We start from the raw sequence: 72,089 nt of genomic DNA, 5'->3' as shown, positions 1-72,089 counted from the left end.
TCCCCCAGGGGATTTGGGTGCTGCTTCCCATTATTCTTAGGTTAGGTCTTTACATAGCATCCCAGATTTCCTGGATGTTTTGTGTCAGGAGTTTCTTCACTTTAATATTTCCTTTGATGCATCAGTTTCTTCTATTGTATCTTCTATGCCTGAGATTTCCTCTTACATCTCCTGTGTTCTGTTGATGATGCATCTGTTGTTCCTGTTCTCCTCCCTAGGTTTTCCATCTCTAGGATTCCCTCAGTTTGTATTTTCTTTATTGCTTCTATTTCTACTTTCAGGTCTACCAGTTTAATTCCTTCACCTGTTTAATTGTACTTTCTTGTATGTCTTTAAAGGTTTATTTGTTTTCTCTGTAAAGCCCTCTATCTTCTTTGTAAGATTGTATTTAATGCTATTTTGTTGTGTATTCGTTTTGTTAGGATATACAGTGCTTGCTGTAATATGGTATCTGTACTTTGGAGGTGTCATTGCCCTGTCTCTTATTGATTGGATTCTTTCAAAGGCTTTTTAGCCCTTTGGATTATGTGGGTCACTGGATGTTCTTGTAGTAGGTATTGGGAGGGGTATGAACCTCAATGGTCCTGATGTAGCAGGCCTCCTTGGACTCTATGGTTCTGAATGGGCAGTTATGTATGTTTCAGGAGTCTCTAGTCCAATGAAGATGGATACAGAAGTGGCAGGAGAATGGATGTCCCCTTGGAATGGCAAGATGTTCAGTGCACCTTGACTTGGTCTAGAGGGCTAAGAGCAGGGAAGATGGGTGGGGGAAGGGAAGCTTACCTGTATGATTCAGGAGTCTGATGGAAGTAGAGGAGGGGAGTCCCCCTTGGCTAGCAGTGCAAGTTGTGTTTCTTGTATGCAGCAGAAGGATGGATCCTATTTTTGCAAACATCTGGTTAGTTTGTGTCTTTTTTTGGGGGGGGGGATTGAAACAGTTGATATTGACAGATATCAATGATCAATGAGTGTTAATTTCTGTTATTCTCTTGTTGGTGGTGGTGGTGTGTTTGTGTATCTGTGTCTGTGTGCCTCCCTTCTTTTGATTTTGGTCATGTGAGACTATTTCCTGTGTTTTCATGAGTGTAGTTAACCTACTTGGTTTTGAGTTTTCCTTCTAGTACCTTCCTTAGCGCTGGATTTGTTGATAGATGTTGTTTATGGAATGTCTTATTTTCTCCATCTATGATTACAAATTTTCCTGGCTACCATATTCTGGGCTAGCATCTGTGGTCCCTTAGAGTCTGTAGCACATGTGCCCAAGTCCCTTTAGACTCTCCATTGAGAATGAGGTGTAATTCTAATAGGTCTGCCTTTATATGTTATTTGGTCTTTTCTCCTTGCAGCTTTTCATTTTGTATGTTTAGTGTTTTGATTATTATGTGATGAGGGGACTTTATTTTCTGGTCCAATCTTCTTGGTGTTCTATATGCTTCTTGTTAGAAATAAGCATCAAAATCCTGAACAAATCACACCATGCAGCAGGCCTCACATGGGAGGTTTATTGGGAGAGGCTCAGAGGTGGCCTCTGGGAGAGGGTGGAAGGAAAGAGAAGAGGAAGCCGGGAGGACGTGAGTGAAGTGGAGGGGGATATAAGGTATGAGCAAAGGGATAGATGCAGGAGGGACACAATCTTGTCTCCTTACAGGTTCCCTGAAAGATGGATATAAAGATGCCTGATTGCTGTGAAGTGACTTCTAGCTGTCCACAGATGCTGTGCTGAATGCTAACATTACCTTTAAAAGTATCTCCTTCTTTAGGTTGAGGAAATGTTTGATGGTTTTGTTGAAGAGATTTCCTGAGCCTCTGAGCTGGGATTCTCCTTCCTCTATTCCTATTATTATTAGGTCTTTGTCTTCATAGTATCCCAGATTTTCTGTAAGTTTTATGTCAGGAAACTTTTAAACTTAACATTTTATTTGACAGACATGCTTTTCTCTTATTGTATCTTCAGTGCCTGACTTTGTCTCTTCTAGTTTTCGTATTTTGTTGGTGAAGATTTTTTTCTGTAGCTCTTCGTTGCTTTTCTAATTAATCTCATTTCCAGAATCCCCTCAGTTTATATTCTCTTTATTGCTTCTATTTTCATTTTTAAATCTTGAGCAGTTTTATTTGTTTCCTTCAACTTTTTTCTTTGCTTCTTTGAATGGATTTATTAATTTCCTCCAATTGTTTGTGTTTTTCAGGATTCTTTAGGGGATTTAATTCATTTCCTCCTTCAGGAACTCTGTCATCTTCATAGAGTTGGTTTTATGGCCTTTTCCTTGTGCTGCAGCTATGGTGGGATATTCAGGGCCTGCTGTGGTAGGATGGATAGATTCTGGCTGTTACTGAGTGTGTTTTTAAGCTGGCATCTAAGCATCTGGGTTTGGAGTGATTTCTGGGTTTGTTTTTGTTGGGTGTGTGATTTGTTACTTGGTTTCTGTTTCCTCTCTGGGTTCTCAGTATATGTGTGTGTGATGTTTGTGTGTAGCCTGTCTCACTGGCTCGCTGGGGTGGTGTGTTTAAGGGAAATGCTTGCTGGTTTGGGGGGTTGGGGGAAGGGAGGCCAGAGAAAAATAGTTTGTTGGAGCACTAAGGGCAATTCTGAAGTTAACTTTTAAGGGAACAGAGAGTTTGAAAAAGGTTCACAGGCACGCTACCTGGTCTTTAGGTAGTTGAGCAGGGTCATCTGTCTGAGTTGGGGACTGGGACACAGTGATGGGGGGAAGGGAAGCTGTGGGGGAGGGTTATGGTCTTTGTCATCCACAGGAGGCCTGGAAACAGGAGATGGGAGGCTGTAGTTGGAGTTTTATTGCAGCACTAGGGGCGACGCTGAGCACTGGGTCTGAGCAACAGAGAAGTTTTTATGTACTTTTGACCTGTTCACAATTATTATAGTTTTTAAGATAAGCTTTTCTTTTTTAGTTACATTTTTGAAGCAAAGCTAGATTTATTATAACAGAAATAAAGGTACTGTAAGAGAGAAAGTAAGTATGCACAATGGGAGACAGGACTTTCCAATATGGAGTTGACTCCAGATATTTATTTTTTTTTGAAAATCTAGTATAGCTCTTATCATTTTGTTACATTTCCTATTTGTATGACTCATCTATATTCTGTTATTCTCATTTATGTGTATCTTTAGTTCTAAACACTGTTATAGGTAATGTATGGTTAGAATGTGTGTTTTCATTCAGTCTGAGTCACTGCCTTGAAATTGAAATACTACATTGACATTTAATGTTCTTATTGATATTGTTGGATTTCTATATATCATTTGCCATTGTGGTCTGTATGATATGTGTTAACACTTTTCTTTAGTTTTTGTTTTAGTAACTTCTGATATCATGTGAATATTTTATAATGACATTTGGTTTTCTTAAGAATTTTTATGTTAGGAGCTTGGCTGTCATGGGGAGGGTATTGGACTGCTACCTATCAGAATAGCTGATGAGGACAATAAACTAAAATTAAAGTAACTTGTATGGTCTTCGTTTATTGTAGAAGGATACATTCTATCAAGAACCAACTCCTTTCCCTCAATCCTGGTTTGCTCTGTAAAGCGACATGAGTCAAACTGCAAATGGATCAGTCTCTTCATAAGAAAATTTTCAGTTCTGAGGGCATCCTGAACAAGATCCCTGCGTATCTATGGACCTTGGAACCAAGCAAATGGGGAGAGAGATATGCTAGCAGTAGAAAAAAATATTAATGAAGGAGCCAGGATTGGGAAATAACAGAGACTCTTCAATCTTCTTTTTTTTTTTTTTTTTGTGGTTCTTTTTTTTCCGGAGCTGGGGACCGAACCCAGGGCCTTGCGCTTCCTAGGTAAGCGCTCTACCACTGAGCTAAATCCCCAACCCCTCCAATCTTCTTAAGGATGTTTTGGTAAAAGTAGCAGAGGCAGCTCTCTGTTGAAGGCCTCCAATAAAGAAGCTTCCAAGTGAAGCTACATAAAAGCAGAACCAGCCACGTAGTTATGAGTCTGACCACATCTCCTTTCATAGACTGCAGCGCATTGACATAATAAGTTTGTATTAAGAGAACAGCTTTGTTCACTGGGGATGGACAGGTAAAGTTTTTTTACCTAGGAAAAAAGTGTCAGCTACTTTTAAGGTCCAATGAACACTCATAGATAGACACAATGGTTCAATGTGAAGCTTGCCGTTTGTTCTATGGGCTTATTTTGTCTATCCATGATAAGCTTTAATGAGACTGTGGTTGGCATATTTTCAGAGAGAATGTATATTTTTCATACTCTTCTATCATTTTAGTAACAAAAGATATTCAGAGTGCTTACTTGCTTCTGGGTTCTTTTCTTTTTCTTTCTTACTAAATGTGTTTTATATAACATTAATTCATATAATGTGTTTGGATTCAATCAAACTCAACTCCCATCCCTGCTCCACCACTCTACTTACCCTCTCACAGCGTCATTTACTCTTTTGGTTTTTTTAGCTGTTTATTCTTATTTCATGAGTGTTAGTGTTTGCCTGCACACATATGTGTACATCACTGGTTACAGAGAGTTGTGAATTACCATGTAGGTGTTGGGAAGCAAACTTCAGTCCTCTGTGGAGCAGGAAATGATGACCTATCAACCCAGCTCTGTGTGCATGCTCTCTTCTTTAAATTATTTTTAATTTCATACCAAGTGAGTCCATTTAATGCTTCCTTCGTGTGCACAAGTGTGGGGCTATCTACTGGAGCATGAATTACCTCTCAGGGCGTGTATCCCTGGAAAAGACTAACTCTTCCTCTCCCATTCACCAATAGTTCTTCAGATAAAACTAGGAATTCATGAGCCTCTCCCTATCCATGCTTTCATTTAGGCTGGTATGATCTTATGTATGTCTTCTGCATGCAGTCTTACTCATCATGATCTCACGTGTGTAACTGCATTATCATATCTGCTAAACACTCTTTCAATGCAGACAATCACTTTCTCTGAGTCTTACAGCCCTTCTGCTGCTTCTGTTGGTTATGATTCCTTAGCCTTGGAAGGGGGTGTGATATAGATGTCCTTTTTAGAGCTGAGCACCACACACACTCTTACTCTCTGCAAATCGACTGGTCGTTGGTCTCTGCATTAACTGTTATCTGTGTCAGAAACAAGATTCTCTGATTAGGGTTGAGAAAAGCTAAGTGCCAATTGTAAGTTACCTCTTTTCCCAATGTTTGCCAATGGGGTCTCACCCCCACCCCCACTATAGGTTGACCCACCCCCATTAACAGGTGGACCCAGCCCCATTACAGGTTATTGCCATGACTCTTGATTACCCTCCATAACTTTGTGGTAAGATGCTGAAGACCTCTTCTCCCAGCTTGATGCCTGAATTTGTATTAGATATACTTTTATGGAGTCAGAAAGGGTTACGGTCACACATCTATTTGTTCTGAGGCAGAAGACATTCCAGTCTCTGTATTTAGTTGTCAACCCTATTCTGTTGATCAACTGTGTTTCACTGTCAAACATAAATGTTCTGGTGAGCATCTGCACTGGTAACAATGCATCTTATTAGGGAAAGAAATTATTTTTATCTTCATTAATTGTTCCACCAAGAAGGTTTGTCTTCTTTGCCAGCTGAGGCATGCCAGTGAGTGGCCTGGTCAAATGGTCTATACATTAACAAGTAGTGAGTTATACAAGTTTATAATTTTCCAGGTCTCATTTAAAGTGTCCCTAACTCTACCAATTCTCATTAGGAATAAGGAGTGGATCTTCAGAGCCTACATATAAAATATTTTTCAATGGCAAGGTTCAGGAAAATAGAGATTTGCAAAGACCTCAAATAACTCACTTATAATTGGGGTTGTGTGGGGACCTTTAAGATGGGGCCTTTAAATTCTAAAAAAGAAGCTACATCCTATTTTCCCTTGTCTTAGTGCAGGGGCTTTAGGAATCACAATCACCTATGCAACAACACATAGAAGGTTTAGAAGGTTTCGTTGGGCCATTTAATCTAACCCTAGGCTTACAGATGGGGCACAAAGATCCAGATCTGCATCAGTCACAGGTGCTGCCCATCTGTGTAACTAAGTCGAGCCAACTGGCTGCCTTTCCAGAGACACAGTAGAAGCCTAGAGACAGAGGCAAGCAGCTCTTTGGTGGCTGGAACAGTTGAGCCCATGCAGAGGGAACAGTTGAAGTGGAGCCTGGATTTCCCTGGAGGGGAATGCACCATCCAGATGGCTACAGCTGCTCTTCCACTAAGCTTGCATTCTGTTGTCATGACTAAGGTTGCTGTTAGGGCAACATCCACACTCTCCTTAACTTTAGCAGGATTAGGTTGTGAGGGATTAGAATGGATCAAGTAAAGTTTCCAACCTCTCTTCAGGCCTCTTGAATACTACAGGACTTTCCCCTCAGAAGTCTCATGAATTTGCTTATTCCAATGTGTTTATTTACACAAAATTAGTTACTTAGTCTGGGAGGGAAACTGCACTCTCCCTCATTTCTAGTCCTACCATCTTTGTCCTATACAGGGTTGTGAGACTGCATCATTGACATTTTTTTTAAACATTTTTGAACATCTTCATTGGATTTCGTCTCTAACTGGCCAGTAGAACTATGTGGATAACTTCTCTAACTGGCCAGTAGATATCGGCTAAAGATTAAAGAGAAAGACCTAAGTGTCCTTTGGAACTGAAATATTTATACAAACATCTGGTATCATATTTGAATGTCCTATAATATCCTCTAATAGTTTCTAAGGTCATATACATATAGTAAAGTGGCCCATGGAAACCTCACACTCATGGAAACCCAATCCATTAACACCCTTTTGGGATACTCTGCAGACTGTATCCCTTCCTGAGAATTTAAGTATTTTCTGAATGACAGTGGGGTTACTTGACTACCCAGACCCCAGCATCCATTTTTTCAAGAGTTAAAGTGAGCAGCAGAGAGAGCTGAGCTCCAGAGGTGTCAGAATACCTGTTTGAAGCAATGAGCCAAAATAAAGAGAATGGTCCAGGTTTTAATTGCTTACTGCAATGAGCAAATCACGAATCCAAAGAAAGTTCTGGCTCCTCTGTGTTCTTTTTTTTCCCCCCACAGAACAGCACCAATTGAGTGTTGGATGGATGAACAAAGACATGGAGTTTGCTTCACTAACGCCAAAAGAAATCATCAGAACAGAATGCTGGAGTGCAAAGGTGAGTGCTAACTTAGAAATGTGAAAAAACATTCCTTTTCAATCTCTCACAAAAGGTTTCAGCAAAGGTCCTTGACAACATTTTTTTAAAGAACTGCCAAATATACCTGAGAAAGGTTACTAAATCCAGACAAGGAGGCTGCAGAGGGAGCTATGTGGGAGAGCATAGCTGGCCAGGGCTTTGGCTGGCTGACAGCAACTCCTTTTTGGAAGGACAATGCATCAGTTGTGCAAGGCTGCTACGGGGAGGGACATTTTTTCCCATGAGGTCTACTAAGTAAAACCCTTTTCTAACAATCTGTACTAAGTCAAGAAAAACTAAGTTTTGAACCAGGAATCACACCCACATTCTACTTTGTCCTTTCTTTCTCCCCGACCCCTGTCTCTCTCTGTCCCTTCCTCCATCCTTCTCTCCCTCCCCTCTCTCTTTCTTTCTTTCTTTTTTTTTTGTCTTGGGCCTTGCGCTTCCTAGGCAAGCGCTCTACCACTGAGCTAAATCCCCAACCCCCCTCTCTTTCTTTTCCTTTCTTTTCCTTTTTCTTTTCTTTTTAATTTACTGCAAACATCTCCCCTGCTTCTTTCTTAGGTTAGAATACAAACTAAAGTGTTTATGACTTACATATTTGGTATTTTTCCTCCTCTTCCCCTACTGCCCTTCACTACCCTCCCTACCTTCTAAGTAATCCCCCTACTAATTAATGTATATTGCATTAGTCTCTCTTTTCCACACCCCCTTCTATTTATGATAATTTCCTTTCCATCCATAGCTTTCTTTACACATCATGTTATTCTCACCCATGTGCGTAAATATAATATATAAATCAAGGTCTTGCATATGAGAGAAAACTTTCACTTTTTTTTAAACTAACAAGTTATGATATATTTTGATGAAGTCTTTTTGAGATTGGGTCCCATGTATTCTTGACTTTCCTTAAGCTTACTACGTAACCAAAAATGACTTTTAACTTTGGATCTTTTGACTTGCTTCCTGAGTGCTAGAATTATAAATTTGCATCACCAGGCAAGTTCTATGTGTTACTGAAGATCCAGTCCAGGATTTTGTACTGGCTAGGCAAGTACTCCAGCGACTACACAACATCACCAGTACCTTGAATTTTTTTATATTTATTATTATTTACAGATTGGTCTAGGATGTATCATATGCTTAAGTTTTGAGAATCAGCTTCAAATTTATACTACCACATTCCAGTTAGATCTATTAATATCATTTTCTCTCTTTTCGTCAGTATATATTGGTAGTACAAAATAATGGCATTCATAATTGAATAATGAAATATTATTCTATATAGGTCTAGGTCATTCTATTATTTGTATAGTACTATTACATGTTATAATGCCTAGTACATATTATAAACAAATAATATATTCCTATGATATTATTTACATAATTCTATGTCTTAGAAGATATATCAAGAACTCTACAGAGCAGACCTCATGCCCAAGAGTAATTTCTATTTTGGCCAACACCAAACAGATTTGGGTTTTTGTGTACTTTTCATTTTGATATTTTAGTATTATTGTTTTTTTGTATGTTGATGTTGTTGTTGTCTTTTTCAAAGAGAGAAAGAATATGAACCTTGGTGAGTAGAGTCTGAAAGGAGGAAGGGAAAGAATATGATTGAAATATATTGGATCTGTGTGAAGGGGTATTGTATGAGTGAGGAGTAAGGGTAGATATTGAGATATAAAATAAATAAATAAATAAATAAATAAATAATTTGTATTTTTATTGGATATTTTTATTTATATTATAAATGTTATCCCTTATCTAGTTTCCAATCCATGAACCCCCTATGCCATCCTCCTCCCGATACTTCTATGAGGGTGTTACCGCAACCATCCACCCACCTCTTCCTGCGTTCCTACCTTGACATGCACCTACACTGAGGAGTCCAGCATTGGCAAGACCAAGGGATTCTCCTCCCATTGGTGCCCAACAAGGCCATCCTCTGCTACATATGCAGCTGGAGACATGGGTCTCTCCATGTGTACCCTATGGGTGATGGTTTAGTTCCTGGGAGCTCTGTTTGGTTGGGATTGTTGTTCTTATGGGGTTGCAATCTTCTTCATCTCCTTCAATCCTTTTTCTAACTCCTCCAATAGGGAGCCCATTCTCAGTTCAATGGTTGGCTGCCAGCATTCGCCTCTGTATTTGTCATGCTCTGGCAGAGCCTCTCAGGAGACAGCTATATCAGGCTCCTATCAGCACACAGTTCTTGGCATCAGAAATAGTGTCTGGGTTTGGGGGCAGTATGGGCTGGATCCCCAGGTAAGGCAAGCTCTGAATGGCCACTTCTTCTGTCTCTGCTCCAAACTTTGTCTCCATATTTTCTCCTATGAATATTTTTGTTCCCCCTTCTAAGAAGGACTGAAGCATACACACTTGGGTTGTGCTTCACCTTGAGCTTCATGTGGTCTGTGGAATGTATCTTGGGTAATTCAAGCTTTTAGGCTAATATCCACTTATCAGTGAGTGCATTCTATGTTTTTTTTTTTTTTTTTTTTTTTTTTGTGATTGAGTTACCTCGCTCAGGATGATATTATCTAGTTCCACTCAATTGCCTATGTATTTCATGAAGTCATTGTTATTGATAGCTGAGTAGTACTCCATTGTGTAGACATACCACATTTTCTATATCCATTCCTCTGTTAAAGGGCATCTGGGTTCTTTCTAGCTTCTGGCAATAAATAAGGCTGCTATGAATAGAGTGCAGCATGTGTCCTTGTTGTATATTGGAGCATCTTTTGGGTATATGCTCCGGAGAGGTATAGCTGGGTCCTCAGGTAGTGCTATGTCCAATTTTCTGAGGAGCCTCAAGACTGATTTCCAGAGTGATTGTACCAGCTTGTAATCCCACCAACAATGGAGGAGTGTACCCCTTTCTCCACATCCTCACCATCATTGGTTGTCACCTGAGTTTTTGATCTTAGCCATTCTGACTGGTGTGAGATGGAATCTTAGGGTTGTTTTGATTTGCATCTCCCTGATGACTAAGGATGTTGAGCATTTCTTTAGGTATTTCTCACACATTTGATATTCCCCAATTGAGGATTCTTTGTTTAGCACTGTACACCATTTATTAATAGGGTTGATTCTCTGGAGTCTAACTTCTTGAGTTCTTTGTATATTTTGGATATACGCCCTCTATCAGTTGTAGGATTGGTAAAGATCTTTTCCTAATCTTTTGGTTGCTGTTTTGTCCTAATGACAATGTCCTTTGCCTTACAGAAGCTTTGCAATTTTATGAGGTCCTATTTGTGTTATCATGATCTCAGAGCATAATCCATTGATGTTCTGCTCAGGAAAATTTCCCCAGTGCCCAAGTGTTCCAGGCTCTTCCCTACTTTTTCTTCTTAGTTTGAGTGTATCTGGTTAGATGTGAAGGTCCTTGATCCACTTGCACTTGAGCTTTGTACAGGGCAAGAAGAATGAATCAATTTGCTTCTTCTACAGGCTGACCTCCAGTTGAACCAGCATATTTGTTGAAAACGCTATCTTTTTTCTACTCGATGGTTTTAGCTCTTTTGTCAAAGATCAAGTGACCACAGGTGTGTGGGTTCATTTCTGGGTTTTCAATTCTATTGCACTGATTGACCTGCCTGTCTCGTACCAATACCATACAGTCTTTTTTTTTTTTTTATCACTATTGCTCTGTCATACAGCTTTAGGTCAGGGATGGCGATTCCCCCAGAATTTCTTTTATTATTGAGGATAGTTTTTGCTATCCTGGGTTTTTTGTTATTTCAAATGAATTTGCAAATTGCGTTTTCTAACTCTATGAAAAATTGAGTTGAAATTTTGATGGGGATTGCATTGAATCTATAGATTGCAAGATGGCCATTTACAATATTAATCCTGCCAATCTAAGAAAAGCATGTGAGATCTTTCAATCTTTTGAGATCTTCAATTTCTTTTTTTCAGAGACTTGAAGTTTTTGTCATACAGATCTTTCACTTGCTTGGTTAGAGTCACAACAAGGTATTTTATGTTATCTGTGACTCCTGTGAAGGGTGTCATTTCCCTAATTTCTTTCTCAGCCTGTTTATCCTTTGTGTAGAAGAAGACTACTGATTTGTTTAAGTTAATTTTTTCTATCGAGCCACTTTGCTGAAGATGTTTATAAGCAAAGTGTCTTAGGAGTTCTCTGGTGGAACTTTTGGGATTACTTAATTATACTATCTTATCATCTGCTAATAGTGATATCTTGATTCCTTCCTTTCTAATTTGTAACCCTTTGACCTCCTTTTGTTTTATGATTGTGTTGGCTAAGACTTCAAGTACTATATTGAATAGGTAGGGAGAGAGTGGGTAGCCTGGTCTAGTTTCTGATTTTAGTGGGGTTGCTTCAAGTTTCTCTCCATTTAGTTTGATGTTGACTATTGGTTTGGTGTATTGCTTTTCTATGTTTAGGTATGGGCCTTGAATTCCTGATATTTCCAAGACTTTTTGTTTTCTTTTGTTTTGGTTTTGGTTTTGGTCTTAATGCATATTTTTATTTACATTTCAAATGTTATTATTCTCTTTTGTGGTTTCCCATCCATAAGCTCCATATCCCATCCCCTTTCCCCCTTATTCTATGAGGGTGTTCCCCCTCCCCAATCACTCCCCCTTCCTGCCCTGACACTGGGGGTCCAGCCTTGGCAGGAAAAATGGATTCTCCTTCCATTGGTGCCCAACATGGCCATCCTCTGCTACATATGCAGCTAGAACCATGGATCTGTCCATGTGTATTCTTTGGGTAGTGGTTTAGTCCCTGGGAACTCTGGTTGGTTGGTATTGTTGTTCTTATGCGGTTGCAAATCCCTTCAGCTCCTTCAATCCTTTTTCTAACTCCTCCAATGGGGACCCCGTTCTCAGTCCATTGGTTTGCTGCTAGCATTCGCCTCTGTATTTGACATGCTCTGACTGAGCCTCTCAGGAGACAGCTATATATATGGATCCCTAGGTGGTGCAGGCTCTGAATGGTCACTCTTTCTGTCTCTGGTTCAAAATTTGTCTCCATATCTCCTCCTCTGAATATTTTTGTTCCCCCTTCTAAGAAGGACCGAAGCATCTGTGCTTTGGTTTTCTTTCTTCTTGAGCTTCATGTGGTCTGTGGATTTTATCCTGGATAATTTGAGCTTTGGGGCTAATATACACTCATCAGTGAGTACATACCATGTTTTTTTGTGGTCAGGTTAACGCACGCAGGATATTTTCTAGTTCCATCAATTTGCCTATGAATTTCATGAAGTCACTCTTTTTGATATCTGAGTAGTACTCTATTGTGTATATGTACTACATTTTCTGTATCCATTCCTCTGTTGAAGGACATCTGGGTTCTTTCCAGTTTTGGCTATTATAAATAAGGCTGCTATGAATCCAGGACTTTTAACATGAAGGGGTGTTGAATTGTGTCAAATTCTTTCTCAGTATCTAATGAGATGATCGTGTGTTTTTTTTTTCTTTGAATTTGTTTATATAGTGGATTACATTGATGGATTTCCATATGTTGAACCATCCCTCCATCCCTGGGTGAAGCCTACTTGATCATGATGTATGATGGTTTTGATATGTTCTTTGATTAGGGTTGTAAGCATTTTATTGAGTATTTTTGAGTCATTATTCATAAAGGAAATTGATCTGTGTTTCTCTTTTTGCATTTGTTGCAAAATTACTTTCTTGTTCTTTCTAGGGTGTAGTTTCCCTCCTTGTACTGGAGGTTTCCATCTATTATCCTTTGTAGGACTGGACTTGTGGAAAGATATTGTGTAAATTTGGTTTTGTCATGGAATATCTTGGTTTTTCCATCTATGTTAATTGAGAGTTTTGTGGGATATAGTAACCAGGGCTGGCATTTGTGTTCTCTTAGGGTCTGTATGACATCTGTCCAGGATCTTCTAGCTTGCATAGTCTCTGGTGAGAAGTCTGGTGTAATTCTGATAGATCTGCTTTTATATGCTACTTGACCTTTTCCCCCTACCATTTTTAATATTCTTTCTTTGTTTTGTGTGCTTGGTGTTTTGACTATTATGTGATGGGAGGAATTTCTTTTCTCTTCCAATCTATTTGGTGTTCTGTAGGGTTCTTGTATGTTTGTGGGCATCTCTTTAGGTTAGGAAAGTTTTCGTCTATAATTTTGTTGAAGATATTTACTTGCTTTTTAAGTTGAGAATCTGCTCTCGTCTATACCTATCATCCTTAGGTTTGACCTTCTCATTGTGTCCTGGATTTCCTGGATGTTTTGCATTAAGAACTTTTTTTTCCATTTATTTACTTTTTAATATAAGTACATTGTCACTGTCTTCAGACACCAGAAGAAGGCATCAGATCTCATTACAGATGAGTTGTAAGCCACCATGTGGTTGCTGGGATTTGAACTCAGGACCTTTGGAAGAGCAGTCAGTGCTCTTAACTACTGAGCCATCTCTCCAGCCCCCAGTTAAGAACTTTTTGCATTTTACATTTTTTGACAGTTCTGTCAATGTTTTCTATGGTATCTTCTGCCCCTGAGATTCTCTCTTCTATCTCTTGTATTCTGTTGGTGGTGTTTGTGTCGATGACTACTGATCTCTTTCCTAGGTTTTCTATCTCCAGGGTTGTCTCCCTTTGTGATTTCTGTATTGTTTCTATTTCCATTTTTAGATCCTGGATGGTTTTGTTCAATCCGTTTACCTGTTTGGTTGTCTTTTCTTATAATTTTTAAGGGATATTTGTGTTTACTCTTTACATGTTTCTACCGGTTTACCTGTGTTGTCCTATGTTTATTTATGTCCTTCTTAAAGTCCTCTATCATCATCATGAGTTGTGATTTTAAATCAAAATCTTGCTCTTTCCATGTGTTGGGATATTCTGTATTTGCTTTGGTGGGAGAACTGGGCTCTGATGTTGCCAAGTAGTCTTGGTTTCTGTTGCTTAGGTTCCTGTACTTGCCTTCTCCATCAGCTTCTCTCTGGTTTTAGCTGGTATTGCTGTCTCTGACAGTGGCTTGCCCCTCCTTTAGAAGCCTGTGTCTAAACACTCCTGAAGACCTGCTTCTCCCAGCAGGATCTGGGAATGAAGATGTGTGTCATAGTGTTAGCTTCGGGTGCAGGTGGAAACAGGAAGTATCCTATCCTAGACTGCTCCTCATATCCTTTGTTCAGAGGGCTCTAGGTGGGTTATTCTTGGGCAAGGAATGTGAGCAGAAGAGGTGGTCTTCCCTGTGTTCTCAGGATTGTCCACACTTCTGGGAGTCCAGTCTCTCCCCATGGGATTTGTGTACAGAGATCTATGGGACTGGGTCAGCTCCAGGCACCGACAGGAATAAATAAATTTAATATTAAAAAATAAATAAATTAGAGAGAGAAGGACACAGAGAACAAGAAAATAAGATGAAGAGTTTTAAAATTATGTAATTTTACATAATTATGTAATTAAAACTAATGCCTAGTAAGTTTATAATTTTTCTAATACTATGGTTTCTCTTATTAGTAAATGTAAAAGTACCATGTGTAGGTAGGTCCCCTAGGTGGTAATTTTTTTCCAAGATAGTTGGTTATCCAAAATAGTCCCACTGATTATTCAGCTTTAATTTTTGTGGCTAAGATGTGCACCCCACCAAGTACCTTAGTTAGGGTTTCATTGCTGTAAAGAGACCCCCTGACCATAGCAACTCTTATAAAGGAAAACATTTTGGGGCTGCCTTACAGGTTTAGAGATAGTGCCACTCCCTAGGCCAAGCACATTCATACCATCACATTCCATTCCTTGGCCCACATAGGCTTGTTCAAACACATGAATCTATGGGGGCCATACCTAGCTATAGCATAATGCATAGCACATTTAGTCCCACTTCAAAAGTCCCCATAGTCTATCACAGTATCACCAATGTTTAAAAGTCCAAAGTTCTAAGTCTCTTCTGAAATTATCCAACCATTTATATGTAATCCACTATAAAATCAAAATCAAAAAGCAGATCACATACCCCCTACATTACAGGATATATATTACCATTCCAAAACAACACAGAGGGAAATATGGAACAAAAGCAAGACCAAAAAACAGCTGGGGAAACCCCAAACTCTGCTTCTCCATGTCTGATGTCAAAGTACTCTTCAAATCTCCGACTCCTTTTTGCTTTGTTGACTGCAACACACTTCTTTCTTTTGGGCTTGTTCCACTCCCTGTTAGCAGGTTTCCTCAGCAGGTATCCCATGACTTTGGTATCTGTAACATCTCAGGTTATCCAAAGCAATGTCAGCTTTACAACTTCTTGTCCCAATGTCTGGAATCCACACATGATCTTCTGGGCTTCTCCAGAGAAGACTGACTTCATTCCACTGTTGTTGCTGTCCCTGGTGGTCATTCCATGGCACTGGCATCTCTAACAAACTGGTGTTTCTCATTGCAACTAGTCTTCATTAATAGCCTCTCATAGGTTCCCTTTATGGTGCCAAGCCTCAACTCCTTTGCATGACCCCTTTAGTCCCAGACTGTTAATTGCAACTGAGGCTGAACTTTTTCCAATGGCCTTTCCTGGCTTCTCATGGTGCCAAGATTCAGCTGTTCTCCAGGATCCCTTCATGTCTACAAAACCCGCATTACTTGGTTTAGTCTTACACATTACCAAGTCCAGCTGCAGCACAAGGTACAACCTTGGCTATCTCTGGGACACAGCTTCTTTGTGCCCTCAGAAAACTCTTCCTAGAAGATTTCACCTCAGGGATGCTGATCTCTTATTAATCACCATTACTTTCTTAGCTCCAGTTAACCAGCATCAATTGTTCTAGTAGCACCTTCTACTCTTGATTCTAAAGCCAGAGTCACCAAGCGAAATCTGCCAAATATTGCTGCTTACTGGAGCTGGAACATGGCCTCCTTGTTCTATTACACTATCAGCAGCTTTCTGTTTTCCAGTTCCTTCACTGCCTAAGCTTGACTGTCCTAGAATTTGCTTCATAGATTTATCATGAACTCAGAGATCTGCATGGCTCTGTTTTCTGAATGCTGGATTTAAAGGTGTGTACACCACAACTGAACCTAAGCTTTTTCTACTGGAAAATTTCTCTGTCCCAGGCTGACCTTGAACTCAGAGATCTGCATGCCTGTCTCCTAGGATCAAAGGTGCATACCACCATGCCTGGGCCTAAGCTTTTCATGGTCACTATTCCTCAAGTTTCAGATCAAAAACCTGTGTCTTCCAGCCCCAAGATTTGGATCACAGTTTCAGTCTCCATTTCTGGATTGTAGTTCATTTCAGATTAAAAGAGCAAATGTAAATAATAACCAAGTTCCTTGTACAACTGCAAAAGCATAAACAACGTTCAGTAGGATGAGATCTTGCTTCAAGGTCACAAATCCCTTAATCTAGTTATTTCCTTGAACATGGGATTTAGCTCCATTCTAGTGTCCCTTTATTCTTTGAATCATATATTTTGTACTTTTCCTTTTGAAGCTTGCTCCTTTTCCTGAAAATGCTCTTCATAAGAGTGAACTTTAGTAACCACACAACACAATTTATACGAGGCTATTTTGAGACTTCCTTTGTCAGCCTCAGGCAGACTTTTCAGTCTTATTCTTCACCAATAGATATTCTTCACTAAAATATCACAAAAACAGTCTGCAGGCCACATACTAACATTCTTCTGCACTGAAACCTCTTGGGCCAAGTGTGTAGAGTTCAACTCATCCTCACCACTAATGTCTTCCATATTCCTACTAGGATGGTCCTTTAAGCTCCACTTAAAGCATTCCACTGCTTCCCAAATACAAAGTCTCCAAATCCACATTCTTCCAAACAGAATCATGGCCAGGCCTATCACAGCAATACCAACTGGTACCAACTTCTATCTTACTTAGGGTTTTACTGCTGTGAACAGACACCATGACCAAGGCGACTCTTTTTTTTTATCATCTTTTTTTTTCTTTCTATTGGATAATTTTTTATTTACATTTCAAATGTTATTCCCTTTCCTCGTTTCTCGGACATAAGTCTCCAATCCCCCCCCTTCTTCTATAAGGGTGTTCCCCTCCCCATGTCCAACCCTTTGGACTCCCCTCCTCAATAGTCCCCAACATTGGGGGTCCAACCTTGGCAGGACCAAGAGCTTCTCCTTCCATTGATGCCCAACAAGGCCATACTCTTCTACAAATGCAGTTGGGGGCATGGGTCAGTCTAGGTATAGTCTTTGGGTAGTGGTTTAGTCTCTGGGAGCTCTGGATGGTTGGCATTCTTGTTCTTAATGGGTTGCAAGCCCCGTCAGTTCTTTCAATCCCTTCTCTAATTCCTCCAATGGGGGTCCCATTCTTAGTTCAGTGGTTTGATGCTAGCATTCTCCTTTGTATTTGACATGCTCTGGCTGTGTCTCTTAGGAGACATCTATATCCTGTTCTGTCAGCATGAACTTCTTATCTTTATCAATCTCATCTAGTCTTCATGGATATATATATATATATATATATATATATATATATATATATATATATATGCCACATGTGGGGCAGGCTCTGAAAGGCCATTCCTTCAGTCTCTGCTCCAAACTTTGCCTCCTATCCCCTCCTATGAATATTTTCCCCCTTTTAAGAGGGAGTGAAGCATTCCTACTTTGGTCATCTTTCTTGAGCTTCATATGGTCTGTGGGTTGCATCTTGGGTAATTCGAGCTTTTGGGCTAATACCCACTTATCAGTGAGTGCATACCATGTGTTTTTCTGTGATTGGGTTACTTCAATCAGGATGATATTTTCTAGTTCAATCCATTTGCCTATGAATTTCATGAAGTCATTGTTTTTGATCAATTGTGTAGATGTACCACATTTTCTGTATCCATTCTTTTGTTGAAGGGCATCTGGGTTTTTTCTAGCTCCTGGCTATTATAAATAAAACTGCTATGAACATAGTGGAGCATGTGTCTTGGTTGTATGTTGGAGCATCTTTTGGGTATATGCCCAGGAGAGGTATAGCTGGGTACTCAGGTAGTACAATGTACAATTTTCTGAAGAACCTCCAGACTGATTTCCAGAGGGGTTGTACCAGGTTGCAATCCCACGAACAATGGAGGAATGAGTCTCTTTCTCTACATCCTCTCCAGCGTCTGTTGTCACCTGAGTTTTTGATCTTAGCTATTCTGAGTAGTGTGAGGTGAAATCTCAGTGTTGTTTTGATTTGCATTTCCAGATGACTAAGGATGTTGAGCATTTCTTGAGGTACTTCTTTGATATTCCTCAGCTGAGAATTCTTTGTTTAGCTCTGTAGCCCATATTTAGTAGGGTTATTTGGCTCGCTGGAGTCTAACTTCTTGAATTCTTTTTATATTTTGGATATTAGGCCTCTATCAGATTTAGGATTTGTAAAGATCTTTTCCCAATCTGTTGTTTACCATTTTATCCTAATGACAGTGCCCTTTGCCTTATAGAAGCTTTGGAGTTTTGCGAGGTCCCATTTGTCAATTCTTGATATTAGAGCATAAGCCATTGGTGTTTTGTTCAGGAAAATTTCCCCAGTGCCCCTGTGATCGAGATTCTTCCCCACATTTTCTTCTATTAGTTTGAGTTATCTGGTTTTATGTAAATGTCCTTGATCCACTTGGACTTAAGCTTTCTACGGGATGAATAGTATGGGTCAATTTGCATTCTTCTACATGCCGACCTCCAGTTGAACCACCACCATTTATTTAAAATGCTATCTTTTTTCCATTGGATGATTTTGGCTCCTTTGTCAATGATCAAGTGGCCATAGGTGTGTGGGTTCATTTCTGGGTCTTCAATTCTATTCCACTGGTCTATCTGCCTGTCTCTGTACCAATACCATACAGTTTTTATCACTATTGCTCTGTAATACTGCTTGAGTTCAGGGATAGTGATTCCCACAGAAGTCCTTTTATTGTTGAGGATAGTTTTCGCTATCCCAGGTTTTTCTGTTATTCCAAATGATTTTGCAAATTGCTCTTTCTATAAGAATTCAGTTGGAATATTGATGGGGATTGCATTGAACCTGTAGATAGTTTTTGGCAAAATGGCCAGGTTTACTATATTAATCCTGGCAATCCATGAGCATGGAAGGTCTTTCCATCTTCTGAGATCTTCAATTTCTTTCTGCAGAGACTTGAAGTTCTTGTTATACAGATCTTTCATTTGCTTGGTTAAAGTCACACGGAGGTATTTTATATTATTTGGGATTACTGTAAAAGGTGTCATTTCACTAATTTCTTTCTCAGTCTGTTTATCCTTTGAGTTAAGGAAGGCTACTGATTTGTTAGATTTAATTTTATATCTAGCCACTTTGTTTAAGTTGCTTATCAGGCTTAGTAGTTCTCTGTTTGAACTTTTGGAGTCATATCATCTGCAAATAGTGATATTTTGACTTCTTCTTTGCAATTTGTATCCCTCTGACCTCCTTTTGTTGTCTGATTGCACTGGCTAGAATTTTCAGTACTTTATTGAATAAGTAGGGAGAGAGTGGGAAGCCTGGTCTAGTCCCTGATTTTAGTGAGATTACTTTAAGTTTCTCTCCATTTAGTTTAATGTTAGCTACTGGTTTGTTGTATATTGCTTTTACTATCTTTAGGTATGGGCCTTGAATTCCTGATGTTTCCAGGATTTTTATCATGAAGGTTGTTGAATTTTGTCAAATGGTTCCTCAGCATCTAATGAAATGATCATGTTTTTTTTTCTTTGAGTTTGTTTATATAGTGGATTACTTTGATGTATTTCCTTATATTGAATCATCCCTGCATCCCTGGGATGAAGCCTACTTGATCATGATGGATGATCATTTTTTTGTGTTTTGGATTTGGTTTGTGAGAATTTTATTGAGTATTTTTGCGTCGATATTCATAAGGGCAATTGGTCTGATGTTCTTTTTTTTGTTGGGTCTTTATGTGGTTAAGGTATAAATGTAATTATGGCTTCATAGAAGGCATTAGGTAGTGCTCCTTCTGTATCAATTTTGTGGAATAGTTTGGATAGTATTGGTATGAGGTCTTCTATGAAGGTCTGATAGAATTCTGCACTAAACCCATCTGGACCTGGGCTCTTTTTGGTTGGGAGAGTTTTAATGACTGCTTTTATTTCTTTAGGAGTTATGGGGTTGTTTAAATTGTTTATCTGTTCTTGATTTACCTGGTATCTGTCTAGGAAATTGTCCATTTTCTCCAGATTTTCCAGTTTTTTTTTTAATATAAGCTTTTGTAGTAGGATCTGATGACTTTTTGATTTCCCTCAGATTCTGTTGTTATGTCTCTCTTTTCATTTATGACTTTGTTAATTTGGATACACACTCTGTGCATTCTGGTTAGTCTGTCTAAGGGTTTATCTATCTCATTGATTTTCTCAAAGAGTCAGCTCCTGGTTTTGTTGATTCTTTGTATAGTTCTTTTTGTTTCTACTTGGTTGGTCAGCCTTGAGTTTGATTATTTCCTCCCTTCTACTCCTCTTGGCTGTATTTGCTTCTTTTTGTTCTAGAACTTTTATGTGTGCTATCAAGCTGCTGCTGTATGCTCTCTCCTGTTTCATTTTGCAGGCACTCAGAGGTATGAGTTTTTCTCTTAGCATTGCTTTCATTGTGTCCCATAAGTTTGGGTATGTTGTGCCTTAATTTTCATTAAATTCTAAGAAGTCTTTAATTTCTTTCTTTATTTCTTCCTTGACCAGGTTATCATTGAGTAGAGCATTGTTCAACTTCCATGTATATGTGGGCCTTCTTCCCTTATTGTTATTGAAGACCAGCTTTAGCCCGTGGTGGTCTGATAGGACGCATCAGATTATTTCTATCTGTATGTGCTGAGGCCTGTTTTATGACTGAATACATGGTCAATTTTGGAGAAAGTACCATGAGGTGGTGAGAACAAGGTATATCCTTTTGTTTTAGGATAGAATGTTCTATAAATATCTGTTAAGTCCATTTGGTTCATGACTACTCTTCGTCTGTCTATGTCTCTGTTTAATTTCTGTTTCCATGATCTGCCCATTGATGAGAGTGGGGTGTTGAACTCTCCTACAATTATTGTGTGAGGTGCAATGTGTGCTTTGAGCTTTAGCATGGTTTCTTTTATGAATGTAGGTACCCTTGCATTTGGAGCATAGATATTTAGGATTGAGAGTTCATCTTGGTGGATTTTTTCCTTTGATTCATATGAAGTGTTCTTCCTTATAGTTTTTGATGACTTTTGACTGAATGTCGATTTTATTTGATATTAGAATAACTATTCCAGCTTGTTTCTTCAGACCATTTGCTTGGAAAGTTTTTTTTATTATAAATGATAACATTTAACTGGGATTGGCTCATAGGTTCAGAGGTTCAGTCCATTATCATTATGGTAGTGTCCAGGCAGACATGTTGCAGGAGGAGCTTAGAGTTCTACATCTTGTTACAAAGGCAGCTGGGAGAAGACTTAATTCAGGGAAGTGAGAAGGAGGGTTTCAACGTCCACCCCCCACATTGACAAACCTATTCTGCCAAGGCCACACCTCCTAATAGTGCCATACCCTCAGCCAAGCATATTTAAAGCACCTCAAACTTTAAAAGCAGCAACCACCACAAATCAAGTGTTTGTAGATTGTATAAATGCTTAAAGAGGAAAAGTAAAAGGAAGTCTATTTTACCATATGTCTGAGAAGGACCATCATCACTATAGGTTTTGTTTTGTTTTGTTTTTTGTTTGTTTTTTTTTGTTTTGTTTTGTTTTGTTTTGCCTCTGGGACATTTTGTTTTCTGCATTAGTGGACTATCCTTCTCTTAAGTTTATCACTAATCCTGGCACCTTTCTCACTCAATCAGGTTCTTATCATTGAGTAAAAAAATCTTATCGTTTCATCTGTTTCATGGGTGAATCTGGTTTTCAATGTTTTATCCTATAGAATGTATATTTTTGTATTGTGTTATGCTGATTGAGTGTATATTTTCAGCAGTACATACTAGAAACTGTAGGATGTCATACAGGTGAGGGCGGGTACAGGATAGAACATGGCCTGTCATTGGACGAGAAGGAAGGTTGGGTGGGAGAAAAGTTTGAGGGAAGGGGAGGAGGGAATGGAAAAGACGGGAGACTAGTGGAGACTGCAGAGAGTAGTCATGGAGAGAACATGGAGGCCACCATTAAGATTCCACTCTGTGTATTTACAGGTTGTTATGAATATTCTTAAGGGATGGATGTGTACAGGGCTTTGTATGTTTAGGTGGGCAATTATATCTTATCAATTGGATCAGAAGTTATTGTGTTGTGTCTTCTCTCATGTGCAGATTTAAGTGTAAGAGAGTGTGTGGCGTCCAGAGACACTGGGCCACCACAGACTTGGGATGTGTGCTTACTGTGGTGCCAGATCTAGGGGGGGTAAAAGACAGCCCTTTTTTATAATTTTACAACAATAAGAAACAATCTCTCCTACTATCTCAGAAATGCTTCTCGTATTGTAGATTTGGTCATTGTTGGATATTAGTGATATCTTGTTAAAAATTTATTGCATTCTGTGCATTGCCTCCTAACATCCAAGAATATGTGACTTGCCTATTACTTGAAAGTAAACTACATTTGTTTCCTTGGGGAAAAAGGACCTGGGGGAAGAAAAAAGCACACATGAAATTATAGATTTCGTCATTAACCTTCTGCTATGCCTTGAACCTGGAATGTTTCCAAAAAGCCCATGTGGAAAAAACCTTTATTATGAGCAGGATTTAGAGACAGTGAAAGTTTTGATTTGAGGAGGACATTAATTTACAGGAGACTGGCCCTCACAGGGAACTGTAAATCTTTAGTTTCTTGACCTTTCTTTCATTTCTTTCTTTCTTCCTTCCTTTTACTACACCAGCCCAAATTCCCAGTATACTTCATGTGGACACTCAGATGAATAGTTTTAAGCACATTATAGGCTCTTGATGAAGATTTCCCATCTCATCATGGACATATAGGAGACCTGTCCAAACTCCTGCTAGGTAATATCCTACTATGGAGAAGGGAGGTGAACAAGAAGTTCCCCTACAAGCTGAAGTGCTGCTCACAATTGATAGTTTCTAGGACAGAGAAAGTCAGTTTTCTTTAAGGGTGTGGCTCCTGAGGGCTCAACATATTCCAGTGGAAGGTCAGCTATCCAAAATTATATGTGCAATTTAAGTTGGACTTGATGGGCTTCAGAAACAAAAGAAGAGGACATGATGTTGAATATTGCCTTGGTTACTTTTCTATGGCCATGTTAAGACATCATGATCAAGGCGATGTAGAAAGCATTTAATTTTGGGCTCATGGTGTCAGAGGTTTAGAGTCCATGACTATCATGATAGGAAGCATTGTAGCAGGCAGGCAGTCATGGCAATGGAGCAGTATCTGAGAGCTGTATCTTACCAGCAAATAGAGTCAGAGAGAGGGAAAAAGCTGGGAATGGTGTGGGCCTTTGAAACCTCCAAGCCCACCCCTAGTGACACACTTCTTCCCAAGACCAGACCTCTTAATCCTTCACAAACTGTTCCACCAACTGAAGACCAAGCATTTAAATATATGAGAGTATGGGAACCATTCTTCTTCAAACTACCACAGGTTGGTAGGGACAGGTGTTGGGTCTGGGAAGAGTTGGGGTGTGAGTGAAAATGATCAAATCATAGTAAATGAAATTCTTGTCATAGTAAATGAAAGCTAATATATATTCTTAATTATAATGCTGGTTTATTTTTGTTTGTTTCTGTAAACTCAAGTTAGAATATGAACCAAAATCCTTGACTAGATAAATATAATCTTACACTTATCTATACCTTTTGTGGTGTTATTGGCAAATCCCACAACCCATACACATGTATGTGTATGTATATATTTGCTAATAACATATATATGTGATATATTTGCCAATAACATCACAAAAGCTATACATGTATGTGTTATATATGTATATGTGTTATTGACAAACTATATTATATAAATATAGGCTTTTATAATTGCTATCAGTAAGATTAAGACAGCCTGAAAAACTTTGGTATTTTTTTTTGGTTGTATATATAACAGACAGGCTAGTGACAAATTTTGTAGTGCTTTATTTTTCTAGTGTGTGTTTCTTTTATTAAGTATGTACAGTGTATTCATGTGTGTGTGTATGTGTATATGTACATTATATGTGTGTGTATACTACATTGTCATGTAGATGTGCAGATGTCAGATGTTCTACACTTTTACTTTCCCATTTATTACCTTTAGACACTAAACTCAGAGCTTTCTGTGTTCTTTTTTTACATTTTTGAGACTGTTCTTTTCATTCTTTTCATTGATAGCTCTCATCTACTGTTGAGCCCCTTTAATATGTTTTTAATGTTTTATGTTTTCAACTACAGGGTTTCAACTTCCTTGGTTTTTAAAAATAGTTTGTGTCTTTATAATTATATTTACCATTTGATGCGGCATTGTTATAATAACTACCTTCACTTATCTACCCCATGATTCTTTTAGTTCTTTGAACTTTTTAAGATTTATTTATTTTTATTTATGTCCTTGTGTATACCTATGTGAGTTAATGTGCACTACATGCATGCAAGTGCCCATGGAGCTCATAAGCTTGTTAGTTTTCCTTGATCTAGAGTTACAGTACAGTTGTAGTTGCTTGAAACCAAATGTTGGGCTCTACAAAGCTGTCAACTTCTGTTATCCACTGAGCTACCTCTCCAGCTACCCTTTCAGTATTCTTGTGATAGCTCACTGAAAAAAGAGATATCTGGTTTTCCTCACATATTGTTCCTTAAGAAAAAAGAAACAAGAAGGCAATTATATGGGGCTGTCAAGCTGGTTCAGAGATTTTATCTTATCTTTCAGAACTTGGTAGTAAGACTATTGCTAAAGATAGCACATTGTTGCATCACCAAAGAAGAAGAAACCAAACTGGTACTGACCTAGAAGTTTCATCACTTCTGGATAGCTTTCGTAGTGCTGGAAGGTTATATGCAAACTACATCCATCTGTATTCCCTGCAAACTCTAATATCATATGGCCTGACAAGGTATGACTCCTGGTGCAATAGTGGCATGGGTGTTATGGGAATGACCAATTATTTTTAAAATGGATATATGTTCTGGTCCATGAGATGGAACCCATAGCTTGTACCATTAAAGGGACCAAGAAACTGTGGGTAGATGGTTTATAGTTTATAGTACTGGAAGAACCCCTAGTACTATAATTATACTAAATAGACATAGTACTAAAATGACTCCCAATGAATTATTGCTTGTGCCATAAATTAGAACATCTCTCAGACCTCACAGTAAAAGTGTTTCCTTGCAGTAGATGAAAATTAACAGAGACTCTCAACTTGTCTACATTCAGAGAATAAGAGAATTGAGTACTCGGCCCTAAATGGGACTTGTAATATATCACACTCATTACCTCCTAAGATTTAGGACTATTCTCAAGAGAAGGGGCAGAAAGATTATAAGAGCTCCTCAGCTGGTGGATAACATCAAGGAAACAGTATTTTCCATACATGACAGATGGAGCAGTTGCAGATATGAACTCACAGTGACTGTGACAGCACATAAAAGGCCTGCACAAGCTCAAGTCAGACAAAATCCCAGCATGAAAGGGGGAGGGGCACAAAAGTCCCAGCACTAGCTGAGTAGCTACCGGCATTTGATAGCTTCTGGGAGAGCGAGAGTCAGTTTTCTTTAATGAAGTGACCCCTGGCAGGTCAACCACATGCCAGGAGTGGCCTAACTCACAAGGGTACTTGTACAAAACAACCTCAACTTGATGGGGAAGGAAAAAGAAAATAACTCAAAAGTTGGAGGGGAACAAAAGGGGTGGGAAAGAGGGTTGTTATGAGGTTGCTTTGAGGATTGGAGGGGAAAAGATGCCCATGTGGCCTAAAAATGAATAAATTATTCTTGTTAAAATAAATTAATTTTATAACTATAATATTTTTATTAACTGTTTCCTATGAGGAAAATACTTTTCTTATATAAAAACACCATTCTGAATTATAAATGTCGCAGATTTTTTTCATAGACTAAGTTAAAACTTTGATGACTAAAATTTTTCCATTTGGTAAATTTTAAGCAGTTCATTGATGTACCATGCTAAAATGATCCCATAAAATTATATATAAAATTAATTTCTTTATTTTATGAAGAATCCATTTGTATTAAAATATTACAGAAAATATTGTTATTTCTTATAATTTACACAGATGGCAAGAATTTAAAGTTAATATGTAATATGGAAAAATACTAAAACAGTGTTCAAAGTCAAAACAAAATGTTGACAAAGATAGTTCAGTTTTTAGTAGAAGTCAAATGATAAAAAGTTTAATAAAATGCAAGAATAAAACCCAGTGTTTACTAGTCAGATCTCTTCAGATAAGCATCTCAAAATTATAGAAATTTGGAATTTATACTCATGTAGAATACTAAATAAGAAGAAAACAGAAGTTTACTTAAATCTCTATTTCAATTGCTCAATTTACTGTAGCAGAAATCTAACATTTATAAACTTTAGTCCTGTACAAACATGCTTTCAACATATTGTACATATGCAGTCTGAAATGGACTTCTGAAAATGAGTTATTGTTGGAAACCAAAAAGTAAAAAATAAAGAGACAATACAAAACTAAAACTTGAATGGTAATGAGAATATTATTGAAAACGAACAAATGTCCTACCATATATTCTGTTCAGGGAGGCTCTCCCTCTTCCACCTCCTCCCAGATCCTCCTTACCTCTCCACTCACTCAACTCCTTGTTCTTTCTTTCCTTTGAGAATATTTTTGTGTGCTAGTTCAGAAGGCCCTGCATTCTTTTTTCCTTCTGTTTGCATAAACTTTGTGCTTATTTTGCATAAAGCACATTCTTTAAATGAAATCCATCTCTCGTACTGAGATTGAGCATGCGCTCAGGTGGACTTGGTTGTTCAACAAGTTAAATCAATTTCAGGAATCCTTGGACATTTTTATCTATAAACTGACTTTCCATAGCGATTTCAATGGAAGGCTGATAAATAAAGCCTGATTGTGAGTTGCCATTTTTTTAACATGATGACAGATCTCTTCCAAGTCCTATATGTAGTTCCCTTGTGTGCAGTGTTTAGAGAGAGGCTAGTACCCAGCTAGGTACATTTTGGAGTCTTATCTACACTGTACCTTGTGTTTGTACACTGCCTTCCTTGTAGAAATGTTGCTATTAAACACCCGAGGAGTTCATTTAAATAATTCTTTGACTAATATTCTTAACTCAACATAAACAAGATAAATGATACCTTATAAAGTCCTAGGGAAGGAAACAGTGCATCTTCTAGCTCATTTAAATGGACTACAGCACAGTCGTGTTTCTAAAAATAGGCAGAAATCTGCTGTGCTTGTTTTCAATGGAAGAACAGCTTTGCCATTTAGTTGTTTTCTCTCAGTGATGGAACAAGTTTGATGAAATAATAAGAGCCAAATTGCTTTCCATTTTTATTTTGAGGCAGCCTTTTGTATTAGCTAATGCGTACCAACTATTAAGAGTCTAAAGTAAGGTGTCACAATACTTTCTGTCTATTTCCTATAAGCTGCACTCTTTCAACAACCTAACTTGAGTTGCTCTGTTTCAGAAAGTGTGTAATCACCGATTCTGCAGCGATAGTAGCATTTTCAGTTGCCAGCTCCATATAAATTTGTTTTATTATCTCTTCAGCCTCCACAGTCTGTCCTAGAGACTCTGAGCATACTGTCTCTTTGTTATTCGTTAGTTGGAAAATACTTGATAAGGAAAAGCACAGTCCGCTAGCCATGTAGGCCTTGGGCGATTTCTGGAGGAAGGATTGTTTTCTAATTATAACTTTGTGTTATGTGATTTATAATTTAATTATTGTCATTGAGATTGGCGTCATAGCCTGGACTCCAATAAGCCAATCTCAGCTTCAAGACATCATCTGAAACAGCCAATAAAAATAGTGAAAAGGAGAAGAGATTTAATCAATGTGGTCACATTTCCCACAATTTGGAAAAAAAAAAGAACAAAGAGATTCAGTGACTGCTTCTTGCCCCACAAAATCGATTTTTGGACTCCTGAAGTGAGATATTTAATATATAAATAGGGGTCCAGGGAGGCACACATCTGACAAGGTGTGCGCCTTGTTAAGGTGTGGTTCTGCCCATTACTGAACCATTGTTGTCTGGGTTCCAGTATCTCCAGTAAGGTGTTCTGACAAGATGTCAGCATTTCACAAAAAAGATCTTTCTGGAAAGCAAGATCATGCTCTGGCTAGCACCAGGGTTAAGCCCTTTCTTTCTCTCTGCTGAAAATTCCTAAAGGAGCATTTTTTTCAATACTCTGGTGGTCAGATTGAGGGACCTAAATGTCTTTTTATAATATATTTAAAGATTTTTTTTTAAAGACTCAGAAGGAGACAGTGTGAGGAACTTAACAGCCTTAGAAGAAACATCAGGACAGGCAAGTTAGAGATCTGGGCAGCCTCCCAGGAGGAAAGGATTGAAAAGGAGAGAAGTCTTAGATTTTCTGAATTAGAAAAAAAAAAAATCGGACAGCCTTGGCTTACGTTGCCCTGAATGCCATACCATAATCTCTTTCAGGTCTTGGTGTTTGATTTTAAAGGTGCAGTTTGACAATCTGCCTGATGTTGCGTATTAGCTGTGTAGTAATTTTATACTATTTCAGGTGGAGCAACTCTGTAAAACTGTAAATAGGAATAGATCAGGCTCAAGAGTTAGACATTCCCGGTGTTTCGCATGGCTATTTTTTTGTGGGAAGCATCATATTCTAGAAAATATATTGCAGCAGCCCTGGGCATTACTGCTTCCCCCGTTGGAGGCTGCTATCATTATTTGCAATTTGGTTTAATGACTGGTTGAATTATACTGAAAATGTCTCCTGTTCCTTCCCTCATGGATGACAGTGCTGACAGTATTGGCTTCCTATGTATGTCCATGGCCACTCTGGGATGAGAGTTGTTTTGTCATGGCTCACTTTGATGATCTCTTTCCCAGACCATGTTCAGCCATTATTCGCTATTCATTGTTGGTTGGGGAATACGTTGTTCAACAGATGGATCCAATTAAATTCAGGTTCCCTTGAAGAAATAGTGTTTTCGGCTGCGCTGACCCCAACAGGGAGTCTTCTAAAGTATCTTTATCCTCAATTTGCTTGGCAAGAGAGCTTGCCTATTACTTTAGCTTTTATTTGTAATGATTTTGATTCCTCTTAATTGCTTTTAGTCGCAGACTCTATTAATTTTTGAGAGGAGCATGAGCTTTGACTTCATACTCTATTGCAAGTGGATTAACTCTCTGAAAGGGAAAGATTCAGAAAGCTTGGCCTTGGGCAAAGCTTTCTTTGCTTTACTCCCTGTTCAAAATCTTTGTGATGTGGATTTGGATCTGGGGGATAGGGGAAAATGGTTTTGAGTGAAGGAGTACTCTTTCAAGTCCTATCCAGAGTCCCTCTTGCTGCAAATACCATTTAGTTGTTCTATGAAACCAAATGCAGCAAAACAGGCTATTCTTCCCAAGGTTAGACAGAGTCTTCCAAGACCAGCAGAATCCTTCATAAGAGAATGGACAGAGTACAAGTAAATGTGTAACTCCCAGAATTTGCTTTTGGTTATGGAATATGTTATTTGAGCCTATTGTTTCCTCCTCTGTATTAACACTAGGTAGCGCTCTGAACGCAGGCTTGTATCCGTTCTCTTGTAGAGGACATAGAGCTATATATCATGTTAGGAACATGATAGTGGGGGATGCGAGTGTTATGATAGGTTGACTTTTGAAAAATATTGTAATCACCCAGTTCTCTATAAGTAGCTCCAAATAAACTCAAGTTACTCATCAAAACTAACTTCAGTGAGACCTTCTTTGGGATGTTTGTATCATGGTCAGATGTTAATCATATATCGCCCCCTAAAAGTCATTCGATGGGTAAGGCTTTTAATAAATGACACTTCTATTTTAGGAGGCATGTACTCCTGAATGTCTTACTAGAGACTGAAACTTTGCAACAGAGACAATAGAAAGGAGAACCCAGGCAAGAATGCACAAATACAGGTAAGGCTTTAATGAAATCTTGAATGCTTTTGCTTGCAAGCAAAAGGGAGACATCTTAGACCAAAGAGATCATACTGCTCTCTTGAACAGTGGAAGAAGTGTGCTGGGTAGGGCTAACTAGGAGTCCCCAACCTGCCCTAAAAACTTCAGGTGTATAGGTTGCTGATGCTTCTCTAAGGGCATGAGAGGGAAATATAAAGTATTCTCAAGAATTGACTCTCCTAGAAAAGAATCTCTTTACCCCGCTGGAGGCCTACTAGTCTGTGCAGGGAAGAAGCCACACATTAGGGCCTTCATCCTGTGATGGCAGCATGAAAGAAGGACCTTCTGCATCTACATTGCAGTCACCTGGAAAATGGACTTAGGGAAAAAAGTAGCTTGAAACAACTTTAAGTGTTCTATTCTTTCTAGAAGGATCATTCAAGAGCTGGAGGAAGATAAATCTCTACTTTATTGGCTGCAACAGTCTTGAATCTTCCTGAGAAAGGGAGAAAGAGGGCATGGATGTTGATTCAATTATCATAGTCTCTCATGATTATTATTGAATTTCAATAGATTTTCCTGAATAACTGTTGCTTTGCTTGAAGCACCACCTGAAGGTCAGTTCTAGAGAACTCAAATGATCAGATTAAAAATAATTTAGGAGACTGGGAGATATTTTAACCAGAAAAAGTCTTCACTCAATAAAAGGTGAATACCTGAGGTTAGCCCCTAGCTGAAGTGTTTTAACACTCACATACTTTAATTCTGGCGCTGGAGGCAGAAAGGCAGGTTGATGATCTCTGGGGCTGTCTGGCTAGCCACTCTGATCTAATCACCATGCCCCAGGTCCTAGTGAGAGACCCTGTACCAAAACTCAAGATAGAAAGTTCCTGAAGAACAGTACTGCACCATATACAAACACACCAGCACACACAGGAACATGCACACTTCCAAACAGCTACATAAAGAATAAACTGTTTATTTATGATATTTATTATAAAATTTAAACTGGAGAGATATTCAGAGCTCTTTAAAATATCATACCCTCAGGGTTACTTCCAGAAATCTCACTAATAGATCTATTAGGAGGCTATTCCGTCTGGGAAATGTCAATAGCACGAATATGAGAACAGATTTTGAAACAACCCTTGATTCTTATGTCTACTAGTATACCAATAGAAGTATTTCATCATGCAGAGTATGCCATTGCTTGATTTCAGGTGTTCCAGGTACCAGAAATTCTGGCAAAGCTTAGTTCAAAGGATTACTATTATATGGCGAGATTTTGCTACTCACAAAGGAAGAACACCTCCATAGATTTATAGCTTATTCTTCTGCTGTGACAAAACACCATGTCCAGGGCAACTTATAAATGGAAGGGTTAATTTGGCTTACGGTTCCAGCGGATTGAGTCTATCATGGTAGGGAGGAATGGCAGCAGGCCAGCATAACAGCTGGAGCACTAAGCTGATGGCTCACACCCTCAACCATAATCCCAAAGCAGCAAGAGTGAACTGAAAGTGGGATGGAGCTTTGAAATCTCAAAGCCCCCAGTGATTTACTTTCTTTAGCAAGTCTAAACCACCTAGCACCCCTACCCTGCCCTGCAAACAGCAACGCCAACTAGAGAGCAAGTGTTTAAATACCTTAGAATATGGGGGACTTTTCTTATTCCTCCAGCCACAATAACCCAAATTAGTTTCCGTTCCTTCTGGACAGCAGTGGTAGCCACAGAAGAGGCAGGGAAACCTTGCAGTTTGTTAGGAACGGGCCACGTCAGTTCTACTGCAACCATCGTTTTATATGTTTGTGTAGAGTAAGGGAAATTGAAGACTATCATTAGGGCATTGATAATGTGGCAAAGGCACATCTGTTTCTCTAACCTGCTCATGTGTTTACTATAAAGCAGCACAAAACACCAAGAGAAGCCCTACAAGTCCATGGGGAAAGAGTAGACTAAATATTTAACATAACCCACCTGTAGCATTTGTAAAATTTACAAGGCTCAAAACAAAGCTTCAATTGGAGGTCTGCATGACATCTTCTTAACTATATGAAATGTTTCAGTCAACTAATTACCAGTTAAGTAAAACAATGTGTATCTGTTACTGGTTATTGGCCGTGGGCTGATTGGTTCCAGGTTCTTGACCTCTTATCCAAAAATACTTGAAAATAAATGCTCACAGAGATTTGCAGAAGTGACATAACATTTTATTTTTTCTGGAGTAAAGCAGTAGTGCAGATTGGTAGAGGGATATGCTATTAAGACTGATAGCAGGTCACATGAATGAAAGCACTTCAAGGCCCTGGGCTGTCCCCTTCTGTACGTCTTTGGGAAGTTGAGGATGGTTACAACGACATATACTTTGTGTGGTTCCCTAGCTTGATCGATAGTGTCATGAAGTATGGTGGTGAGGGGGTACCTGGCAGGTCCATAGCAAGGTGTGCAAGTTCTGGCCTTAACATGGTTTGGAAATGAATATATAACCTAATTATTTGCATACAGGTGATTCCACTCGGTTCCTCCCAGGGCTTATGTCATTACTTGCTATCGTCACCTGCCCCCAGGTGTGAGCTGCTTATTAAAGGACTGTCTCCCTCTCTCCCTCTCTCCCTCTCTCCCTCTCTCCCTCTCTCCCTCTCTCCCTCTCTCCCTCTCTCCCTCTCTCCCTCTCTCCCTCTCTCCCTCTCTCCCTCTCTCCCTCTCTCCCTCTCTCCCTCTCTCCCTCTCTCCCTCTCCCTCTCTCCCTCTCTCCCTCTCTCCCTCTCTCCCGCTCTCCCTCTCTCCCTCTCTCCCGCTCTCACGCTCTCTCTCTCTCCCTCTCCCTTTTCCTCCCTCTCCCTCTCTCTCTCTCCCCCTCCTTCTCTCTCTCCCTCTCCCTCTCCTTTCGTCCCCCTCTCCCCCTCTCTCCCTCTCCCTCTGTCCCCTCTCCCCCTCTCTCCCTCTCTCTCCCTCCCTCCCCCTCCTCTGTCTGTCTTATCCCACTATGATATGAGCAATATACTTGAATAGAACTGTCTAAATGTGATTGTTACCTAATCTGTTACAGATCAGGGACAGAGGAAATTACAATATTGTTCAAATTTAGAAGTAAGTATAGTCTAATATGAATTAGAGGTTGAGAGAGTTCTGTAGTTGCTACATGCATTATTTGGAGAGGGGTGTCCATATAGTATGTGTAGAGGAAGGAAGCCTGACAGGTAAATTATTGCAAGAGGTTATATGTAACCGTAACCCAAGTGGGTAAACTAAACCAACTCATATGCTTGCCTGCCTCAAGTGGTCCTTGATTGGCCATCTCACATGACAGTCTTACCAGTGCATGCCTCTACAACCTACACCATCACTTTTTCCCCCACCCTCAAATTATCTTGCTCTTTCAGCAAATCTCTCTGAACTCTTATTTTTAACTCTTTGGATAAAAGGCCAAGAACCTGGACATGCAAAACATAGGCCCCACACATCAGTAATACTTCTTATCACATAATAAATCTACCATATAAAGACTTGAGGGGTCATCTTGAATTTGCAATTCTTTGCATTTTGTACTATCAATGTGGGAAGATCCTCTACTACCTTTCTAGTCCCCTAGCCCCAGATAAGCCTGTAATCTTTGGTCCCCATCTGCTTGCTTGCCATCCTTCACAATGACAGGACAAACCTATAGGCATGTGAGTACTTCAGGCCATGGTTATACATGGTCACTCCAAAAGTCCTCTAACAAACAAAAGACAATTACAAATAGAGAATAATGAGTAGGGCAATGGTGTTGTGACAAATATTTGTTTCATCTAAACAAGTCACGTGGGTAGCAAGAGGCAACACAAACTTCTCAAGGTAAGTCCCAAAGGCCCAATGAGGAAGAAGTAGACTAAATATTTAGTGTGTTTGTGCTGATTCTTTTTCTTTATTTTTCTGTTGTTTGTTTTTAATTTTAATTTCTTGGATATTTTATGTATTTATATTTCAAATGTTATCCCCTCCCCCTGCTTCTATGAGGGTGCTCCCACTTCCATCCACCCACTCCAACCTCAATGCCCTGGCTTTCCCCTACATTGGGGAAATGAGCCTTCACAGGACCAAGGGCTTTTCCTCCTATTGATGCTGAGCAATGCCATCCTCTGCTATATATGTAGCTGGAGCCGTGGGTCCTTCCATGTGTACTCATTGGTTGGTGGTTTAGTCCCTGGAAGCTCTGGTGGGGTCTGCTTGGTTGATATTGTTGTTCTTCCTATGGGATTGCAAACCCCTTTAGCTCCTTCAGTCCCTTCTCTAACTCCTCTATTAGGGTCCCCCTGTTCAGTCCAATGGTTAGCTGCAACTATCCTCATCTGTATCAGTAAGGCTCTGGCAGAGCCTTTCAGGAGACATCCACATCAGGCTCCTGTCAATAAGCACTTCCTGACATCAGCAATAGTGACTGGGTTTAGTGGCTGCATATGGGATGGATCCCCAGGTGGGGCAGTCTCTGGATGGGCTTTTATTCAGTCCCTGCTCCACTTTATTGCTTTGATGAATTACTTGGTAAGAAACAACATAAAAAGGAAAGACTTGCTATGGGTTCAAAGTTTGAGGGGATATAGTCCATCATGGAGGAGGAACATGGCGGTCTTTGGCTCCAGGGTAACAGTAGTGTGCAGTTATTGTGTAGATAGCTTTCTATTATTTGTACTTAGAGTTGACTAATGGTGATAAAGGAACATGTGCCTTCTGTCTCATTTGGTGCTAAAGAATGCTATATAGTTGTACATTTTTCACACTCAGTTCTAGTGAGAGAAAAAGGTGTATTTTGCATGTGTTTCATTCATTTCACTTTAATATAATCTATTGAACACATACGAGGGTGAAAGTAGCATTGTGAGAATAAAACACATGTTTTGAAAGCCTCAAATAGTGCTTCGGATGTCTAAAAGGGTAGGATTGTGGATGCACAAACATTAAAAATTAGTGTGCACATCAACAGTGAGGGAGAGGCTCACAAGGCTCTGCCCTAGCTGAGGAGCTGGTGGCCATCCATGGCTGTTGGAAGAGGCGCTTTTCTTTGGGGTTATGATGGATATAGGTTGCCCATGTTCAAAATTCTCTCTGGGATTTTGAATACACAGAAGGAAATAAGCTTGCCTACAGGACAATCATACTTTTTTTCATTTTCACTAGCATTTATTAATTTCACAAAATGGTGGATTTTTTATGGGATATTTCATACATCTGTATATTACACTTTGATCACTGTAAATGTTTTATCATGCCCTGCTTTCTCTCCCATTGCTCTCCTTCCTTTACCTACTTCTCTTTTCCTTTTCATGTGCTGTTTTTCTTTTTCTTTATTTTTGCACATATGCATACATGTAAACATACAAATACAACCTGCTGAGTACACTTAGTCCTGTTCATTTTTATAGTTTGGGGCAGACCCCTTGAGATTGGATAACCAATTAAGTGCTTGTCTCCTGAGAGGACTCCTCCCGCAAACTCAGCGAGCATTAAATGCCTGTAGCTGTTCACCTAGCAGTAGGGCCTTGTGAGGTTTCTTGCAGTCATGTGAGCAAGTCAACTAACTACTGTTGTCATTGTTCAAATCTTTTTGGAAATGACATATAGTTGAGATTTCATGTATGCAGCTTCCCTGTCTGGAGGAGGCACTAAATGAGTAAAGTCCTCAGGAAATGTGTGCTGTTGAAGTGGCCATGTCATGGACCTCCAAGCTTCAGATCCATGGAGGATGGCAAAGTCTATCCACTTGTGGTAAAGCTCCGAGAGAAGTGGTGAAGCTTTCTCAGGGAACCAAGTGTAAGTGTTGACAATGTGTGTGTAGAAAATGTCAGCCGTAGCTTCCTAGGCCAGATATTTATGCCCTGAATTCTGTGCTCATCACAGACTGCTCGTACTGAGATAAGGTAGCTATCTGCATCCTTGATCTAGCTGTATACGATAAGCACTTGGGCTGGAGAGATGGCTCAGCAGTTAAGAGCACCAACTATTCTTCCAGAGAGAGGTTCTGAGTTCAATTCCCAGTAACCACATGGTGGCTCACAACCATCTGTAATAGTATCCAATGCCTTTTCTGGTGTGTCTGAAGACAGCTACAGTGTACTCATATGCATAAGTCTTAAAAAATGTGCAATAGGAACTGACTCCTTGTTCAGCTGTATGTATGAAATATCCTGCCCCCCGTTCAACTATATATAATAAACTTGCTGAGGTTTCAGGGTGCTGTGGTTTCTCCAGTAGAGGGTCTAGTCCATCCCACCAGATCCCTGATGTTCTGTCTTCTGTCTGTATGCATGTCTTTTCTCATCTTCTTCTCTTCATCAGGTTCAAGTCCCTAGAGCCATGCATTTCCTTGACAACTGTCCTATATAGAAGACACAACCTCAAAGCAGACATCTTGGTCCTCTGTCACAGACAATATGACCTGCCTGCAATCTTCCCCTGCTTCTAGGGTGTAGGGGTTGTGCTGTAGGTGTATCAACTGAGGTGTCACCCCATGATTAGTTGTTCTTTGCATTTTAACCAGTTGTGGCTTTCTTTAATGGTTTGTATTTGTAGCAAAAGCAATCATCTTTGATGGCAGGGAGTCAGGGGAGCTACACTTAAGTGTGAGTATAAAGGTAAGCATTTACAATGCAGTTAGAAATTATAAAGGTTTAGGAGAGAGGCAGAGCTGTAGGTTCTCTAGGGTTCATGGTCTAACCAGCCACGTATAGTTGGCTAGGTTTACAGTACCTGGGACAATTTTCCTATTATTGAACAGCCCTTAAGTACAATTAGAAGGATCTTGATTACCTCCATGGTATTCCTCCATGGTGTCGCTACTGCACCCTTGAGGAATATCTTGCCTTGCTGGTTATTATTATGGTTCATAGGTTTTACTGCTGTCTAAGACTATTGATTGTTTTTCTCCCCTGACAGCTTGTATAGCTCCTTCTAGCACTAGGAGAGCATTCCTTTAGGGAGGAGGCTTCCTGGTCCGTTGCAGCTTAATATCTCCAAGCCCTGTTTTCAATGTATGTGGTGTTCAGCAATAGGAGCTGACTCTCAAATTCTGAGAGGCACCCAAGGGCAATGGCAATAGCCTGTCTAATTTGAAGGGTCTCTCGGACTGCCCTGACCTACAACTTGAAAAACGATAGAAACTGGTTTTTGTGTGCTATTTAGGGGTAGGGTGTGTGTGTGTGTGTGTGTGTGTGTGTGTGTGTGTGTGTGTGTGTGTGTGATGTAAATGTAGGAGACCATACGCACATATGTACAACATACACACATTATGTAGTCATAAGTAAACATAAAAAAATATGAATCTGTAGCTTGCCTTTGGCCACTTCATAGGTTCTTTTTTCTTCCACTCTTCTCCATCCCTTTTCCACCCTTTCAATCCCCAAACACTAGATAGGAGAGAGAAAAGGATAGAGGAGAAGGAGGTGATATTATCATTAGACTACTTCCTGTTGATTAGGGCCATCGAGTTCCTTGAGGTAAGTTTGATCTTTTCTGTCAGAATAACTAATTTTTTTCTTCTGTGCACATGACTACTTAACTAACCATGATGAACAGCAAACAACAACCACCCTACCTCTTGAGGTCCTAGCATTTATAAACCCTCTGAAAAGTCCCTAGAATTCCAAATGTCACACAACCACAGAAACAGTCTGCTGCTGGCAAAGTTACACACCTGCTTGAGCACAAGGCAAATCATAGTAAACTGCTGTGGACAATCTGAAGCAGCCCCATAGCCCACACATGAGATTAAAACAAAAATGTATTCCCATAACATTCCTGTGTTTTTCAAAAGAAACAAAAATATGAAGTAACTGATAATATGTTTGTCACACTTATCATATTCAAAAGGTTTTCAGCCTTTGAAGAAAGTTTTTCTGGGCTACAGAACAGAAAAGGAAAGGGCCCTGACTTGACTTCCTTGCACAAGTCTTTTTATATTAGTCTGCTAGAACTACCTGTAGCAGTAAGTTCCACTTCCAAACAGTAAGTGTGATCATTCTGAGATCAGCAGACCAGCAGGCTTAGAGAAACACGGGCTCATGATTATAGGAGATGCAGCTTGGAAAGGCCGACTGTGCCCTGACCTGTCATTCATGTTAATGGGTCGTGTTAATGGGTCCCAGATCACATGACCAATCTGCCTGGCCCTTCTCTGGAAATGTCTTTTATTCAGTTACTCTAGTGTTTCTTGATCCCTTCCTCATGTAAGCACCACTTTCAGGTGCCTCTGATGGACTCTGGAGCAAGTCCATGTTTGCTATCTCAGCTCTGGGCCCTTCTCTTGCAATCATGGTCAACAATGTGAAGAATCCACAGGCTGGGGCCCTTTGTCTCAGAAGGCTTTCTGTGAGTCATTGTGCACCCTTGGCTCATTTTTGCATGAGTCAGCTTCAGTCCTCAGCCTCAATTAGTTTTTTTTTGTTTGTTTGTTTGGGATTATTTATCCAGGAAGTTACTAGAAGCAGCTGACTATGCAGATCTCCGAGTCTCCCATATTACAGTTTGGCTTGGCTGTAAGAAATCAACTGACAGAGGTTCTTTACCAAAAAGCAGCATTTGAAAATGAGCTTCATTTTTCTTAGTCTGTTTTAAGCACTATTTTCAAAATAAGAATATGTATTCATCTCTATGAAAACCCAAGCTAACCTACTGGATATGATCTTGGAACATTCATGATTATCCACTTAAACATCAAAGTATCATATGATGTTTAGTTCTGGGTTATGAGTGCTCTTTGTATAGCACTGCTTGCACCAAATCACTCTTTCTGGGCACCAGGAAAACTGTTATATGCTAGAATAGACTAAAAGCGCTCCTCTTGTTACATTGTGTTAAGTGTGCTTCTGAATATTCATTTGCAGTTCTTGGCATACAAGCCAGTGCGATGGGTTTTCTGTTGAGGAGGTAGGGACTCTGCAGCTTCTTGTTCCTGTAATGAGCTCTCCTACCAAAGCAAAGTTATTCTCTGATGTAGACTAGCCTGAACTGGGGGCAGTAAGCAACTCTGCTGGTCACATGCCGGCAACCAAAACCATGCACATCACAGCTTTAGAAAAATAACACTCTAATTCCTAATGCATATATTTAAATTAATATGTAAAGTAGAGATGAGCATATATACTGACTTTTCATGTGACCATTTGGACTTTAAAAGGGTGAGATGTATGCTTCTCTTAAGGAATGTGAAACTTGAGTTTCTAAAAAGAGTAAAATTTGAAGTGTTTAGCAAGAAAAATTGGAGAGGAATGTATTAATGCTAAAGAGGATGTAAATGTACAAACAAAGTCTTCTATCAATAAATCTCTGGCCTTTACACTTCTCTAATCTTGTACAAAAATTAAGGCTTCATTTTCCTATATGCTAAATGGCATATAGATAGTAGCCTCATTCTCATTTTTCTCTAAATTTTTGTCATTTTTTTCATTTAGAAATATTGAACTCTTACACAATATTATAGAAAAATCTAACAATTTTTTGGTAACTCTGAGAGGTTATTTTAAAAACTAGCTGAAGATAATAAACTCCACGATGTTCCAATCATATAAAAAGATATAGTTAAACATGTAACACTTGTATATAACATGCCATTCATTTCTGAGTTACTTATAATGTTATGTAAATTACTTTAAAAACAAAAATAAATCTATATGTGGCACAATTATTTTCAAACATTTTTGGTCTTTACTTTAATTCATAGATATGGAATCCACATATATAAAATCTATTATATTTTTCCTATGTACCCACTACACTACTGAATATATAAGAACAATGGAAGTTTTCTGTTGTAATGTATTAAATTTCACTCTCTAAGGAATGTTAAATTTCAGTATCTACTACCTACAAATGTGATTTTATTTGGATATGGTGTCTTTGAAGACATAACTTATTAAAGAAACACAAGATGGAATTGTTCTAGATTTCTGTTGACTCTTAAATGATGAGTGTTTTTGGCCAAGAGAAAGGATAGGAAGAAAAATGTATGCAGTGTATGAAATTTTCTCAGGATATGTAAAGAAACATCTACTTACCTTAGATAGGTACAGTATTAAACAGTCCAAAGAAAGGATTCCATGTAAATACAGCTTGGTGAGCTAATGAGTTTATTGAGGTTCTATAAAGGTGTATAGGTAATTCATGGCCAGCTATCTGAACAGCTTGCCTGCAGCTATACTACTGAGGAATCTCATCCACTGCATGAATGACATAAAATGCTAAACCTCTGAAAAATCCCCATGGAGCACAAGTTGGAACTTAAACCAACAGAGTCCCATACCCAGTCAACATTCTACCTCCTACATTAATGATGAGGAAAGGAGAAGCCTTGGGAAGATCTGTGAAGGAATCTGGGCCCTATCATCTCTGTGAATCTGGTCCATTCTTCCACTAGAAAATGATAAAAGCTGATCTCAGAAGGCTTATTGTTTACATTATCACAGATGCTCTGATTTAATATGGTACTGGTCATATCTATTCTGGAGAAAACAAATCACATGCAATATGATAAGAAATTAGAGAAACAAGGAATGATTCTTCATAAACCTAGTGAGTTTTTGTGGGCTAGCAACTTAATTTCAGACTTGTGGCCTTCTGAACTGTCTATGTATAAATTTCTCTTGTTTTAAGTTATTTGACTTTGGGGTAATACTTAATCACAGACTTGTAGAGCAAAGGGTACCTTCGCCAAAAGAATTATCCATCTGCTCTCTTCTCAGATAGCCATCATCCTAAGCTGTTTATTATTGTCTTACACACCTTTGTGCATGCTACATATACATGGGTCTCTCTTGTGTACCCTTTATCTTATACTTGTTTGACTGTCATTAGTATATAGTTCTTTCATACATCATAAAATTTGTATATATGACATCATAAAATTGGAATATTTCTAGGACTAGCTTTCTCCCTTACCCATTTTCCCACCTCTGCAAACCTAATATTCAAGCTTCCATATCATTCTTATGTCCCAACTCTGAGGAATTCAAGTCTCATCGTTGGCCTTTATTTCTCTGTTCAATTTAACTCAGAGAGTCTCAAGTGAATTTGTTCACAACCCTAAAGCAGAAACTTGGCCTCCCGTTGTTCCAAAAGAGTGTTTTTCAAGTATTAATGTGCTATAGAATCACCTAAAAACTTATAAAAAGTGATGTTGTAGTTGAACGGGAACGTTTCTGACTCAGCTTGATTGTAGTGGACTTGTGTAATTGCATTTCTAATAAGTACCAAGATACTGTTGCTGCTGTCACTGCTACTGTCCTGTAATACTAACTGGCTTGGAGGCAAGACAGAGCATTCACTTGTCTCCTTGAATACAAACTAGATCTCTTTCTCTCTAGAAGTAAATTGTTTAACACTAATGTTGTAATAGTTAGGGGCATAACATAGTTGAAAATTAACACCTTTAATATCTGCTAAGCCATGATTAAAAAAACTATCGATATAACTGAGTCAAGAAGATTTTCAACAATGATTTACTGAGCACACGGTTTGAGTTATAGGAAAACAATAGGTAAAGTTGACTTTTAAGGGTGACAAAACGTAAGCCAAGTCAGTGCTGTTAAAATCCTCGTGTGTTTCATCTTGGTGCCTTCAGACTGTGGGGAGTAATAAGGGATAATTAGCAATTGTGGCACCACAGTGAACCAGCTACTTTTCAAGTCCAAGAAAGCAGTCAGTCGACCCAATATGTGTGTGCTGTTTCAACATGATTTTTCTACAATATCTCTCCATCAAAGCCTAGATCCTTAAGTACGAACCATCTCTACAGATTCTGAACTCAACCCCTTCCAACCACAGCCACTTCATTTTTTTCTCAAACTGAAAAATTCCACGTTTTTTTTGTTGTTGTCTGGTTTGGAGAGACCACTGTGGGATTTTAGTATAGTTTTCTATTGGAACAACACCAACAGCAACAACAAAACTGCTAGCTGGGAATGATAATGCACATCTGTAATCCCAGCACTTGAGATGTGAAGATAGGAGGAACCTTCTGAGTTTGAGGCCAGCCGAGTTATATAACAAATTACAGGACACTGTGGTCTACATTAAAACCATATGCTCTATTCACAAATCATACGCTTTTAACCTACAGGTTCTATGCTAGTAAAAAGATAAATGAAATTGTATAATTTGATAAACTAATGGTAAGTTCATTAGGAAAATAGCCTTCCTATGACTCATCTTCTGTTGACTGTTACACGAAATAGAAATATGTTCAACTAAATGTATACTAAGATATCAATCCCAGTGATTCTAGTTATTATAATTTTATGATTCATCACAAACACAAAGACATTCTTTCCTGTTAAATTAAGAGATTATTGCTGTTCCTACACGATGAGGGCTCAATTACTATATATAACATTACTTTAGTAACTTGTTCTGGCTAATTGGGTTCTCAAAATATCATGGGCTCAACTAACCAATGTGGCAAATCTCCAACCCACTAATCCTTATATCTATAGCTGATTGAATGGAGATAAAGCCCATTTGGGTTAGGCAGATGGCTTGGCACTTAAGAGTGTTTGCTGCATGAGCATGGGGCTCTGGGTTTTCATTCTAGTGCCCATGTAACAAGGTAATAATGGCCTTGTGCATGTCTCAAACTCCAGTACTGAAAGAACTAAATGTAGGGTCATTAGGGCTTTCTGGTTTGCTAACTTAGCCATAGAACCTTGAACTCTGGGTCACAGATGCAGCCTCAAGGAAAAAGGTGCAGTGTGATGAAGTAAAGTCACCCGATGCCCTCTTCTGATCCTGATGCATCCCCCATGTATGCATATACTAGACAGTCACACACATATGCACACACATACTCAAGAGCACAGAATTTCAAAAACAAAAAAGAAAGTGAAGAACATTTAAGAACATGGTGTAACAAGGGGGAGGGAGGGAGGGACAGGTGAGAGAAAGGGGATGGGTGTGGGAAAAGGACTGAAGCCCTGAGGGTCAGCATAAATAATGGAAAAAGGGGACTTCGGGAGGAAGGAGGTTGGGAGGACCCTCCAGAATGTACCAGAGACCTGGGAGATGAGAGATTCTCAGAACTCAAAGGCGAGGGAACCTTTGAGTAGATAAAATGCCCTACACTGAGGATAGGAAACTTGTTGAGCCCACAGCAGAAAACAGGGCATCAAATGAGGGACCAGGTTGCCATCCCACAGCCAAAGCTCTGACCCATAATTCTTCCTCTCTGAAAGAAATGCAGGGATGGAAATGGAGAAGAGCTTGAGGAAAAGAAGGTCCAGTGACAGGCCCAAAGTGGGATCCAGCTCAAGGGGACGCCCCAAGACCTGGCACCATTACTCAGGCTATGGGGTATGCACAAAAAGGGACCTATCATGATTTCCCTTCAAAAGACCCAACAAGCAGCTTTAAGAGTCAGATGGAGATATGTGCACCCAACCAATGAACAGAAGCTGCTGACCCCTCTGGTTGAATTAGGGAAAAGCTGGAGGAAGCTGAGGAGGAGGGCAACCCTGTAGGAGGACCAGCAGTCTCAATTAACCTGGACCCCTGAGATCTGTCAGACACTGGATCACCAACCAGGCAGCACACACCAGCTGAGATGAGGTCCCCAACACATATACAGCAGAGGACACCCATGTCTGGGTTCAGTCAGAGAAGATGCACCTAACCCTCAAGAGACTGGAGAGGTCTGGCAGGATGGGTGGGGTGGGTTGGGTGGGGACATTCTTGTGGAGACAGAGGGGGGCTTGGGGGGTGGGAGGGAGGTATTGGATGTGAAACTGCGGGGGGGGGAGTGGACCAGGAGGGGAATAAAATCTGGAGTATAAAAATAAATAAATAAAAATAAAGAACATGGTGTAGTCTGTGCTACCTAGTGTTCATTATTAACCTTAAGGTGAATTTAAGAATTAATTCTTCAACAGTTTTCATTATTTGGTTTACAATGAAAACATTTAAACATAACACAAACACACACATATAATACACACACATAAACAGTAAGCTATGCTGTACACTCCACATAGATACCTGGGTCCTAGATTTTGTTTGTAGCTGAGTTAGGATTGTTATCATCCTCCTCCTTCTGATTTTCCATATCAGTCTCCGCTTTCTCCTTACTTTCAGGTTCGTTGGGAGGAACATGGGTGCATTGATAGTTATGGTCATTCACTTCAATATGTAAAGAAATAAACAGATATTAAGACTAGAACTTCTAAAAAAACCCCTTAGTTTTTCAATCAGCAGGAATATCTAGCACTGTATTTGCAGTATAGAAGTAAGGAGCAACAGAAACAAAGGAGCAAATATATCTGGATACCTTTCTAGGGTCATTTCTATAGCCATCAGACTTCAGCTGAGGGCTGGACTGTAAGTGACTGAATATTTTCACTGGCATACTCCTCTCTTTGTAGTAGATCTCACATCCTTTAAAGCTACTTATTTCTGACTCTTTGCAAAAGGATAAACAAAGTCACTTGGGTCTGCTGCCCTCCACCCTCAACCCCCCCAAAAAACCCAATAAGGAAAACATTCATTTGAATTTAAAAAGTAATAAAGCATATTGCTTCCACAGTCTGTGTTTTCTCATTTCTACAGTGGTGTCCAAATACCACATAGCCTACATGGGCCCACAAGTCAGATGTGGCCTTTACAATAAATATGTTGTATGAAAGGACATACCACATTTCAGTTAAAGTGCAAAAATTCCATTTTAGATAACTTACCAGTGCCTGAAAATTTTTCAGTACCCTCATCAATAGCTTCATCATGGTCATTCTCATCCTCGCTGTTCATGTATTCATAGTCTTCGTCCATGGGTTCCACAAAGTCTTCATCATTCTCTATTTGCTCAATATGAAACCAGATGGCACCCTCTCCTTCCTCTATCACTAGAAGGTCTTGAACTTCTGTTTCCAAAGCAACTGGTAGCATGATGTCTGGGACCAAGGACACATATTCTTCAGGTACCAATCCTTCTTCATCAAAATCTAGATATAGGCTCATATGTTGTTCAACTCTAATCTGATCTCTTGCGTCAGGGGCTTGGTTTTGCTCATCAAAACCCGACATGGTATGGCGCACACCTGTCAAGAAATTTGGTTGGGCTTTAACTATTTTCTAAAGAGGGAGAAAATTATCTAAAAGCCTTCTAGGAAGTGGTCTAAAAACCTTCTGGGAGGTAATGAGGACAGCTGCTACTTTACCTTGAGATCTCCAGTGAGCAGGAGGGATTTACAATGGAAGTTGACATAGGTAGAACGTGGGAGTCATAAAGCACTCCTTTTTCTAAAGTGCTTTAAGCTCATTGGCTGAGAGGTCATAATTGACATATTTTGTGTCCAATGAGAGTCCTGGGATTTTAGTTGTTTGTCTTTTGAGTCCTTAGGTTTCTGAGCTAACTTTAGATTCATTGATGCCCTGTCTGCCATTATAATAAGGTCCACCATTGCTAGAAAAAGTAAAGTATTATAAGACGCTGGTTACATTGTGATACCCTCTTGATTTTGACCTTGGAAGAATTCACATCAATAGGGACAGAGGTATTATAAAATAGCATGGAAAGCAGACCCCAGTGGTTTTATTAACTTCTCAGAAAAAGAAATACAGATTTTGGGCTTTTTTTTTCTTTTCTTTTTTTCGGAGCTGGGGACCGAACCCAGGGCCTTGCGCTTGCTAGGCAAGCGCTCTACAACTGAGCTAAATCCCCAACCCCGATTTTGGAGCTTTTTTAAAGTTATTAAACATTTATTTTAAAAGCATGTAAAGTTGAAATACAGAAATCTACACTTGGTTGAAGAAAAAATAATGAAAGCACAGCTGAAAGTTCTGCAGCATGCAGTCTTTTACTCCAGCTCTGGGGAGGTAGAGATAGATGGATCTCTGTTGAGTTTGAGACCACCCTTGCCTACATAGTGAGTTGTAGGCAAGCCAGAATTACATAGTTTCTTTTCCTGTCTCCTGAGAATTTGGCTGTATTTCTGCATTGCCGAAATGCTTGACTTCAAGAGAATAATAAACTATCATTAAGACTATCAGGGCTTGATCACTATAAAACTCCAGACTGCCCAACACAAGGCATCTGAAAAAGGCAGATTTTCTGCATGTTGCCCTGTACTGATTCATTTTAAAAAATCTAGTACTTTCCCAAGATATTGGAAAAGGAGTAACCGAGACATTAATTTTCTCCCCCTTTCAGGTCTCTACCATCTTCATTAAAGCTTTTTTTCTTTTCTCAACACTTGTCTTTGGCCACTGATTCTCGTGACAGGGGAACAGTTTTTCAGTCAACAAAGTAAGACTCTAGCAATTAGACCATGACCTTGATGTAAAACATTTCTTAAAATTGTGGAGACATCAAAAGCCACGTTATTTAAAAAAAAACAAAACAGTTTTATATACCAGATTATTTTTAAAATAAGTTCTCGCATTACAAACAGCTTCGGAAATATCAGGTTTCAGAAAATATCAATGAATCTCTTTCAAAACTCTAAACACATTGCAGTGCTTTAAATTTTGCTTCTCATCCCATCTTAACATGGAGCAGAGTGGTCCTCATAACTTTTTGGTTGGAATATGGAACGGAATATTGAAAACTTGATCAACAACAAAATTGGGCCATAGCAACTTCACTCTGAGATGTAAAGTTGGTTTTCTCCTGAGTTCTCTGGTGTGACTTTTGGTGTGTTCATTGTTCCCAGAGATTAGTTTTATAACTAACATCTTATTGATAACCCTAGTTGCTCTTTAAGGTTGCTTTGAGAAGCATTTAAGGTAGCAGGCACAGAAGCACATTTGCATTTTAGTGTGTATACACGAGTATAAATCAACAGGTTAACTGACTCTAACCCTATATGTGTGGTAAAATGTAATTTGGTTTTTAGTTCTTTTAGATTCAGATAAATGTGTTATATACATAATGCAATACTTTGGCAATAGGACTCAAGTCTAAAAATGAAATTTCCTTATTAAATGACTTTTTATATGCATTTCCTGTAGGTAAGCTTATATTTTCTGCAACTGAATTTTGACTTAGACCTTTAATTTGAGCACAATTATGAAATTTCTGCTTATGGCAGTATGTTGGATTATTTTGGATTTTGAAGAATGCTAGATCTTGCTTGGATTCTAGCTTTATTTAACCCCTAATGCTTTTTGCTGATATTTTTGCTTGAGGTCACTGATCATTAGTTTCTTAGACCTCCAAAGTGAAATGGAGTCCTCCAATGCCTCTAATTTGGCATTGGAGGACTCCATTTTCCCATATACAATATTCATTAGAGAAATTTGTGCTTCTTTTTTAAACAGGTATTAGGCAGACTAAGAAACTTACTGTCTGAAAAAAGGGATTTTCAGTAGACACTTGGCTACACTCTACCATAAGGGACCAGTACAATGATTCTGGCATTTTGCCTTCTTGTTAGAGCACAGTGTGAGCCTCAACTTGTAGGGTATGAGACAAAGAGACATGAAAGGGAAAATGGGAGTTGAAAGGAGGATAGAAACTGCCCTAGAGGGATTTTGCACGTCCTTAGGCATACAGATTCAATGGCACACTAAATGGGACCTTCAGTAGGAAAAGTGTTTGTCTTGATATAATTTCTTAAGCCTGGAACATAAATCAAAGAATCAAAAGGTAGAGGACACATGTAACTAGAGGCAAGATGGTGGCTATAATCACTGACAACAAAAGTGATACTTCAGAGAAAAGAGAGGGTTCCAGAACTATCTCATCCTTCTGCTTTCCAAAGATTAGAACATTTCTGTTTTGAACAATCCTAATGAGAAAAGTTCCAGAAAAACTATCTGGGACATGTATTTGGACTTAGCCAAACTGACATCTGTCCCAATTAGGATTTCTATTGATATGATGAAGCACTATGTCCGAAAGCGGCTTTTGGAGGAAACAGCTTACTTCATCTTACAGCTTCTACTCTTATGACTGAAGAAAGTCAGGGCAGGAACCTGGAAGCAGGAACTGAAGCAGAGACAATGAAAGAGTGCTGCTTACAAAGAAACAGGAAAGAGCATATGTCAGCAGCTTGACAGCACACCTAAAAGCTCTAGAACAAAAAGAAGCAAATACACCCAAGAGGAGTAGAAGACAGGAAATAATCAAACTCAGAGCTGAAATCAACCAAGTAGAAACAAAAAGGACCATAGAAAGAATCAACAGAACCAAAAGTTGGTTCTTTGAGAAAATCAACAAGATAGATAAACCCTTAGCCAGACTAACGAGAGGACACAGAGAGTGCGTCCAAATTAACAAAATCAGAAATGAAAAGGGAGACATAACTACAGATTCGGAGGAAATTCAAAAAATCCTCAGATCTTACTATAAAAACCTATATTCAACAAAATTTGAAAATCTTCAGGAAATGGACAATTTCCTAGACAGATACCAGGTATCGAAGTTAAATCAGGAACAGATAAACCAGTTAAACAACCCCATAACTCCTAAGGAAATAGAAGCAGTCATTAAAGGTCTCCCAACCAAAAAGAGCCCAGGTCCAGACGGGTTTAGTGCAGAATTCTATCAAACCTTCATAGAAGACCTCATACCAATATTATCCAAACTATTCCACAAAATTGAAACAGATGGAGCACTACCGAATTCCTTCTACGAAGCTACAATTACTCTTATACCTAAACCACACAAAGACACAACAAAGAAAGAGAACTTCAGACCAATTTCCCTTATGAATATCGACGCAAAAATACTCAATAAAATTCTGGCAAACCGAATTCAAGAGCACATCAAAACAATCATCCACCATGATCAAGTAGGTTTCATCCCAGGCATGCAGGGATGGTTTAATATACGGAAAACCATCAACGTGATCCATTATATAAACAAACTGAAAGAATAGAACCACATGATTATTTCATTAGATGCTGAGAAAGCATTTGACAAAATTCAACACCCCTTCATGATAAAAGTCCTGGAAAGAATAGGAATTCAAGGCCCATACCTAAACATAGTAAAAGCCATATACAGCAAACCAGTTGCTAACATTAAACTAAATGGAGAGAAACTTGAAGCAATCCCACTAAAATCAGGGACTAGACAAGGCTGCCCACTCTCTCCCTACTTATTCAATATAGTTCTTGAAGTTCTAGCCAGAGCAATCAGACAACAAAAGGAGATCAAGGGGATAAAGATTGGAAAAGAAGAGGTCAAAATATCACTATTTGCAGATGACATGATAGTATATTTAAGTGATCCAAAAAGTTCCACCAGTGAACTACTAAAGCTGATAAACAACTTCAGCAAAGTGGCTGGGTATAAAATTAACTCAAATAAATCAGTTGCCTTCCTCTATACAAAAGAGAAACAAGCCGAGAGAGAAATTAGGGAAACGACACCCTTCATAATAGACCCAAATAATATAAAGTACCTCGGTGTGACTTTAACCAAGCAAGTAAAAGATCTGTACAATAAGAACTTCAAGACACTGAGGAAAGAAATTGAAGAAGACCTCAGAAGATGGAAAGATCTCCCATGCTCATGGATTGGCAGGATTAATATAGTAAAAATGGCCATTTTACCAAAAGCAATCTACAGATTCAATGCAATCCCCATCAAAATACCAATCCATTTCTTCAAAGAGTTAGACAGAACAATTTGCAAATTCATCTGGAATAACAAAAAACCCAGGATAGCTAAAGCTATCCTCAACAATAAAAGGACTTCAGGGGGAATCACTATCCCTGAACTCAAGCAGTATTACAGAGCAATAGTGATAAAAACTGCATGGTATTGGTACAGAGACAGACAGATAGACCAATGGAATAGAATTGAAGACCCAGAAATGAACCCACACACCTATGGTCACTTGATTTTTGACAAAGGACCCAAAACCATCCAATGGAAAAAAGATAGCATTTTCAGCAAATGGTGCTGGTTCAACTGGAGGGCAACATGTAGAAGAATGCAGATCGATCCATGCTTATCACCCTTTACAAAGCTTAAGTCCAAGTGGATCAAGGACCTCCACATCAAACCAGACACACTCAAACTAATAGAAGAAAAACTAGGGAAGCATCTGGAACACATGGGCACTGGAAAAAATTTCCTGAACGAAACACCAATGGCTTATGCTCTAGGATCAAGAATCGACAAATGGGATCTCATAAAACTGCAAAGGTTCTGTAAGGCAAAGGACACTGTGGTTAGGACAAAACAGCAACCAACAGATTGGGAAAAGATCTTTACCAATCCTACAACAGATAGAGGCCTTATATCCAAAATATACAAAGAACTCAAGAAGTTAGACCGCAGGGAAACAAATAACCCTATTAAAAAATGGTGTTCAGAGCTAAACAAAGAATTCACAGCTGAAGAATGCCGAATGGCTGAGAAAAACCTAAAGAAATGTTCAACATCTTTAGTCATAAGGGAAATGCAAATCAAAACAACCCTGAGATTTCACCTCACACCAGTGAGAATGGCTAAGATCAAAAACTCAGGTGACAGCAGATGCTGGCGAGGATGTGGAGAAAGAGGAACACTCCTCCATTGTTGGTGGGATTGCAGACTGGTAAAACCATTCTGGAAATCAGTCTGGAGGTTCCTCAGAAAATTGGCCATTGAATTGCCTGAGGATCCAGCTATACCTCTCTTGGGCATATACCCAAAAGATGCTTCAACATATAAAAGAGACACGTGCTCCACTTTGTTCATCGCAGCCTTATTTATAATAGCCAGAAAATGGAAAGAACCCAGATGCCCTTCAACAGAGGAATGGATACAGAAAATGTGGTACATCTACACAATGGAATATTACTCAGCTATCTAAAACAACGAGTTTATGAAATTCGTAGGCAAATGGTTGGAACTGGAAAATATCATCCTGAGTGAGCTAACCCAATCACAGAAAGACATACATGGTATGCACTCATTGATAAGTGGCTATTAGCCCAAATGCTTGAATTACCCTAGATCCCTAGAACAAAGGAAACTCAAGACGGATGATCAAAATGTGAATGCTTCACTCCTTCTTTAAATGAGGAAAAAGAATACCCTTGGCTGGGAAGGGAGAGGCAAAGATTAAAACAGAGACTGAAGGAACACCCATTCAGAGCCTGCCCCACAGGTGGCCCATACATATACAGCCACCCAGTTGGACAAGATGGATGAAGCAAAGAATTGCAGACCGACAGGAGCCGGATGTAGATCGCTCCTGAGAGACACAGCCAGAATACAGCAAATACAGAGGCGAATGCCAGCAGCAAACCACTGAACTGAGAATAGGTCCCCCGTTGAAGGAATCAGAGAAAGAACTGGAAGAGCTTGAAGGGGCTCGAGACCCCAAAAGTACAACAATGCCAAGCAACCAGAGCTTCCAGGGACTAAGCCACTACCTAAATACTATATATGGACTGACCCTGGACTCTGACCCCATAGGTAGCAATGAATATCCTAGTAAGAGCACCAGTGGAAGGGGAAGCCCTGGGTCCTGCTAAGACTGAACCCCCAGTGAACTAGACTATGGGGGGAGGGCGGCAATGGGGGGAGGGTTGGGAGGGGAACACCCATAAGGAAGGGGAGAGGGGAGGGGGATGTTTGCCCGGAAACCGTGAAAGGGAATAACACTTGAAATGTATATAAGAAATACTCAAGTTAATAAAAAAAAAAAAGAAAATGAAAGAATGAACCCTGAACATTCACAGGCAAATACAAAATTCATCTTGATCATCTTGAGTGATAAAACTCAGATCCAGAAATACAAACATGGTATGTATTTGCTTATCTATGAATATTAGATGTTAAGTCTTGATAAGCTACAATCCATACAACCATACAGGCTCAGTATAAAGTACAGATAACTAGGTGACAAATATATTTCCCTATGAAAGGGACCTAGAATGCATAGTTATAGATGGATGGGGTGGACTAGAACAGGATATTCAGTTGGGGAAGTTAAGGGTAGTAGGGAAGAGAGAGAACACAAGTAGATGCAGGTAAAATTTAGATACCTTTGTGATATGAAAATCTAAAACAGTTGAAACTTCATAAAGTACATTCACATTTATCTAAATAGAGTCACCATATAATGGGAAGATAAAGCCCCACATAGGCATCTGATGACAACAAATGAAGCTTCCAGTACCTGGACTTGGTTACATCTAAATGACATGTCCCATGGTAATCACCCACACAACCCAGACTGTTGTCAGAGCTAAAAATTACTCTCTATAAACTGACAGCATGAACACATTGCTGAAAATAACACCTTTACCACTCATTGAACATGAAAAAGTAAAGTTTGATACTTTGCACCATCCAAAGGAGAAATACAAGGGTTTGCCAACCACAAACCCTTAGATATAGTATTCTACCTGCAAAATACTCTAGTGCACTGATGTGGAAAGTTTTTGGCGGGGGTAGGAGGAGCTATGAAAGTAACCAACCAATATCTTTACTTGGCTTAAGGCATGTTCTACAGCATGAAACCCTTATCTAACACTGTTTTATTACCAAGGATGTGAGAATACACAGCAGAGTAATGTAGAAAAAAGTAAAATAGTGAATGTCTATGAAAGAAACAGAGCAATAAAATGACACCTAATGACATTCTACTACACTCATAGATCAGTACATTGTTCAGTCATAATCAGAGAAGCTTTTTCCTGAAGCATGTGGAAATACACACAGAGACACACAACCAGATAATATACAGAGTAAGAGGCCTTGGAACACTCAGCCATAAATGGTGTGTGGCCATCAGATTCCTCGGGGCTCATGAAACCATATGGAAAAGGAAGCAAAAAGAGTTAAAGACCTAGAGGGGATGAAGAACACCAAAGAAACAAGGTGTTCTACACACAACTAGACCTATGCACATATGAACTCACAGAGATATGGCAGCATGCACAGGGCCAGCATGGATCTGCACAGGATGTAGATCTAGAGCTGAAAGGAGAAGAGGATATATGTCCCCACCAAACTAGACGCTATGTTCAATTGATAACCACTTGTAAATGAAATTTTGTTTTTCTCCAATGAAGTCTCCTTTTGAAAATAAACTATTAGTACTACTCAGCTATCAAAGACAATGACTTCAGGAAATTCATAGACAAATGGATGGAACTAGAAAATATCATCTTGAGTGAGGTAACCCAATCACAGAAAAACACACATGGTATGCACTCACCAATATGTGGATATTAGCCCAAAAGCTCGAATTACCCAAGATACAATCCACAGACCACATGAAGCTCAAGAAGAAGGATGACCAAAATGTGGATGATCCCCCTCCTTCTTAAAAGGGGGAAAATATCCATAGGAGGGGATATGGAGGCAAAGTTGGAGCAGAGACTGAAGGAACAGCCATTCAGAGCCTGCCCCACATGTGGCCCATCTATATACAACCACCAAAACTAGATAAGATTGATGAAGCTAAGAAGTGCATACTGATAGGAACCGGATATAGATGTCTCCTGAGAGACACAGCCAGAGCATGTCAAATACAGAGGTGAATGCTAGCAGCAAACCATTGAACTGAGAATGGGACCCCCATTGGAGGAATTAGAGAAAGGATTGAAAGAGCTGAAGGGGCTTGCAACCCCATAAGAACAACAATGCTTACCAACCAGAGCTCCCAGGGACTAAACTACTACCCAAAGACTATACATGGACTGACCCATGGCTCCAACTGCATATGTAGCAAAGGATTGCCTTGTTAGGCACCAATGGAAGGAGAAGCCCTTTGGTCCTTCCAAGGTTGGATCCCTCAGGGGGCTGGAAGGGGGGTGGGTGGGGAGGGGAACACCCTTATAGGAGAAGGGTAGAGGGATGGGATTTGGGGCTTATGTAAAGGAAACTGGGAAAGGGAATAACACTTGAAATATCAATTTTTAAAAATCAAATACAATTTTTTAATTAAAAAAATTAAAAAAAAAGAGTGCTGCTTATACTCTTGCTCCTCACGGCTGGCTCAGCCTGCTTTCTTTTACAATTCAGGAACACTAGCCCAAGGGGGCCACTGCCCACAGTGATCTGGACTCTCCTATATGAATCATTAATCAAGAAAATGCCCTACAGAGGCCAATCACATAGAGGCATTTTATCAATTAAAAGTTTCTATTCCCAGATATGTCAAGATTTGTGTCAGGTTGACAAAACCAAGCAACACAACATTTTTCAAAGTTCACATAGAACAAAGTGGTCACCTTACTTATTAATGCATGTATATTTAACTTTTAAGTAAAGAAAAGGCAAAATTATCCTTCTACATTTTGCCACATGTAACTCGAAACATGTGAAATCATTTTATAAAAGAAGATACCAAGTCTCTGCTTTGGTCAGCACATTTGTGTTCCCCTCAAATCTTAAGTTGAAAGCCTATGCCCTTGGGGCATCAAGAAAAGTGCTTACTGCATAAGCATGAAGATCCGAATTTGATCCCTAGAAGCAATGTGAAAAAGTTGGGTAATAGTGGTACATGCTCACAATCCCAGTGTAGGTGGCTGGCTGGGGGACACAGACACAGATGGCTTTCCCAGAGATTGCTGGCCAGCCAGGATACTCTAATCATTGTGATCTAGGCCAATGAGAAAGCTTGTTTCAGAAAACAAGGTGGATAGAATGAGCCTGAGGAAATAAAATATGGCCAAGATTGTCTTCTCATCTCTCTCTCTCTCTCTCTCTCTCTCTCTCTCTCTCTCTCTCTCTCTCTCTCTCTCTCTCTCTCTCACACACACACACACACACACACACACATACACACACACACACACACTCACAAATGCATGCATGCATTCACATGCACTGTCACATGAACATAAGCACATGTACACACAAATGCATAACTTGGTTTTGGAAAAGAAATCCTGCACTTGAGGAAATGGTGTTAAGAGATGATTCTCTAAGGATGGGATGAGTTTATGATGCATAGTTCTCATGAATGTGATTAGTTCCCTCCCAAAGAGGCCTTGATGTATTTCTTTATCACTTTTCCCACGAAGACATAGAAGGCACTATCTATGAACCAGAAAGCATTCTATGCTTTCTATGCATATGGCACTGTGATGGTTAGTTTTAAATATCAGTTTGACAGAATACAGTATCACATGGGAAAGGTTGTGGGCATGTCTGTGTGGGATTGTCTGGACTGAATTAAGTGATGTTATAAGACCCAATCCACTGTGAACAGTACCATTGCCTAACTTTGGGATCTAGACTGTATAAAAGTGGAGAGCATAAGTTGAGTAGTAAGCACACACACACACACACACACACACACACACACACACACACACACACACACACACTTGATGCTTTTTAATGTGGGTGTGACTAGCTGCTTCAGGTCCTGTCTCATGACTTCCAAGCAAGTCTTCCCTTGACTTGGCATCTGGAATTGTAAATTGAGTAAATCCTTTCTCCCTTAAAAATCCATTTTTTCATGAATTTTTTTATCACATTATAAGACACAAAATTAGGACAGATATCAAATCTTTCAGAATTATAAAATTGGCTTTCCCAAGTTGTGGGATGTTGAAAACACATTTCTGTTGTTTTAAAACAACTCAATTCATGGTAAATTGCTGTGGCATCCTGAATAAATCAAGATAGCCCTTTCTTCTCTCTCTAGATGGTACTCATCCCAGCTCTGCATATTGGTTGCCATGCTGAGTAACTAAGTACAATTAAAAATAAAATAAACATTTAAATATTTAATATAGGTGTACATATATACTGGTACTAACACCCTGATTTTCTTCTACTCACTCTATTTTCTTTTTGCTACTAACATATACTTTATTTGCTTACATCTCCATATCAGCCTTATCTAGCTGTATGGCCCAGTTCATTTCTGAACTGTTTGAGCAATCCGCAGGCCTGCTTGGGTAACTATAATTTTCCATTTGCTCTAAAAAATTCCAAAAAAACAAGAACATGGCTAAGAGCCATCTTTGGAAACACCTATATTACAAAAGCTTTCCTTTTTATAGCAATGGGATTTCTTCATACTCAATACCTACAATTCCAATAATGTAATAGCCTTGCTTTCTCATTTAGTCAAACTTATGTTGAAGCATGTTGCAACTTATATTGGGAGCCTTTACTTGTTTGAATTAAGAACAGAGTATATCTGTCAGAGGGAGAGGATTCAAGAGTGTCCCTAGTAGATCAGCAGGGGGAGGTGGTGAAATCATTCATTAATCAGCATTCCTGGACTCTCAGATAGTAGAAAAATGACAACATATTTTAGGTAATGATTGACATCAGTTGCCATAGTACAGAACCCATAGGCCAGACTTGCAATATATTTTCTCCTGGCTGGCTCTATAATTCTCTTCACGAAAAGGACTTTTATACTTTATTAGGTTATTTGCTTCAGGGTAATGGGATGTATAGTAATGCCAGTGAATTTCATGACTGTGGGTCTATGATGATATTAGGTGATGAGCCAGAAGAAATTGTGTAGACTATCATAATACTATAGATAATGCAGTTCTGGAATCTTCGAAAGGTAGGTTTAGCCCCAGTACTGTAGGTACATGAAGACAGTTGGTATGATAAAGTTCTTGGATAAAATCAACTAAATGGAGAAAAGGTTTGATTCAGCTAATATTGAGCTGAGTATCTGGTGCCAGGGAAGAAAAGCAGAAGGAGCTTGAGAGTGAAGCCTCTGGTCATATGTCCACATTCAGAAAAGCATGCATGTTCATGCTTGCCTTGCTTGTACAGTCCAGGATATCTATTGTATACACTTGATCAAGCATCCAGCTGATCTCAGATTTGCCAAGTTAGCAGTTGACTCTAACCATTATGAGCATGCCAAAAACCTGAAGTTCTAGGCTCAAGTGCTCAAGGCATATAACACTAGGCTGTATGCAAGCAGAATTTCTTGGAATGCACCTGAAGGTCAAAGAATATATTCTGCATTTGATCATAGGAATTACCAAATCCCAAAATTGTTCATTTTCCCGGAATTGATAAGTCACTTTTATCAAAGTTAGTCAATTAAATGAAAATTAAGAAATCACGAATAAAAGTGTTAGAATTATATAACCTTAACTGTGAAAATTACCGAGGCTCCCCTTCTAGTAGTCAAAGTCATTCTCTTCATCTCATGAAGCTGTTTTATCCTTTGCTTAAAGACCCTGTTCTTATTTACCTTTAAAATTTAGATAAACTGAAGAAAGCTACTTTGCTAATTGTACCATTCCATATCCATTATTTTCTCTGTATCGATAAACAGAATGAGATCCCATTCTTTCTCTTAGACTATTGGGGAGGTCAAATATCAAATGAAACCAGGAGGACAACTGTAAGCATGAAAGTAACTGGAGAAATATTAAACATTTATAAAATAAAATTTGGCAGGTATCATATGGTAATAAATTGCAATACTTACGAAACTAATGTACATAATTTTGGATCTGAGTGAACTACTTGATATGCAAACACTTTTAAGTTATTTTCTACACACTGCGCTATTGAGACCAGCTTAACACAATGCTAAAACTATTGTAAATATCACTATAAGAGGAGGGACCTTTGATGAGAGTCAGGACATCAAGTGGAAGGATGTGGTTGCTATCTCACAGTCAAAAGCTCTGACCCAGAATTGTTCCTGCCTGAAGGAACTTCAGGGACAAAAAAGCAAAAGAGCCTGAGAGAAAGGAGGTTCAGCAACAGGCCCAAATTGGGGTCCAGCTCAAGGGGAGGCCCCAAGCCAGACACTATTACTGATGCTATGGTGTGCTTACAAACAAGAACATATCATGATTTCCCTCTGAGAGGTCCAATAAGCACCGAAAAAGAGTCAGATGCAGATATTTATACTCAATGGACAGAAGCAGGGGGACTCCTGTGGTTGAATCTGGGGGAGGGGCGCAGTGGGGAGCTTGAAGAAGCTGAGGAGGAGGAAAGCCCCCTGGGAAGACCAGCAGTCTCAACTGATGGATCCCAGAGATCTCTGACACTGAGCCATCAACAGGCAGCATACACCAGCTGATATGAGGCCCCTGACACATACACAGCAAAGGACTGTGGTGTTTGACCATAGTGAGAGAAGATGTACCTAACCCTCAAGAGACTTGAAGCCCCAGGGATTGAGGAGGTCTGGTGGGGTGGGGGTAGGGAGGTGGGGACATCCTTTTGGAAATGGGGTAAGGGGAGGAGATATGGGATGTGGAGGGGGATGAAAACTGGACTGTAAAAAAGGATTAAAGAGGGGTTGGGGATTTAGCTCAGTGGTAGAGTGCTTGCCTAGCAATCGCAAGGCCCTGGGTTCGGTCCCCAGCTCCGAAAAATAGAAAAGAAAAAAAAAGGATTAAAGAATATAAAATAATAATAATAATAATAATAATAATAATAATAATAACAATAATAATTGTAAAAAAGGATTAAAGAATATAAAATAATAATAATAATAATAATAATAATGTACTTGCTGAAAGCAGAAGTATGGGTTGTATATTTAAGTGAGATGAGAAACCAATTTCTGCTGGTGAAATGAAAAAGAATTAGGAGTTTTTGAATTCCCAGAATGGGTCAGGTAGGCTCTGTGAAATGAGCTTCTGGACAATACTTTTGTATAGTTTCAGGATGTTTTTGATGTGTCTCCTAAAGGCTCGTGTGTTCGAAGCTTGGTCTTCATCACGTCAGTGTAGAGGTACTGGGAACTTTGTGAAGTAAAGCTTGGTGTTAGACTATTGTCCACTCTCTTCAGGAGGGGTCAAGTTAGTGTACTTGACTAAGTTATTTTTTTAAATTGGTTGTTTTAGTGTTCTGCTCTTGTATAAGACAGAGTCTCATTCTGTAACCCATTGGCTTAAAATTTATAATTTGATCTTCTTACCTTTGTTTCTCTAGTATTATGTATGTATGTATGTATGTATGTATGTATGTATGTATGTATGTATGATGTATATATGTCAGTAGGTATGTATGCATATGTATGTATGTATATATGTATGTATATATGTATGAATACATGTGTGAGTGTGTGTATGTGTGAGTGTGTGTGTGTGTGTGTGTGTGTGTGTGTGTGTGTGTCCCACTTGGATCCTTAAGTTAATTTTCATTGAAAACCTGAACCTATGCCATTGTCTAAATATGCCACCAGAGGGCACAGGAATTTTCTTTTCTTACCTTGTTTCTTCTCCAAGGGCTTACTGGATCTTACTGCAGCTGAAAAAAAATAATATATTGTTATATTATCAGGGTTGAGTTCTAAATGAACTGATAGTCAAGAGACTCAAGCTTGATATGGCCTTTCTGTAAGACCAGTGACCATCCTCTGTGTGAGATGTGGCCAACTGAGTTTGGGCAGTGGGGGCATGAGATCATAAAGACCACTGTGATAAAATATGAATATGCTGCCTCACCTTTGAAACCCTAGTGCTGAATATGGTGTTATGTACTATAGGACTTTACTGTATTTGATTAAAAAGAAACAGTGTCATAGTATAGTCACCCTTACTAAACTACTTCCTTTTCAACACCACCCCCAGAATCTTCCCAGTTAATTCCAGTTAAAGTGTTTCATATTTATCTTGGATTTCAAGTCCTTCCATAGACTATATGTAGGATTAACTTGAACTAGCCCCAGATAGTTCCCTACTCCCTTGATTTTCAAATTGATTAACAAATTGATCCTTAATGTAGTTAAGGTAGTCAGGTACTTTGTGTCTTGTTAAATAGCAGGAGTTACTTTTACAAGTATCATTATATTTAGAAAGTGACAGAATCAAGGCTAAACTGGAGTTTCTTAATGAAATCTATGTTTCATCTGCTTCTTTGTATATAGCACACAGTTAAACTCAGTTGGAATATAGTAGTTTTAATTCCACATTCTTGGCCCCATGTATACTATATTTTGGAGTCCTTGGGTGGGGAGGTATAGTAGTGTTTAGTGATCAGAAGAAATGACTAGTTTCCCTTTGAGCATTTTAGTCTAGGATTTGGCAGCAGTTTCTCCACATATGCACAAAACCAATTAGAAAGAGCCTCCAAGCCTCTGTCTGTACACCTTCTTCTCAAAAGTAATCACGGCCTAACATTGACAGGAAGAACTATTTTGAATGAAGGGTGAATGTAGAAGCCAAACTATTATCTAAAATTGCACCCAGAGTACAAACCTTATTTGTTAAGCCTTGTTTTCCACTTGGCCTTTGTTTTGTGCATCAGCTTTGTAAATGTCATCCCAGAGTCCGTGGCATGGTTAATTTGTGACTAGGAATGCTCTAGTTTTGCAATAGAGGGCATGTTATAAAGATGGAAAGGCGTTGCTAGTGGGAGATGCAAGTGGCTTCTTGGGCATGTGCCGTAAGTAGTTTTTCTCCTTGGGAACATTGAATATTGCTAACAAGTCAGAGGTCCAAATATCTGTGAGTTTGTTCGGGAGGCAAGCGTGCTCATCTGATATCTGACCCTCTAACCAGCCTTAATGACTTTGATAGGAAGAGTACACTGGTGATAATGTGGATAGTTGACCTAAAAGTGAATGAAGGAAGAAGGGTGGAGAGGATAAGAGGCCCTCTGTCCTGCTAGGGACTGATAAATTCATTAAGGCCTTAAACTTAGGCAATGGCAAGTGACAGTAGAGATGGAGTAAAAAGAAAAGTTTTGGTAAGTATTCAGGCAGAATTCATTGGTCATCATGACCATTAGAAATGTAGAACAAAAACAAAACAAACACTTTTATATGGGTTTATCTATAAACATTGGTGCAATATATTGAGATATGGATTGAAAATGAACGAGTGGGTTTATGGAGTTGAGAGAGAAGGAAACATATATCCTAATGGAGGCTGAAGTATGAGTGGACAAACAGCATCTGGGTAGATGAGTAAGGATTCAGTAAGATAGTGTGGATTAGGAGGAGTTCTATAATATAGCAGTTTATATCAAGGGAGAGGCCACTCATAAAGAAAATGACAGTGTTAGGAAGAGGTCCTATACTGATCACATGGATATCTTCTTTCTAACCACTGGTGTATGGATATTTGTGTCTCTAAAGCTAGCTCTATGTTTCTTTGTATTTTTGCATGCTTAGAGAACTAATAATTCCAAAATGACATGCATACTTAGAGGAATAAGATCTGTTAGAAGTGAGAAATGACTCTTTGCTTGGTACTGAAAGAACAAAGTCTCTAAAAAAAGAATGTTATACTTTCACTTTCCTCTTATTTGAAAAAAACTCTTGTGGCTCTCGTACATTTCACAAGTGCATGAATGTTGGCTTATTATGTTGTTCATGACTTGATAGACTTACTCTTTCATCTTTCTGTTATTGGATATATGTCTTTATTTACTAGTCATTTCTTGGAGGGGTTGTTCTCATATTGTCACATCACAAATGTCACCTTAAGAAAACATCTATTTAAAATGCACAGATGCACACTAACCAAACTTCTAATGTACACGTACAATTAACAAGGGAGTGCTTGTTCTGCCTAATGATTCTTCACACTCATAAAGCTGCCTTTAGTTCAGTTGACAAGTGATTTTTCTCCAAGAATTTAAATTGGTATCCGTAATTTCATATGCTGTTACTACATGATAATGGATTCATGACATCGTATTACTGTTTCCCAGGCAAGCCATTTCTCCTAATCTTTTCTCCTAGTAGACATGCCACTGGTCTTTAGTGAAGAAAGAGACTACCACTCCTTAATCCTCACTAAACATGCCATCAAATACTTGCTTTATTTTTATAAATCAAGGTGGGTGACTTATGTTTCTTGAATCAGAGACTGTTTCTTGTGACTATGCTCCCCCAATGGTTCTCTCACTTCATGTTTTGTAGATCATCTTCATTCCAGAATGTCCATGTTCTTCTATCTGTTTCTCTTGGTTTTGGGGCTTCAGGCTACAATCCATTGTGCACCACATAACAGCTCTGAAGGCAAAGTAACGACCTGTCATTTGCCCCAACAAAATGCCACTCTCTATAAGATGCCATCTATCAATGCTGATTTTGCCTTCAGGCTGTATCGGAAGCTCTCTGTGGAGAACCCAGATTTGAACATCTTCTTCTCCCCTGTGAGCATATCTGCTGCTTTAGCCATGCTTTCTTTTGGATCTGGCTCTAGCACCCAAACACAGATTCTGGAGGTCTTGGGGTTTAACCTCACAGACACTCCTGTGAAAGAATTACAACAGGGCTTCCAGCATTTGATCTGTTCATTGAATTTCCCCAATAATGAACTGGAATTGCAGATGGGAAATGCAGTTTTTATTGGGCAACAGCTGAAACCACTGGCAAAGTTTTTGGATGATGTCAAGACCCTCTATGAAACTGAAGTCTTTTCTACTGACTTCTCCAATGTTTCTGCAGCCCAGCATGAGATCAACAGTTATGTGGAGAAGCAAACCAAAGGGAAAATTGTAGGCTTAATTCAAGACCTCAAACTGAACATTATCATGATTCTGGTGAACTATATTCATTTCAAAGGTAAGGTATCAAGTCAACAAATTCCAGAGTTCAGATAGAGGACTAGGGAGAAATTAATGTCTTTTTGTCACTGGCATCAATAGTTGTCCCTCATACCACAGTGATTTTTCACTATTGTCCCTATCTGTGCATTTTATTGGATCATTCCAAGATGACACACAGCTCTGTGTATGAGTCCAGGAAATTTCTAGGGAGATAAAACTTTTAGAGATGTGGTTGACAATGTTATGAATGCTCTGAGCATATCAGGTTAAATAATTACAGTTTCTAATTTATTTAATGAGATGGGAAGAGCTTGGGCTTGGCGAGTCATCTGAATTTCTATCTAAGCATAACATGGCCCTTATTTACTGTGTACATTTGGATACACTGAAAATACCTTGTATTATATATTAAGTGCATATTATATGCTAAGATTATGCTTCAAAAACATACCATTACTAATTTTCAGTGCTTACCCTTCCAAGCAAGACTGTCTAACCCTAAAGCTGAAGCTTATAGCAAGTATGATGTGGACTCCTTTCTGAAAGTGCTCTACCCAAATTCCTCTCACTTCTATAGATCTTGTATTTTATGTTTGGATGAGTGGATATTTTGGAATCAGACACACACCTATGTATTTTTTAAAATGGCAGAACAGTGTTTTCTAATATCTTCTATTTTCCTGGATACTCCCATGTCTTTGCATGGAAGGAGATACTGTTTCAGGTGGATGTAGAAAGTATAGTGTTTCTAAATCTGACTCTGAGGTCCAGCAACATTGAAAAGGCCTTCTGGTTTTCCCATTGGTAACTGGATGGATATGGCAGCTGACTTTGTTTCTCTGTTCCCCAGTGAGTCACTTGGAGTCATTTGGAAAACGGGTTAAGAGTAGGCAGTCTTAATTATTAGCTGAATGACTAATGATCTCAAAGAAACATCTCTTCCCTTTCTGTGTTTTAAGCCCAGTGGGCAAATCCTTTTCGTGTATCTAAAACAGAAGAGAGTTCCAACTTCTCAGTGGACAAGAGCACCACAGTACAAGTGCCCATGATGCACCAGCTAGAACAATACTATCATTACGTGGATGTGGAGCTGAATTGTACAGTACTTCAAATGGACTATAGTGCAAATGCCCTGGCACTTTTTGTCCTTCCGAAGGAAGGGCACATGGAATGGGTGGAAGCAGCCATGTCATCTAAAACACTGAAGAAGTGGAACCATTTATTGCAGAAAGGGTAAACAATTTAGAGGATATGGGGGCCTAAGTGTGGGCTTAAGAGTGGAAGTGAGGATAAGTTTAGAAGAAACCTCAAAGTAGGAAAATTACCTAAAACCACCTGGCTGTGGTATGGTGATTGTTGAAATAGTCCACAATATACAGTGTTCCTGACACTTTTCTGGACACATCCATAGTGTTTCATCTAAGCATATTGGGAAAACTCCAAATCAGGTAGTACCATGGATAGTTATTAAATTAGAAATTCTCAGAGTTTCCCAAAGTGAGTCTACTAGGTAACTGATATTCTTAGGGGCCAACTAAGACTTTGGGATGGATAAAATTTGATGTTGGGTGTAGAGTGCAGTTAATATGAGCTAGAACTGCACAATGAAAAACCATGAAGGTATTATATACTACCCTTTGGTCTTGATGCCACCAGACCCCTGTCCTTTGCTCAATACAACACAGCTATATTTTTCTGATAATAAGGGGTCAGGACACCATATGCTGTAGAACAATATTTTCTGAGTCTAAGACAACTTCTTCCACTTTCAGTGTTTAGAGGCATAGCAGAGTTGACAGAGAGAGAGAGAGAGAGAGAGAGAGAGAGAGAGAGAGAGAGATTAGTATGATTTGTGTGGTGAATGTCCTATCACCCTTTACTTACTTCACACAGATGGGTTGAATTGTTTGTTCCAAAGTTTTCCATTTCTGCCACATATGACCTTGGAAGTACACTTCAGAAGATGGGTATGAGGGATGCCTTTGCTGAAAGTGCTGACTTTCCTGGAATCACAAAAGACAATGGTCTAAAACTTTCCTATGTAAGTTGGTGGGTTATTGTTTGCTATATGCACGGGAAAGGACATTGTCAAATGATTCACCCATCTCATTTGGCCAATAAGGAATCTCACGTCTACAGAGGCAGTGAGATTCTGTTGGGTCAATATCATAAGAGAGTCATTTGGAGTCAATAATTTCTGGGGCTGTATTGATGGTTCAACAGATAAGAGCACTGCTTGCTCTTCCAGAAAAAACAAGTTCAATGTCCAGCAGCATCATGGCACCTCAGAACTGTATGTAACTTCAGTCTCATGCGATTTTGACACCCTCTTCTGGTCTCTGCAGGTACTAGGCATGCATATGATGTAAAGACATACATGTGGACCAAACACCCAAATATATATATATATATATATATATATATATATATATATATATATATATATATGAAGAAATATAATTTCCATCCCTAACTTTTATGTACTAATATAATGGAAAGTCTTAATGATCAGAAGTGACTGTTGTAAGATACAGTGCTAGAGGATATGAGAAGGACACCAAAGAGTTGGAAGGTGATGCTACCCAAACAATTTGTCCTAAGTCAGAGAAAAGCATTCTTCTATAATTATCAAAGTAATATTCATATTCAAGGACAGACACCATAATATGATGTGTTTCTTTTGGTACTTCCAACTTACCAAAGGTTGTTGCCACTATTTCAGGGGACCTTCAGTGTCTGTTCTTCTTCCACAGGCTTTTCACAAGGCTGTGCTACACATTGGTGAAGAGGGAACTAAAGAAGGAGCTTCTCCTGAAGCTGGATCTCTGGATCAGCCAGAAGTAGCTCCTCTTCACGCTGTCATCCGATTGGATAGAACATTCTTACTGATGATCTTAGAGAAACGAACAAGAAGTGTTCTCTTTTTAGGGAAAGTTGTTGACCCAACAAAAGAGTAATTAACGAAGAGGTCATTGAGTATGTATATATTATAATTGGAAATAAATGTATTGCATAGCTTAATATTTGCTATGGACTTGAACTTTATTTCTTTTGTGCAAGTGATAAAAGTAGACATTCTCAGGAGTACAGTGACTGTGGAAGAGGCTAATCCTGTGACCAAACATGCAGATAGTCAATGAGTGATTGTTATCCAAAACTAAAATGGATTGATGTCAGTACATCATTGTAAAGCTGCTAATCAGTTAGCTAAGTCTAGAAATTTTGCCTGGGATTACAAATGCCTTTGGATGTATCTTTTGGACAATAGTTGCAATATAGGTCAAGTCTTTATATTACAGTATTTCAATAGTAGTATTGGTGAACGTGTAAATGAAGTGACTTGTATATCATCTTCACAATAACCCCTGCCTTTTTTACCTGTTCAAAATAAGTCTGTGATGTTGGCTACTGCTAGATTTCTTTTAATAAAATTTCTTTCACTATACTATCAAGTCATAAACTGAGTATTTTCATCTAGGATTGTAGCTTTTGTGACCTAACGTATTCAAGAACAAAGCAAGGTGAAATAAAAAATTTCCTCATATAAGCCCACATCACTAGCAAATCTCCTTGTGCTAATTCATAAGCTATTGATGAAGGAAGGAAAATTCATTTGCATCATATACTATTTTATATATCTAAATAAATAATATGAATTATTTTTCATATTCCTTTTAAAATATCTTTCTCCTTGCTCTCATGGAAGTTTTGTGGTTATCCTTTTGTCTGTGTGTACTCCTTAATAAAATATGATACTTTGTGTCACCAAACATCCACTGCCCAGAAATGCCATATGAGCTTCACCTACTGAAGTAGATTTAATCTCAAAGTTATGTATTCAGGTACCTTGTATTAGAATTTAGAAGACAAATAACACAATGAGAGTTAATTATTTAGTAGCCAAATTCTACCCCCAATATTCACTTACAAAAAAGCAACAAACATGTAAGTACTATGAAGATGTGCTTCCATATAAATATAAAAACGTGTTCGGGAAATAAATATATTTCTCAGTTTTTATTCTTTTCTTAGTAGACACATTTGTTATGAAGCTTGCTTATATTTTCTGTAATACTTTGGCTTCATGAAAAAGGAATTGGAAACCCAAAGATGGATAATGACTTATGATACAGGAAAAAATTCATTCTTGTCATGATGTTTTGTTTCACTGAAGTTACATTACAATACTGGTTCTGTTACTTACACTATTTCAGGATCTTGGGCAAAGAACATGAACTCCATAACTTCTTTTCCTCATGTGTTAAATATAAATGGGAGCAATATCCATGCTGTTAGAACCTTATCAATTCCTATGAGTTGCAGTGAAAATGCAAGATACCCCTCAAACAACATATTGCCCTTGGTTGCCTATGAGAAATTCAATGTAAGACCCCATTGCTGACGATACTGAAAACTTAGAGGAATTGAGCTGGAACTGACCTGGAAACTTTCTCCCTGAGGTCTAGCTCTCACAATATCTGAGATGCTATGTAAGCTGCCAAGGGAGAAAGACAATCAATAGTTCTACTACTCAGTTGTAAAGCTTGGGACTCACACCAATGACCAGCCTGGTAATGATGCAACAGTGGCACTTTTATCTTGAAATAATCAGCAGCTGTTCAATTATATTTAAGGCCAACTCAATAGGGGGGAATTCATGCCAGATATTGTAAACCTAGCTAATCTTTCCTGAATGGAGAGGACATAGAAGCTAGATAATGTACTGCTACCATTTTCCCCAAAACAATATAATTTCTACCCATATTGCAATACTTATCCTTATACACACAGGTAAATGTAGCTCTGTCCCCTCACCAAAGATGTTTCTTGTAGAAAATTATGGAGACTATTACAGAAATACACAAGAGACTATTACAGAAATACACAAGTGATTAATGTGAAGAGGACAAGTGAATGTGGGTTACTCAACCTAAACAGACACATTTACAAACACAAAAGAGTCAGTTAACATCGTGGAAAAGGGGGGGGGGTGTTCTACAAGTCAGAGGACCAGTATACGTGCTGCTAGATAGTGTCTTACAGACATGATAGGGATGCTACACCCATGAAACCTCAACAATATGGTTGTCTAATAAGAACTGCATAATGGGGGCTGGGGATTTAGCTTAGTGGTAGAGCGCTTACCTAGGAAGCGCAAGGCCCTGGGTTCGGTCCCCAGCTCCGAAAAAAAGAACAAAAAAAAAAAAAAAGAACTGCATAATGACAAGAACAATAAGGTATTCCAACATGGGTGGGGGAAATGTCACAAGTCTTCACCCACAGATGAAGAGTTATGATCAATGGCTATTGAGAAAGATAGAATCCATTTTCTTTAAGGATGAACCTGATATGTTCTTTAACACCAAGTATTTAGTTATAAGCATGTCTGTATTGATAATGCTAAATGGATCCAGTAAAACAGTAGGGTGTGTGTGTGTGTGTGTGTGTGTGTGTGTGTGTGTGTGTGTGTGTGTGTGTGTGTGTGTTTTACCTTTCTGTTATTATGATACAATATCATAGGCAGAAGCAACATTAAAAAATTAGAGTTTGTTTTGGCTTATGGTTCTAGGAGAGAAATACATAATGGCAAGAAAGATATGTGAACAGATGTCCACAGTAGGAAAGTTGCTGATCATATTTCATCAAATAGGAAACTGAGAGAGTGAACTAGAAGTTGGATGCAGCTAAAAATGTCCAAAGCCTACCTATAAGTGATGTACTTCCTCTAGCAATGGTCCATATCCTAAAACTTCCCTATTCCTCACTCCAAATAGCACGAGCAGCCAGGATACAAGTGTTTAAATGTGTGAGCCAGTGTGAGGACATTTCACAATTAGACCACCACATTTCACTCCATGGTCTTTATAGGATCATGCAGTATCACAGCGAAAACTGCATTCAGTCCTATCTTAAATGTCTCCATAATCTTTCAGTCTCAACAATATTTAAAAGGCCAATCTTTTCTGAGACTCAATGTAATCTCTTAATTGGGACCCTCCAATTTTGTAACTCCATGTCAATGTTTGGGACATTAGTTTTCAAGAACTTTCATGACTCAGGATCTCTAACTTTGCTGCCTGTAACATGGCATGGAACTAGTCCTCATATTCAGCTCTTCTTGACAGATGTCTCATGTCTCTGGCAGTTCCAACCTATTAGGATATCTAACAGTCTTCACTTTCACAGCTTAATACAATGACCTCTCAGGGCCTTTTTATAGCAACTCAAGCACGCCCATGTGTTGACTGACCTCAGTGACTCTCTGAAATAGTGAAGAAAAACTCTTAACTCCTCTTAGTCTTGCATCATTCAGGATTCCAAAGCATATACAATGAGGGGGACATTGCTAAGGTTGGCTGCTAGCTTAGGATGGATCTTTGCTTATTTCTACCACATTAACAACAGATTTTGTGTATCGAAGCAATTACTTTCTAGGACCCTGCAACTTCTGGGGTTCTCTGCTTTCACAGAAGTTAAGCACCCTCCATAGAACAAGAAACCTCTCCTTAACACATTGTCTTGCCTTGGCTGTAACACTAACCTTACAAGTATTCTCTGTGTCTTCAAACTTTATTATTTATTAACTTATTTATTTATATCTCATTTAATCTTTTTTTAGTGTAGACCTGCTCAGAGTTGTTAGTAATAACCATATCATAGATTCAATGTTATGTTGTCTTGAAAATTCCTCTTAACAATAATGATATCTAGGCTTCTACTAGGATTGCTTATTAAGATCTGCTTATAGCATCTAACCACTTTTCTTGTCCAAGGTTCTAGAATCTCCCACAATCCTCCATTAAATAAAAACATTGTCAGTGTGATGCTTAATTTTGGTTGTCAACTTGGCATACCATGGTAGAGGGAATCTCAGTTAAAGAATTTCCTCCACTAGATTGGCTTGGGAGCAGTCTTTGAGGCATTTTCTTGATTGCTTATTGATATGAAATACACCCCCACCATTGTAGACAATACTATATCTAGGCATATAGGCCTGGTAGGTAGGTGCATGGCAGCCTAGAAACAAACCAGTAATCAGCTTTGCTTCACAATATTTGTTTCTGGTCTTGCTCAAGTTCCTGATCCAACTTTGATTGTAACCTGAAAGCAAAGATGAAACAAAACCTTTCCTCCCCAAGTTGTTTTTAGGCAATATTTCATAACAGCATCAGAAAAGCATACTAGAAATAAATATTTATATAACAATGTAGGTATAGAAAAGAAGGTGCTGGACTTCAGAAGGAGTAGGGGAGACACAAGAGGAAGTGAGTGATGGAAAATAAAGGGTGGGATTGATGTAAATTTAGTATTCATGTATAAAATTAAATTCTGCGGTAAGAATGTGTATCTGAGAAATCACAGGGAAACTTTATCTATGATACTTCAGTAGTATGGCTATCTAAGCAATGGGACCCTGAACTTAGACAAAAAAAACTACAGGCACAAAAGAATTGGTTAAAGTGATAGAATTAGTCTTCTTCAGAGATGAGGCACCCAATTAGTTATCCAGTACAAAGTGATCAGCCCTGAAGTCACTTATAGTACTAACAAGAAATAGACTGAACAGATTGTGTTTATATACACATATAATATATATGTTTATGTTACATATACATAATATATGTTTATATATCACAACTAAAAAAGAGCCCATGAATTTGATAGGAATTGTGGAGTAGAGAACATGGGAACAGTTGTAGTGAGGAAAAGGAAGTGAGGCAAAAATATTTTTTAATTTAAAAATGCTATTTAAAAAATAAAGTAAGTTAAGTTGGTTTATTTGAATAAATGATACAGGGATGAAGACAATATGATGTGCATATAAAATGGACCATTTCTTTTGAAAAGAAGGAAATCTTGTAGATGTAAAGGTTGAGGACATTAATCCAAATAAGATAGTCATTGATGTTCAAGTCCTATATCATTCCATCTGCAGGAGGCAGGTAGAGTAGTCATACTTATAGAAACAGAAAGTAGGTGAACACTGCTATAGGGAGCAGAAAGTAGTGAGTTGTTATTCAATGTATATAATACTTGAATTATATAGAAGTCTGTAAAAACAGTGAATGTATTAATATTGTGATATAATCTTAAGTATTTTTGATGGTAGATCTCATATTTAATTTTTTTAACCATTAAATAAGTATTGTGAAGGGTTCAGTGGTGGATCACTTACTTAGTATATGTAAAACACTGGAATCAATCCCCAACATTGTAAAAGTTAAACCACAAACAAATAAAATTTAAAATTAATTATATTATACAACATAGTAATTATAATAATAATATATGCATTTCTATGCAAACAAGATGCCCTTGCTACATGTCTAAATAAGTTGAGATTGTTATAACAAACTATCATTGACTGGGTGGCTATAAACAACAGATATTAATAAATTAAATAAAGTTAATTTTAAAATTTTTATTTATTTTCATTCTAAACATTGCCCCCCTTCCTGGTCCCTCCCTCGTGAGTTCTTCAGCTCCCCCTGCCCTTTGCCTCTGAGAGTGTGCTCTCTTATCCTCCCACTCCATATACTCTGCTCTACCCTCTCTACACCCCCCTACACCCTTACCTTCCTGCTCCCACTCCCAACCCCCATTCTCCTCCCCTCCCCATCCCACCCAAGGCATCCTCCTTCCCTAGCACATCAACTCTCTAGAGAATTAGGATCATCCTCTCCCACCAAGTCCAGACAAGGACTCTGCTATATACATGGTGGGGGGGGGGGTGATGACTGACCAGCCTATGTTTGCTCTTTGTTTGGTGGCTTAGTCTCTGGGAGCTTTCAGGAGTAAGCATTTAATCAATACTATTACTTGATACTTATACTTGATACTTTCTATGGGGTTGCCATTTCTTTAATCTTCCCCCTAACTCTTCCATAAGAGTTCCTGACCTCAGTCTGATGGTTGGATGTAAGTGTCTGCATCTGTCTCAGTCAGTTGCTGGTAGACCCTCTCAGAGGACAGCCATGCTAGGCTCCTGTCTGTAAGCACAGCATAGCATCAGTAGTAGTGTCAGAGTTTGGTTCCTGCCCATGGGATGGATCCCAAGATGACCTTTCTTTCAGCCTCTGCTCCATTTTTGTCCCTACATTTCTTTTAGACAGGAACAATTCTGTGTCAAAAAATTTTGAAGGTAGATTGGTGAACCCATCCCTCCACTGGAGGCCCTGCCTATCTACTAGAAGTGGAACCTAAAGAGACCACCTCTAGAAAATTTTTTCTCACATTTCTGTAGGCTTGAAGTTCAAGGTCAGGATTTCAGTGTGTTTAGTTCTGTTGAGGATTAGTTTCTAGTTTGTTGGTTTCCATCTTCTTATACTAAGTTATATATAATTTACATGTCAAAACACAAACTAGACACTGTTCACATTTAGTTTTAAAATGGATGCTAATCTTTATGAATGTTCTGATCTAATGACCTTTTAACTTCTAAAAGAATGTATCTCCTAACACTATCACCTTGGGGAATATAATTTTAACACAAAAATATTAGTAATCATTTCATATTTTGATTACTGTAGTAAGTATATTGTCTATGAAAGGCTATAAATTTTAAAAGTGATACAGCTGTCACTATTGTCATGTGGGGCTATCTCTTCATGGAAGGCCATATCCT

At 38.9% G+C, this 72,089-nt stretch overlaps 2 protein-coding genes across 9 annotated transcripts; one reads left to right on the top strand and one right to left on the bottom strand.

Moving 5' to 3' along the window:
- Positions 1-41,551: 41,551 nt before the first annotated feature.
- On the bottom strand, positions 41,552-59,342 carry LOC147998324 (uncharacterized). Its single transcript, XM_087601232.1, has 4 exons — positions 59,174-59,342; positions 44,790-45,149; positions 44,095-44,235; positions 41,552-41,690 (listed from the first exon to the last, which is right to left on the bottom strand). The coding sequence occupies exons 2-3, from the start codon at positions 45,133-45,135 to the stop codon at positions 44,102-44,104; spliced, it is 480 nt and encodes a 159-aa protein (XP_087457358.1). The 5' UTR covers positions 45,136-45,149; positions 59,174-59,342; the 3' UTR covers positions 41,552-41,690; positions 44,095-44,101.
- Positions 59,343-60,282: 940 nt separating this feature from the next.
- Serpina7 (serpin family A member 7) lies at positions 60,283-65,920 on the top strand. 8 transcript variants are annotated; one of them, XM_087600859.1, is made up of 6 exons: positions 60,318-60,349; positions 61,656-61,749; positions 62,364-62,480; positions 63,460-63,697; positions 64,358-64,505; positions 65,218-65,839. In XM_087600859.1, the coding sequence occupies exons 2-6, from the start codon at positions 61,713-61,715 to the stop codon at positions 65,419-65,421; spliced, it is 744 nt and encodes a 247-aa protein (XP_087456985.1). In that variant the 5' UTR covers positions 60,318-60,349; positions 61,656-61,712; the 3' UTR covers positions 65,422-65,839. The 8 variants fall into 8 exon arrangements, with proteins under 8 accessions (NP_112390.1, XP_087456985.1, XP_087456982.1 ...); XM_087600856.1 differs by having other exon boundaries at positions 63,424-63,697; XM_087600854.1 differs by having other exon boundaries at positions 61,833-62,480; positions 63,424-63,697.
- Positions 65,921-72,089: the final 6,169 nt, after the last annotated feature.

This window comes from Rattus norvegicus, chromosome X (assembly GCF_021556685.1).
Source record: "Rattus norvegicus strain SHRSP/BbbUtx chromosome X, alternate assembly SHRSP_T2T, whole genome shotgun sequence".
Classification (NCBI taxonomy): Eukaryota; Metazoa; Chordata; class Mammalia; order Rodentia; family Muridae; genus Rattus; species Rattus norvegicus.
The sequence above is the reverse complement of the archived record's forward strand: the minus strand, read 5'-3'. Positions and strand labels throughout refer to the sequence as shown.

What these genes read in the sequence shown, in the direction of transcription:
- LOC147998324 (XM_087601232.1), bottom strand. Translation starts at nt 45,135, where the DNA reads ATGTCGGGTTTTGATGAGCAAAACCAAGCCCCTGACGCAAGAGATCAG. An exon ending in TGAAAAATTTTCAGGCACTG is followed by an intron (nt 44,236 to 44,789) that starts GTAAGTTATCTA and finishes TACATATTGAAG; the next exon opens with TGAATGACCATAACTATCAA.
- Serpina7 (XM_087600854.1), top strand. Translation starts at nt 61,713, where the DNA reads ATGCCATCAAATACTTGCTTTATTTTTATAAATCAAG. An exon ending in CTTTATTTTTATAAATCAAG is followed by an intron (nt 61,750 to 61,832) that starts GTGGGTGACTTA and finishes CATGTTTTGTAG; the next exon opens with ATCATCTTCATTCCAGAATG. An exon ending in AACCATTTATTGCAGAAAGG is followed by an intron (nt 63,698 to 64,357) that starts GTAAACAATTTA and finishes TACTTCACACAG; the next exon opens with ATGGGTTGAATTGTTTGTTC.